A 72,089-nucleotide genomic window follows, 5' to 3' on the forward strand; every position below is an offset into this window, starting at 1 on the left:
TTTTACTTGACATCATGTAATATTCCCTGACTTAAAGGAGCTTTGTGGATCTAGGCCCAAGAGTTCCTCTTAAAATGTTACAGTGTCATCGGGTATAGGTATTAGTTATAGTTCTTTGTGTAGATAAGGAACCCAAGTTATAGCGTTACTTGAGCGATAAAGAAAACAGAAATGGTGATAATAGCGCTAAGAACTAAACAATACTTATTGGTGTGAAATAATAAACACTTGAATACCTTAAAATAATAAGGCAAGGCTGCCAAGAGATACTGACCCAAAAACAAAGTCAGTCATAAACACCAAAAACAAAATACAAACCGGCGCCTAAAATTGTCCAAAGATAGTCTATTGGGGATCCAATTGGACCGGGACACACAGATCCACTTCTAGTCTTGTGCTTCCAAAGTTGTGACTACGACCGGATGAGACGTGATATGTGGAGTCAAGCAGAAAGATAAATCATAGTGCAAACTGATAACAAGAGGGACATACAGTACAAACACTAAAAAAACAACAGATGAAACATAGTGCAACCTGCTACTATGGGGACATACAGTACAAACACTAGACAAACAACAGAGACAAATACAGACAAGGCTGACTAAATAGAAGAGCTACTTTTAATAAACAAATAATGGTAAAATACAATTAGGAACACAACAGCAGGCAGCTGATCCGGTAGTTCTAAAACCAAAATCCTACTCACGACAAGTCAGAGGTAAATGTGCGGTGGATTATGGACATGAGAATGTAGCAGCTTGTCCACCAGTGGCGTCGGGCTGATTTGGAAGCAGCTTCGGCGCTTCAACACCTCCTAGTTCGATCGTCCGTCGCTGGGAGTGTGCTTGGGGGCAGGTCTTTCTCTTACTGCTACAACCGGATGTGCGTGGCATGCAGCCTGCAAGTGTTCGTGACGGAGGCTCAGAGAGTAAAATCCCAATTACAGTGTCATCGGGTATAGGTATTAGTTATAGTTCTTTGTGTAGATAAGGAACCCGAGTTATAGCGTTACTTGAGCGATGATATGGTCTACTGCTACATCACATACCAGCACTACTATGGTTACAAGGCCCTATTAGTAATAACAGCAATAGAGGGAACAAAGGTAAGAAGTTAAAGATGTGTGATTTTACATTATGATATAATGTTGCATAAATGCATTTGAAAGCACAATGTATTTGTGGGTATCCTATGTAGCCAAGTGATTCTTATCTTCTGTCAAGTTCTATGTTTCTATTCAGAATTGCTCTTTTCACTCTACACCTCTTTCCTCAGTGAACTAATACAATATTTTGGCTTTCAGTATCATCACTATGCTGATGGCACCCAAATCTACCTCCCCTGAGCTCTCCCATTCTCTCCTGTTCCATGTCCCCAACTTTCTCTCTGCAATCTCCTACTGTACTTGATGACCCACCTGAAGCGTAACATATCTAAAACAGAACTAATAATCGTTGCCACTTTCACAGCCGCCCAAACTCTCCCTCACTGTCAATAATATCACAATCTCATCAACACACAAAACCCGCTACTTTGAGGTCATCTTTGACTCTACCTTGTACTTCATTGCTCACATTCAAGTCCTCACTAAGTCCTGCCTCCTGAACTTCCAAAATATTGCTAGGATATGCCCTTTTCTCACTCATGATGAAACGCAAATCTTAATTCACTCACTTATACTGTCTTGCCTTCACTACTTCAACTTTCTCCTCGTCCGCCTGTCCAGGGGTGTAGTTATAGCCGACAGCCCAGGGGCCCACGATCTTGTGGCCCCGCTCTCCCCCCTTCTTGGTGGCCCTGCTGATCATCTCTCTTTCCTCTTCCCCAGTTAGAGGCAGGCGGGGGAGATGATGGTATGCATTTGAAGCGGGCCGCCAGAGTGAAACAGAGGAGCAGATGGCAGAGGAGTTGGGAGTTGCACGGAGGCAGAGCAGGACATCAGGGGAGGAGCACACCCCAGTGGTCCAACCCAGAAATCTTTCTTTCGTCCGGTGACTATGCAATGCTGCTACATCTTGCTCCGCTCCGGCCGTCCAGTCTGCCTCCGTGCATCTCCTAACTCCTCTGCTTAACTCTGGCATTTCACAGCCGCGTACCATCATCTCCCCCCACCCAATTATATCACAATCCTGTCCCACATGGTAGGCATGGAGGAGGGGGAGAGAGCTGAGAGGAGAGAGCTTAGGAGAGAGGAGGATGATCAGGGGGGATGATGAGGAGAGATGAGGAGGAGGGGGAAAGAACTGAGGAGAGAAGATGAGGAGAGATAATGAGGAGAGATCCTCCAATTTAAATCGAGGAAAATTTTTCTCCTGAATCTACAAAATATGTTCACATACTGTAAAGGGGTACTGAATTTTTTTTGCCCGGGGGACCACACATGTTTAGCTATGCCACTGACCCTGTCCCAAGTTCAATCCATACAAAATGTTGCTGCCAGCATCATCTACTGTACCTCAATAACCGCTCCACTTCTGCTTCCCCACTATGCAAATTCCTACACTGGCTTCCCATATCCTCTAGAATCAAAATATAAAACCCTAGTTCTGACTTACAAAGTTCCCAATGATACTGCTCTCCCTTACATCTCAGTCCCCAATTATATATGTAAACGGCCCTAACATTCTGCTCACGATATAGGTGATGAAGCTCCTATCCAGAACCTAAAAATGGGGAGAGGGAGATAGAGAGAGAAATGCCACATTTAGATAACATACTTAAAGCCAAGTTAATGCAATGTTGTGCTAACTTAACGTGATGGTTAAGCCTAAGCTAATGAGATATACAACAGAGGTGGCTTTGTTTATAATTAGCTTTGTAGATATGCGTTAACCTCAGAGAAAATAGAGTCTGTTACTGTTTCAGGCAATGTGGCATTATGAGCCCTGACTTAACGGAGCTCTGTGGATCTGGCCCAATGTCTTGTAAAGTGCTGTGTACATATTTGCTTCTGGATAAATAAAAATATGCAAACATGTTGTACTAATTACATGTATCCCTCTCTCCCCGTGACTCAAGGGACTACGCATGCTGATTACCTGTTTGGTATACAGGTGGCCTAATCCTCTGCCACTGGGAGCCTGGGGTGATCGCGTTCTTTGGTACACAGCACCTCCACCTGAGAGAGATCCCAACGCAGTAGACATACCTTTCTGGTCTTAGGCCAGACCAGGCTGATGTGGCAGATGGTCCTCCAAATGCAACGTGGTCCCACACTGTGTCTGCTGAATCCACTTCCACACCTGTCCACAGGCGTCCGCCTCTGGAGGGATCTCCCGCTGGAGTGTGTCCCGATAAAGTGTTTCTAATAGTATAGTTGCATGTGCTCTGGTCCCAGACCACAGGCTGCGCACACTGCATGCGTCTGTCACTTGTGCCTTAACTCAAACTCGGTCACTACAAGGCTAAGGGGAACATCTCTATCTATGGCCTTCCCTTTGGCAGCCACAAGCTGAGGTGAGTCTGGCCTAGCTGGGATCTATGGGGGGTCTCTGGACTAGTTTAGAGGTATTGGCACTCTGGACACATCTTTACCCTTGCTGTCCCTGCTCCGACTGGCGAGCTCCTTAGCGCGCCAAGAGTAATCTTTCTCCCTTGCTGTTGTTCTACTGTGATCTATGGGTTCCTGCCCATGTGATCTACAGCCCCTGAGGCTGCTGGGACTTGTAGTCCCTGAGTCTCTTCTGCGGAGCCTGTTCTAAGATGGCCGCCGCAGTGTGCTCCCATTGCGCATGTGTGACCACCCGGTATGGCGGCGCCCTGCCTCTCAGCATTGCTGCGGAGTCCCGGTGATCTGCTCGCCACACAGCCCCCACTGACGTCCTCCATGCACCTGTGCCGGATCCGCCTGCCACTCCTGCAGCACCCGCCGTCTCCCTGCAGCCTCCCCACCCCGGACCGGGAGGTAAGGGGACATGGCTACATACATACATGTGTGATGGAAGCCAATATGAATAACTGGTTAAGTGCGTATGTGACAGGAGCAGTTATCTGCTGCAACTTATACAAGTGCATGTGATATGAAATGTTTTTTAGCAGCTAGTGATATGTGACATTAGCTATAATTAGCTGCCTGTTGGATTTCAGCTGGTTACTGTAATTAATTATATGTATTTGTGAAAAAGCCTGAAGTAAATATGGCATACCTGTTTTAAAATTATGTTTATAGGTGTGGTTCCTTATAACACCAAAGTAAACCAAAGAGAATCTGGTTGATTGACACATCTTAATCAGTCACTTATAAATCCTTTTTATGTTAGTGTGTAAACATGGGAAGCTGAGATTCAGCACTGGGTTTTGACATCTACTCACTTATGCGTAATGTCAATATGTATTTACAGTAATAGGAGTTTGCCTAATTTAATCCCCACCTTTTCTATGTTGACTATGGTTGGACTACAGTTAGAGAAAGTACAAACACTGAGGCCTTAAAGTAGAACAATTCATGCAATATCCTACATGCATGTTTTTTTTAATAAATCGGTTCTGTAGTATTAGATAATACTTAATACATTTTTTATTCAACTCTTAATGCCATTTTAAATAAGTTTTAATATACTGAGCATCCTTTCATTTCTATAGCAGGGTTTAACATACTTCCCCAGCAGTGCAAGATATTTACAACACTTTCCTGTTTGTGATAATGTGTTGCCAATATTCCCAGCAGTTTGGGCAGCAAACTGTAACAATAGATAATGTTACCTTAGTAATTTAAGAATACATTGTAACTGCTGAGTTACACTGACTGTAGGATTGAAACTGCAATTTAGTGAGCCCTGGGATCTTTGCTGATTGATTACGAGAGAACTAATCGATCGACAGCTTAGGTAATTAGTTTTCAATAAAGGTAACCGAAGGCTGCATATGTTAAAACAAACAAAAAAAAACAGCTAAAAAAATAATGTAAATACCGCTTGGATTGCCTCTTTAATATAAAGGAAAATCTCTTCACATTTTAAAAGAAACCAAACTGAAAACCAAATCAAATGTAGAGTTGCAGGGGCTCTGAGGTGTGGTAACTGTGATAAATGTACTTTTTAGTTTTTCTGATAGGCAACTGTTTTTTTTTTATATTTTTCAGTTATTGTGTGTACCCATGTTTGTAAGTGTGTCAAAATTGGACTGTGATGGAATACTAGGCACCTACAGTGCTGTGCTAAAATACTTTGTATCACACTGCTTCGTCACTTGTATTCTATTTCAATTGTGTGACACAATAAAGAAAGAATTTCCCAAAGAAACCAAAACAGACACATTTTTGCTTTAAAAAGATTACCTTTTGGTGAAGAAATACAATGACATTGTTAATTAGCTTGTGTAATACCTCCAGCTGCTGACATTTTATAAACAGCGTGCAAGTGTCTGCCAGACACTGAAGCTGCAGAAGGTGACATTCTTAATCTGCGTTATTATCAGTGTCAGAGGTGGGTTCGAGCTGGACTGGATAGGAAGAAAGACTGCTGGCCACCAGGACCTTTCTAATAATAACCATATTTATTAATGAAAGTCCAACAAAATAACTTCTCCTGACAGGAAGATCTGGAACGGCATCATTACTCAATTACACTCATTTATTGATTTTCTAAACACCAATCCATATAACCTTACATTCACGCACAACACCATCACCACCACATACATTTTCCATATCTATGTTTATACATATAATATTTACAGGAGTCCCCAGCACACAATGAAGGAATAAAGACAACATTTGTCAGCAAGAAAATCAATATATTGAATGTTATTGCAGCTACAAATCAGCCCGGCACAGGATCTGGAAAGTGCATCTCATGAAGAAAAATAGTGCAGAGGGAGAGGAAGGGGAACAAGGGGGATGAAACATTAAAAAACAACAAAACACAAAAAAAAAAACGTACAATACACGTAAAGTTTAAGGCGATAAAATGTAGGGGGGCGATGTTTCCCCCTATCTTTCCCGCCCAGTGTCACTGGGATGACTGCAGACTACCCCACGAGAGCAACAGATGTCACACCACAGCAGAGGAATCGTATTGCTAACATTCTTTTGGGCTCGTCATTTGTCCCTGTGTCCTAATCCCTGTCTTACAAATAAGGAAGAGACCAAAAAGTACAATATATTGTCTTTTATTACATGTAACAAAGACCATGTCATTTATATGCTTTTCTGTGGCTGCAACAAAAGATATATTGGATTGACAACCAGGGCATTTAAAATTAGAATGTCAGAACACGAGATCTATTACAAATAGAGATGTCACACATCCTGTGTCTAAACACTTCGTCAATGTCAAGAAGGCAGTCTAACTAATTTTAGATGTGTGGCTATTGAATACATCAGGCCTCACATGCGAGGGGGAGACAGGTCCATCTCTTTGTATAATGATATAGACAAGGGAATGAACCCAAAGGCTGATGCTACCAAAGTCAAGTATATAGGGGTGAATGGGAATAATCCATAGTCCGCTGTGTTAAGAATGGCTCCTCACCATTGACATGAATGATAAATCATATAGAAATTAGAGGATAATATAACTCACCCGTAGCGGGGGGCCCGTTTTGCAGTGTGGGGCTGGGTCCAGGAATGTGAAGTATCCAGAGACACCGCACTCCTGTGTCCCTTGTGCCGTTGGCTGCTGCCCTTACCCGCCCGGTGTTGTTGTATCCTCGGGAGGTTGCTGAGTACGTTGAGCTGTATATCTCGCTGAAACGTCTCTCCTGGCGTCTTTCCTATGACGATGGAGCTTGCGGTGGCGTCCTAGGTGTTTTCCGCGCCAAACCAGCTTCCCTGTGGATACCAGCTGATTCCAAATCAGCGCACGCTGTTGACCTCAGAGAGGAGGAGCCGTTGGTGCGTCCTTGCAGTCACTGCGCTCCGGCGTGCCGATGGTTGGGAGATATGACGTCAGCGCTGTCGGGATGTATCGTGGTGAGGAGTCTGCGTGCACCGGCCGATTGAATGTAGATAAATAGTTGGGTGGAGGCGGTCACAGCATATGGAGTCCAGTCAAAGGATGAAGATAAAATCAGCTTTATTAGAACATGCTGTACATCGCAGATAGCATACTCTGACGCGTTTCGTCTCAGTCCGAGACTTTTTCAAAGAGTAATTTGCCCTTATCACACAGGTTCCCTAAATAGGTCCCAAACAAATGTGATTGGATGTTCCAAATGTGAATATATGGAACCCAATCAGCCTGATGAGCTGATGACCTTTGATGGGACCCATATAAGGAATCCGTGCGAGAAAATACAATACATGCAGATAAAATATATATATAATGAAGGAAAAAATCATATATATTTCTAAACACATAACATACATTTTAAAAGAAAAATGTATGTTATGTGTTTAGAAATATATATGATTTTTTCCTTCATTATATATATATTTTATCTGCATGTATTGTATTTTCTCGCACGGATTCCTTATATGGGTCCCATCAAAGGTCATCAGCTCATCAGGCTGATTGGGTTCCATATATTCACATTTGGAACATCCAATCACATTTGTTTGGGACCTATTTAGGGAACCTGTGTGATAAGGGCAAATTACTCTTTGAAAAAGTCTCGGACTGAGACGAAACGCGTCAGAGTATGCTATCTGCGATGTACAGCATGTTCTAATAAAGCTGATTTTATCTTCATCCTTTGACTGGACTCCATATGCTGTGACCGCCTCCACCCAACTATTTATCTACATCTCTTTGTATAGAAGAGAAGCATTTTGGATATATACTATGGACACGCTTATACCCAAAGGCTTAAATACTGAATGGGACCTTATGTTTTTCTTGTTGTTGCATGATGTATTCATTTGGCACATACTCTTTTGTATATTGCCACATTTATAAATTACATGTTTCTGCCCAATATTGATTGTTACTATTCTAATGATCTTTTGGATACTATATATCGGTCACGTGCAGAATATATTTCCAAGGATGAATATATTTTATTATGCATTAGTTCGAATATGGATTTTCTGTGTAGACTATATATGTTTATGTAATTTTTGGAAGATTCATTATCATCTCTGCTTCATTTCTCTGTCATTTCTAACATTTGTATTTACATAAACAGTTTTGTTTTTGAACCCTTTGTGTATAGATAAAAGTTGGGCTTCTTGATACTTTAGTGCTTTATGCACTTTGATAGTTTTGCAATATTTTTGTTAAAACTAATTTATATATATATATATATATATATATATATATATTTTTTTTTTCCATGACGGTTATTATGGGGCATATGTTTTATCACTATTGCAGTCATTTAATTACATCTTCCTATATATATGGTGTTACTTACTGCCTATTATACAGGTTGATATCTAGGCGTAATTATGTCTAGTTGTGATTACTATTATGGACTGTGAATAGTACTCATTTAGTGACCATATGTTCACTTACTATTCTGATGGTTATTTTATAATACCAACATTCCATAAACTTAAAGTATTATATTTTCTTTTAGTCAAACATATTATTACCTTGTCCACCTGTTATATTATTAATTCTTTATTTTCTTTATTCATGATTCTTGTCCAAGTATGTCTTCTTTTATGTATTAACTGCTTGCACATGTTTTGATACTGATTTTAATTAGTGAAGGAGAGGTTTAAATAGTACCTCCTCTCTCACTACTCTCCTTGAGAAAGCGCCAGAGAGGGCGTGAAACGTGTGGGAGGAGGATCCTTTTTGTTCGTGGATGCTGTATCTTTTTTATGTAGCCTAAATAAAGAGTTTATAACCTTACTTTGTGGCTTCTGAGTTCTGCTCTTTAAGGGGCGACTGTTCTTCTGTTCACTTGTTTTGCTTCAGTTCTGCCGATCAGAAAGACGCCACAGAGGTTCGCTGATCACCTCTCCTAGGTGCACCGTGTGGCTATGAGGAGAGGGGAGTTGTGAATAATTGTGAGTACATGGTCTTACTCCTACACCGGACAAGTACATTGGGACACGGGCAATCTCTTACAGCTGCCTCACCATGGAGGAAATACCTCCCATCATCGGCTCTACAGTCGGTATTCCGGATCTGCACCCGGTCTTCTTCCCTCCATTACCTTATATTCAGCACGTTAAACTCTACTTATGCTCCGTTTTTCATCTTGATATATTGGAATTGATTTGTATACCTTCCTGTTACAGGGGACTTATCCCTGTTCATAAATGTGCCTCTAATCCAGCAGTGTGGTGGTTAACTGCTGATAGACAATTAACAAACACCACCTGGCTGATTAAAGGTTTGTTAGAAAAGCCTGCCTTTGAGACAGGAAGAGAGATTCTTCCTGAGCTCACACTGAGTTGAGCTGACCCAGGAAGCAGAAAGAGCAGGGAATTCCTTAGTCTCACACGTGGCGTGGGGCTGAACAAAGGAAAGACTGCACACGAACTCAGGTTGTGAGCTGCAAGCTGATAACAAGACAAAAGGGGACAAGATTCTAAACCTGGATCCTGACATTGCCTTTGCGCACGAGAGTGCGGACAATCAGGAGAACAGAGAAGCCTTCCCCTACAACTACAAGAGACAGATAAGACTTTTTTTTATAAGACTGTTATCTATATCTATACAGTATATATGTCTCTATGAAGGGCCGGTGAATCGCTGGGCTAACCCCACAGTTAATGAGGGCTGGACTACAAGTATATATATACTCCAAAGTGGAGCAGATTTGGTTTGCTGGTTTTCACATTTGCTGTGTTTAAAGTGACAAGCGCAGTAAAGACATTTTAATTTCACCTTAAAACAGTCTCCATCGCAAACCTCTGCACATGTCCTCTTACACTTCCGTTTTTTGTTTTTTTCCTTGAGTTCATAGTCGGTTTTCCATTTGTACTCTTAAAATTAAGTACAATATCATGTTTTTTTAATGGAGCTGTAATGACTGTGTGCATGCATGGAACGGCATAACTGTGTTTAATTACAGCGTGTGTGCGTGCGTGCGTGCGTGCATCAAGCTGTGTCATGCAGGATTATTTACACTTAATATTCAGGCAAAGTTTAAAAATGAAAGAATAATGTTTGTCAGTTATGGATTCCATAGTAACCAGTAGCTTCTTTCAGAAAGTTAAAGGAAATGCATATATATATATATAGACACAAACAGAAAAGTATCCCATACGAGCACACGGGTGTACCAAAATATAACAATTTATTTCACATCTCTTAAAGACAATACAAAAGGTTAAAAATCGACAGGGACTACCTCTAGATACTGACTAGCTCAAAACAGCTATATGTTGTGTTGCATAAGTTGATAGCTGATGAGTGTGCAATACACATTTCTTCTAGTGTTTGGACCATATAATATCCATGCTATAACCGGGGTCGCGCTAATATTTTTTTTTAAATGGCTGCCGCGCGCCCGATCGGGAGGAGAAGGGAGAAAGGGGAAGAGGTGGCTACATGTCCCCCAGCAGCCCTACATGTCCCCCAGCAGCCCTACACGTCCCCTCGCACTCCCTCCAGCAGCCTCACCTCCCCTAGCAGCCTCACCTCCCCTAGGAGCCTCACTTCCCCCAGCAGCCTCACTTCCCCCAGCAGCCTCACTTCCCACAGCAGCCTCACCTCCCCTCCCCTAGCAGCCTTACTTCCCCCAGCAGCCTCACTTCCCCCAGCAGCCTCACTTCCCCCAGCAGCCTCACCTCCCCTCCCCTAGCAGCCTTACTTCCCCCAGCAGCCTCACTTCCCCCAGCAGCCTCACTTCCCCCAGAAGCCTCACTTCCCGGAAGGTACCTGACGTCATCATAGACCGGAAGGTACCTGACGTCATCATTGACCGGAGACCCGTCGCGTCAAGACTGTGAGTGACTACTCTTCTAGGTTTCTCTTCCCCTACCTCCGCAGTGAGGATATCTTGGCCGTGTGTGACACCGGGTGAAGGAGGGCAGTGGCGGAGTGTAGCGGCATACTTAGCTGGTTGTTCCTCTACAGGGGACATGGCGGTATTACTGCTTTATATTCCTCCTTACCACATTTCAGCCCCTACCCGTTGATAGTCACGGTACATGGTTCAAGTGGGGTGTCTATATTGCCTTTTTCATTTATTATTGGGACACTGGACGGAAGTGTGCTTTAGTTCTCATTGTGCAGTGATTTTTCTGGACTATGTGTAGTACATGCCTGTGTACAATTGGTAGCATCAGTTTCTCCTTGGAGTAATTCTAGGATATCTGTCGTCATTTCCCGCAGCAGCTCCACACTGATCCCCCCGCCAGTCACGTTATGATCCCCCCCCCTCCAGCCACGCTCCGATCCCCCCCACCAGCCCCGCTTTGATCCCCCCACCAGCCCGCTCCGATCCCCCCGCCAGCCCCGCTCCGATCCCCCCTGCCAGCCCCGCTCTGATCCCCCCCTGCCAGCCATGCTCCGATCCCCCCCACCAGCCACGCTCCAATCCCACCCCGCCAGCAACGCTCCGATCCCCCCTGCCAGCCATGCTCCGAACCCCCCGCCAGCCCCCCTCCGACCCCCTGCCAGCCCTGCTCTGATCCTCCCACCAGCCCCGCTCTGATCCCCCCGCCAGCCCCGCTCTGATCCCCCTCTGCCAGCCATGCTCCGATCCCCCCTGCCAGCCCCGCTCTGATCCCCCTCTGCCAGCCACGCTCTGATCTCCCCTGCCAGCCACGCTCCGATCCTCCCCTGCCAGCCATGCCCCGATCCCCCACCCCGCCAGCCCCGCTCCGATCCCCCAGCAGCTGACACCAAAGGTAGGGAGGTAGGGGGGGGGGGCTGTGAGCGAGCTGTGAGTGTGAGTGTGTGCAGTGTGCTGTGAGTGTGTGCAGTGTATGCACTGTGTTGTGAGTGTGTGCAGTGTGTTGTAAGTGTGTGCAGTGTGTTGTGAGTTTGTGCAATGTGTGCAGTGTGTTGTGAGTGTGTGCAGTGTGTTGTGAGTGTGTGCAGTGTGTTGTGAGTGTGTGCAGTGTGTGCAGTGTGCTGTGAGTGTGTGCAGTGTGTGTGCAGTGTGCTGTGAGTGTGTGCAGTGTGTTGTGAGTGTGTGCAATGTGCTGTGAATGTGTGCAATGTGCTGTGAATGTGTGCAGTGTGCTGTGAGTGTGTGCAGTGTGTGTGCAGTGTGCTGTGAGTGTGTGCAGTGTGTTGTGAGTGTGTGCAATGTGCTGTGAATGTGTGCAGTGTGCTGTGAGTGTGTGCAGTGTGCTGTGAGTGTGTGCAGTGTGTTGTGAGTGTGTGCAGTGTGCTGTGAGTGTGTGCAGTGTGTGCAAAAAATATAACCACGTTATAAGCGGATCCGTATTATAGCAGATCGTGCTATAACAGGGTTGAGCTGTATACTGTATATATATTAAACAATTCTGTAATGCTTTGGGGCTCTGAATGAACTGTTGCATGCTTTGTAGAGTGTATTTACATTTTCGGGCACATTTTGCTACACCAGATTTTTGTGTGTGCTCACGTATATGCTGTTGGTGACAGATGGTATATAGGGACAGATTTATGGGAGATATTGTTCATTTGAGGGACCATGGCGAAGGTGAAAAGTGGGTCAGCTTGAGAGCTGTGTATTAACCCTCACCCTCCCCCCCACCAACCACGCTCCAATCCCACCCCACCAGCAACGCTCCGATCCCCCCTGCCAGCCATGCTCTGAATCCCCCGCCAGCCCCGCTCCGACCCCCTGCCAGCCCCGCTCTGATCCTCCTGCCAGCCCCGCTCTCATCCCCCCGCCAGCCCCGCTCTGATCCCCCTCTGCCAGCCATGCTCCGATCCCCCCCGCCAGCCTCGCTCTGATCCCCCTCTGACAGCCACGCTCTGATCTCCCCTGCCAGCCACGCTCCGCTCCTCCCCTGCCAGCCGTGCCCCGACCCCCCCCCCCCGCCAGCCCCACTCCGATCCCCTAGCAGCTGACACCAAAGGTAGGGAGGTGGGGGGGGGGGCTGTGAGCGAGCTGTGAGTGTGAGTGTGAGTGTGTGCAGTGTGCTGTGAGTGTGTGCAGTGTGTGCACTGTGTTGTGAGTGTGTGCAGTGTGTTGTAAGTGTGTGCAGTGTGTTGTGAGTGTGTGCAGTGTGTGCACTGTGTTGTGAGTGTGTGCAGTGTGTTGTGAGTTTGTGCAGTGTGTTGTGAGTGTGTGCTGTTAGTGTGTGCAGTGTGTGCAGTGTGCTGTGAGTGTGTGCAGTGTGTGCAGTGTGCTGTGAGTGTGTGCAGTGTGTTGTGAGTGTGTGCAATGTGCTGTGAGTGTGTGCAGTGTGCTGTGAGTGTGTGCAGTGTGCTGTGAGTGTGTGCAGTGTGTTGTGAGTGTGTGCAGTTTGTTGTGAGTGTGTACAGTGTGTGCAGTGTGTTCAATGTGCTGTGAGTGTGTGCAGTGTGCTGTGAGTGTGTGCAGTGTGTGCAAAAAAAATAACCACGTTATAAGCGGATCCCTATTATAGCAGATCGCGCTATAACAGGGTTGAGGTGTATACTGTATATATATTAAACAATTCTGTCATGCTTTGGGGCTCTGAATGAACTATTGCACGCTTTGTAGAGTGTATTTACATTTTCGGGCACATTTTGCTACACCAGATTTTTGTGTGTGCTCACTTATATGCTGTTGGTGACAGATGGTATATAGGGACAGATTTAGGGGAGATATTGTTCATTTGAGGGACCATGGCGAAGGTGAAAAGTGGGCCAGCTTGAGAGCTGTGTAATAACCCTCACCCTCTCCCCCACCAACCACGCTCCAATCCCATCCCGCCAGCAACACTCCGATCCCCCCTGCCAGCCATGCTCTGAATCCCCCGCCAGCCCCGCTCCGACCCCCTGACAGCCCCGCTCTGATCCTCCCGCCAGCCCCGCTCTCATCCCCCGCCAGCCCCGCTCTGATCCCCCTCTGCCAGCCATGCTCCGATCACCCCCGCCAGCCTCGCTCTGATCCCCCTCTGCCAGCCACGCTCTGATCTCCCCTGCCAGCCACGCTCTGATCCTCCCCTGCCAGCCATGCCCTGATCCCCCCCCTGCCAGCCCCGCTCCGATCCCCCAGCAGCTGACACCAAAGGTAGGGAGGTAGGGGGGGGGCTGTGAGCGAGCTGTGAGTGTGAGTGTGTGCAGTGTGCTGTGAGTGTGTGCAGTGTGTGCACTGTGTTGTGAGTGTGTGCAGTGTGTTGTAAGTGTGTGCAGTGTGTTGTGAGTGTGTGCAGTGTGTGCACTGTGTTGTGATTGTGTGCAGTGTGTTGTGAGTATATGCAGTGTGTTGTGAGTGTGTGCTGTTAGTGTGTGCAGTGTGTGCAGTGTGCTGTGAGTGTGTGCAGTGTGTGTGCAGTGTGCTGTGAATGTGTGCAGTGTGCTGTGAGTGTGTGCAGTGTGCTGTGAGTGTGTGCAGTGTGTTGTGAGTGTGTGCAGTTTGTTGTGAGTGTGTACAGTGTGTGCAGTGTGTTCAATGTGCTGTGAGTGTGTGCAGTGTGCTGTGAGTGTGTGCAGTGTGTGCAAAAAAATAATCACGTTATACGCGGATCCGTATTATAGCAGATCGCGCTATAACAGAGTTGAGCTGTATACTGTATATATATTAAACAATTCTGTCATGCTTTGGGGCTCTGAATGAACTGTTGCACGCTTTGTAGAGTGTATTTACATTTTCGGGCACATTTTCCTACACCAGATTTTTGTGTGTGCTCACTTATATGCTGTTGGTGACATATGGTATATAGGGACAGATTTAGGGGAGATATTGTTCATTTGAGGGACCATGGCGAAGGTGAAAAGTGGGCCAGCTTGAGAGCTGTGTATTAACCCTTGTCCTGTAAGCAGGTCGCATGCTCACAGGTGTGCCGTATGTGATAGTGGCTAATAGTGCATTTGGCCATTCAAAAGCATTAATAAAATATGTCTTAAAAAATACATTAAAATAAACAAACATAAAAAATAGCCTTTAAATACATTGATTGTTACTGTGGCTACCTCGGCCCTCAATTGGCAATCAATGTTAACCTGTAAATATATATATATATTACTTTCCCCGGCCAAGATTAAGGCTGTAATCATCTTTATGGCTGAAGCCAACCGGAACCAATTCAATAAAGGGTAGAGGCCCAAACATTAAAAAAAAGCATCCCTCCACCAGCAGTCCTGAAAACATTACAGGATCAACTCTGCGGGGGTCCCTGCTTTTAGAAGGGACTCCCGCAGCGCTATTGTTCTGACTGAAACTACAGAAACTAACATGCACAACAGCAGCAGCAGCTCGTGTCTCTCTGTGTTTCTCTCCCTCTGTTCCTCTTTCTCTCTCTCTCTTTCTCACAGAAGAAGCCAAAGCAGTCCTCTGGCTCCATAAAGTCAGTCATCATGTCGTAGATGCCCGAATAAGGATATGTCCATATTCGGGCGTTCATGACATCATTCAGGCTGACTGAATAGAGCTGGAGAGACTGCTTCTGATGGCTTTTGCTTCTGCTTCTGCTGGGGAGACAGTGGGAGACATAGGATGCTGCTGCTGCTGCTGTAGTAGTGTAAGTTAGTTTTTGGAGTTTGGATCATCAGATTAATGCTGCGTGGGTCCTTTGGTGACCCCCAGAAATGTACCAACAACCCCCCAAGAGGGTTGTGAGCCATGGATTGTGCCTCGCTGGTCTATTGAATAATTTCCAGATGGTACATAATAGAAACCTCAAGGGGTTGACCGTTATGGACATTGAAGTTGTCAAAACCACATATTAGAAGAAGAGGAGATATGGTTACAACATTATTCCAGATGGAGACTGTGACATGGGGAATCCTCTAAGTCAATTCTATGCATGGCAATCTTATGTATAGGTCTGCAGTCCAGCAGGGACCTGGTTAATCCCAGCTTGAGAAAGACTGGATAATTAACTATGTCCCAGCTGCCTCGCTAAGAGGTTTTAAAACACCAGAACAGTCACTGTTTCAGGGATGTCAGAGTCATAGGGAGACTGTTGTCTGAACCCTTGAGACCCAGGTGCCTAAGCTCCAAGACCCTAGCACTGCCATTTACTGCACTTATTCCCTCACCTGCTGTCAGTGTTGTCACCTCTCTGGGTTTGACCCGGAGACTCCAGGTTTCAGGCACTTACCTTCGGGCTTCATTTTGCCGTCATCAATCTCCGGGTGGCGGCGGGGTGCGTTGTGGTGCGGCGGCATCTCTGGCATTCTCTGTTCTTCTCCTGCAATTTCCCCCTCCAACTGCAGTGAACATGGCTACGCGGCGTCAAATGACGCCGTGTTGCCATGGTAACCAGATGCTACATGCCATCATGATGCTATGCGGCGTCACGTTGCCATGGCAATGTAGTGCCGCGTAGCGTCATGACATCATGTAGCGTCTTTTTACTATGGAAACGCTGCGTCATTTGACGCCACGCAGCCATTTTCACTGCAGTGGGAGGGGAAAATTGCAGCAGGATGTCGGGACACGCCACCGCACCACCACGCCACACAGAGTAAGGGATTTTTGTCCCCCTCCAAGCCTTCAGTAGAAGGTGGCAACCCTGCCTGCGGTCTCTGTAGGTCTCCCAACATACCACTTAGATTGTAAGCTCTTCGGGCAGGGATATCCTTTCCTATTGTCTGACTTTGCTTCGCTTATTGTATTATTATAATTCCCTGTACTGTATTGACTTTGTAAAGCACTGAGTACACTGTCTGCGCTATATAAATAAAGATATATATACATACATACAAACATACATACATAGAGTACATATCCCAATCAACTGTATTAGGATTACCTTTATCATAACAGACTAGGGTAAGTTTGCCTGATGTTTGCTGCTAGCGATCAATAAAGTTTTTTTAGACATCCATGCGTTGGCTGCTGAAGTTGCTGTGAACCACGGACCATCTTACCCCCTTCTTCCTGTGTCATCATTTCCGGCGGAGCACGCTGACGCCAGCTACACCAGAGGAGGAAGCCGCTGCAGAATTCCCTGCACCAACAGGGACGGCTTTTTCGTGAGTACTCCTAACCTCCACGCGGTATTTCAGGGAGATTATTGAGGCGGTTAGTGCCGGGCTGTGATTTACTTGGGGGCGCCCCTTAGGGAGGTGTCCCCCTGTACCTCTATCCGGCTTACTATTACCCAACTCCCTGTTTTCAATACCGGAGGCTTATTGTTTCATTAATCATTGCTGGGTCTCTCTTCAATCAAGTTGCCATAAAGTGTGTGCACTACCTGTTAGCAGCCTCGGTATACTGGGTAATTCCATATTCTTTAGCAATCATAACAGACTAAACTAACAAATGCATCGTCTCTGGTACATAATATCATAGGCATTGTGGAACTGATATACATACAGTTTTCACACCCAGCAGTATTAGTGCACCACATTGTCCCACACTTTCCAGGCTCACCAGGTCTAGTGTCGTGGGGATCACCCATTACCTATACTAACAACGGGGATTTCTGTGGGTACCCCTAGGGGAATCATAGGGCACTCTCTTGGGGGGGAGGGGGCTGGTCTCCCTCCGGGGGCACGGTGAGTGCACCCGTGGCACTATTGTCTCTCAATGGACCCACAGGTTATGGTTAGATCATGTTCTGTTGGCCCTACATTAAATGGGGGCTCACAACTGTCTACACCTAGCTCATCTTCAGCTTCATTATTCTGGTCTATGCGATTCAATTGGGTGAATTCCTCTGCTCCTGGGTCCAACTTAGGGATATTATCCCTCTATACGTGATTCTTTGGTCAAATTGGGGGAAACCTGTCATGAAGGATTTCTCTCCTCAGAGTCTCAGATCTCAGACAGGTGACCTAGCATCCCTTCTCCTCTGTATTCTTCATCCTCATCAGACTCATCACTTTCATTCGTGTATGGCTGTGGAGGAATACAAGCCTGTCCTCTTTTTAACCAGTCACTTTTTCTGGGCCGGGTATCTGCCCCCAGAGTTTATTCCCTCACCTGGCACCTCACAAGCTGACCTTTTGGCGGTAGGTTGTTCCTATGCAGGTTCCTTTCTGATCCACTTCCCTTTTGACGTTTCAGTCTGTATATAGGCAGCCCCTTTAATTTCTCTACTACAACAGGGCTCTGGCTTCCAGCGGTTGGCTATTTTATGCTTGCCGTGTAGGCGCTGTGAAAAATCGCGGGGCTAGGTGCAATGTGTGTGGGGCCTCTCATTCACTCTGAGTTACCTCCCCGGGCTGGAATGTGTCATCATCCGCCACCCGCTGCCAGAGAAGACAGCACTGAAGACAAGAGAAGACCGTGTCAGATTGGCTGTGAACTACAACTCCTAGGGGCCTATGCAGTAAGCGTTCATAAGCCACTTATCAATCACTTATCACCCAAAATGCCTACTGCTATTCAGTAAGCGGTGATAAGTGGGTGATAAAAGACTGAATCGCTCAAAAAAAATTGCTCATAAAAAAAAATCACAGAGGCAGCGGTGATAAGCAACTTATCACCGCTTTTTGGCATGTTCATAAACTCGCGCAATTCTAGTAGCAGCGGCGAGATGGGACGTAGAAACAAAATACATTTTTTCCTGCATAGGATTGATGCCGGGAATCTCTGGAGCTGATATACATTAATAGTAGCACCAGAGACCCCGAGCATGAATTCTATGCAATAAAAATGCATTTACAGTAAACTTCATTACCATAGCGGATAGCCTCAGGGACACCCTACTTCCCGAAATACAGGCCCCGTTATGGGGTGCCAGTATCTCCTATGCATTTAAATTTCTACCTCACGTGACCATGGGAATAAAATGCATAGGAGATACTGGCACCCCATAACGAGGCCTGTATCTCGGGAAGTAGGGGTCCCCGAGGCTGAAACCAATGCAGTTCAGCTGAGGAGACCCCTGCTCATCTAAACTATTATCAAAATTTAAATTTATACACATGCATTTCGGGCGAGATTTGCACAGGGAGAGATGGCTCTCTCAGAGCAGATCTCTCTGCAGCAGATTCAACTCGCCGGGTGAGGCCTTTTCAGCGGGTCGTTCATCAGGGTCGTTCATCAGATCACCGGCTAATCACCCGTTTTGTGAATTTTGCTATGACAGGTAATGAAGGCTTTCTGAATACCGTGATAGCAACGCTCATAAAAACGGTGATTTAAATGGCCCGGTGATTTTTTTTATGAACCTTTAGTGCATGAGGCCCCTAGTGTCCACCACTCCCCACGCATGCACACTAATAGACAGCGGTTACAATGGCGGAGCACCTGACCCCACACAACATTTGGAGGAGCCACCAAAAGTTCACAGGAGTGCTCTCTTCTCACAGTTTCAAACATCTATTATCTTCAATTGTACTGACTTTGCAGACCTTTTGTATTCCTGTATACATTTTGATCCATCCAAATGTACTCGTAAAACGGGTTTCGCATCACATAACTACAAAGTTTACCCATTTCAATTGATAAAATCATATCTTTAATAATCGTTCTATTCTCTGCAGATAATTATGACCTACACACAAATTTTTTTAGTCACTAAAAACCTTGAACAGTGGGGCGTGTCCAGGACGCCGATGAGAGAGGCTGTGTAGAAGAGGAGCTCCACAGACCCTGATATAATAATAGCAGAATAAGCGCTTTTTCCCCCCTAAAAACATTCACAATTGCTGCCGCAAACCCCCCTAATACTCTAGCAGCAAGAATGGCGAGCAAATCGAAGCCCCAAGCCACCCCAGGAGTCGCTAAATACTTCTCCCCCTCCCAGAAGAGCTCAGAGGCTGTTTTAAGATCACAAGATGGCGCCGGCTCCGCGAGCACACGTGGGCCCAAGCAGGGAACCAAGCAATACGGCTACCCCATCACCGCCGGAGGAAGAACTCACAAGAGCATTTACAGTATGCAGGAGATGATCTCCACAATGCTAAATAAGTTCCACTCCTCACTGCAGGATGACCTGCGGGCCGCGGTAAAAGAACTTAAACAGGATATAACGGGCCTAACGGAGCGCACCATGGCCCTTGAGCTTACAATGGCCGAAACCACGCAATACCAGGAGGAGGCAGCCAACGAAATATTTCGACTAGGCGCAGAAGTAAGCAGCCTAAGAGATTGCCTTGAGGACCAGGAGAATCGCGACAGGCGCCAGAATATTAGAATTCGGGGCGTCCCGGAAGCGGTTCTACTTGGTCAGCTCGGGTCATATCTCCAGGACTTCTTTATCTCAATGTGCCCCGACCTCACACCAAAGGACATAGAGATGGACAGAGCCCATCGTACCCTGGGGCCACGCTCTGAAGATCCCAACCGATCAAGGGACATAATAGCCCGCCTTCACAGATACACTATAAAGGAACAAATAATGGAGGCATGCAGAACCAAAGAGACCATCAAATTCCAGGATTCTCACCTCCAAATTTATAATGACCTGTCAAAGCGCACAGTACTTCGGCGCAAAGAGATGCAACCATTAACTTCCTTGCTCCGCGAAAAAAAGATCAAGTACAAATGGGGCTTCCCATTTAAGCTGTCAGTACAAAAAAATGGTAAATATCTCACAATCAGACACCCGGAGGATATCCCGCGGTTCGCAAAAGCCCTGGATCTAAACCTCCCTGCCGACTGGATCCAAGACCCCCCCCCCCACTCCCAGGGGCAACACACAGAGGAACCCCAGATCAGAACATCAGAGAGGCTGGCAGGCCAAAAACAACCGCGGCCTAGATAGGAACCGCAGCAACCAACTACCACAGTTACCTCCAAGATCATTCCCTCACCTCACCCAGCTGAACTGAGCAGCAATCGAAGATGTTCCCCTTAAAAGTCACCCCTGTCCCATGAGGTGACACAATCCTGGATATGACATCCACAGACCCTGTAGACCGGAGAAGCGGGAACCCCGGACGCAAACCACAGAAAAGCAGTCCAGCGGACGCACCACAAAGAAAGGGGAGATAACTGCCAACAGACGTCCTGTGACTTACCTCACCTCGTCAACAACCGCAGCTCAACAAAGGAACCGGGCGAAGCAGCGAGCATCGGTACCGGAGGAGACGAACTGCAGCCGCGGATGAATCTGTGAACGGAGAAGGGGCGCAGAAGTCGGTCCCCGCTGGGCGGATGTGCACATCTTTTTTTCTTTACCATCCACACGGGCCCGCACTGCCCGGGCCGGGAGGAGAGAGGCCAGGTACTGTATTCCACGAGAGGAGCGGTGCTGGCAGAACCTGAAAGTCTGGCACGCAGATCCTCCCTCCACGTCCCACGATCCACTACATCCCCCCCTCCCCCAGGCAGAGAGCAGAGGTCTCCGGTAACAGTGAGTACTTTTGCCCTCACAAAGCGAGAAGGCCCGCAGGCCGCTTATCCGCCTGGGTCAGGACACTAGGCGCAGACACAGCGCAAAGTGCAGACTCACCAAATCTGACTCCTAAGCAGATATGTATAAAGACTGGGAACATTGTACAAAGTTGAGAATCGTTCATTATACTGTTTATTAATATATTCTATACTAGCTGATATACCCGGCGTTGCCCGGAGGCCGTGAGGGGGGGGCGTGAAAGGCAGGGGGGGCGTGAAAGGCAGGGGGGGGCATGAAAGGCAGGGGGGGGCGTGAAAGGCAGGGGGGGTGCGTGAAAGGCAGGGGGGTGCGGGAAAGGCAGGGGGGGGGGTGTGAAAGGCAGGGGGGGCGTGAAAGGCAGGGGGGGGGGGCGTGAAAGGCAGGGGGGGGCGTGAAAGGCAGGGGGGGCGTGAAAGGCAGGGGGGGGCGTGAAAGGCAGGGGGGGCGTGAAAGGAGGGGAGGTGAAAGGCGAGGGGGGCGTGAAAGGCAGGAGGGGCGTGAAAGGCAGGGGGGGGCGTGAAATGCAGGGGGGGGCGTGAAACGCAGGGGGGGGCGTGAAAGGCAGGGGGGGCATGAAAGGCAGGGGGGGCGTGAAAGGCAGGGGGGGGCGTGAAAGGCAGGGGGGGGGCGTGAAAGGCGGGGGGGTGCGTGAAAGGCGGGGGGGGGCGACACACACACAGTGTGACACACACACACAGTGTCACACACACACACACAGTGTCACACACACACACACAGTGTCACACACACACACACACACACAGTGTCACACACACACACAAACACAGTGTCACAGACACACAGTGTCACACACACACACACACACACACACACACACACACACACACACACACACACACACACACACACACACACACACACACACACACACACACACACAGTGTCACACAGACACACAGTGACACACACACACACACACACGTCACCTAGAGCGAGACACACGCGACACCTACCTCTCTCTTGTTCCGGCCGCCGCCATCTTCTCACTCAGCGCCGCTAGGGAAGAAGGGTGTTTTTCCGGGCACGCCGCCATCTTAGGCGCCGCGAGGGAGGAAGGGGGTCCGCTGTCTGTTCCCCCGCCGGGGATGGAGATGAGGCGCAGCGAGGGAGGAAGGGGGGTCCACTGCCTGTTCCCCCGCCGGGGATGGAGATGAGGGGAGCGCCGGGAGAGGTGAGCGGAGGGGGTGTAATGTGCGCGCGTGTGCAAAGGGACAATAAAGGTAATGGACGCGTGCGGGCGGTGTAATGTGCGCGGTGGCGGGCATATATGAGTGGTTTACACGGGTATGTGGCCAGAGAGCGGCCGGTGTAATGTGCGCGGCGGCAAGAGATGATGTGCACAGGGACAATAAAGGTAATGGACGCGTGCGGGCGGTGTAATGTGCGCGGCGGCGGGCATATATGAGCGGTTTAGACGGGCATGTGGCCAGAGAGCGGGATGAAAAGAGATGATGTGCACAGGGACAATAAAGGTAATGGGTGAGTGTGAATGTGTGGAATGTGTAAGATGTGTGTGTGTGTACACAGGGGTGAGAGTGTGTGTGTGTGTGTACACAGGGCTGACAGTGTGTGTGTGTGTGTACACAGGGCTGACAGTGTGTGTGTGTGTGTACAGGTTGTTGTTTGACAGGGGTGAGTGTGAATGTGTGTGTACACAGGGGTGACAGTGTGAGTGTGTGTACAGGGTTGAGTGTGACACTGAGTGTGTGAGTGTGAGGGGGTGACTGTGTGTACAGGGTTGTGTGTGAGTGTGGCGGGTGACAGTGTGATATGTCAACTTACCAAGGAGTCCTCAGAGGTTCTGGGCGTGTGGTGTGACTGCAAGTGTGTGAGAGTGAAGGAGGTGATGTCACAGTGGGGCGTACCTCTTGGCCAATGAGAGTCACGGACCAATCAGATTCATCGCAGATAGCTCTAACCTCACTAACCATTCGATTTTATATATTAAGATATACCTCCCCATTCCCCCCCCCCAGCCCTTCCTTCAGGTTCTCCCCCCCCCCCAAACCTCCCCCCCGATCCCCCCCCCCCCTCCGGGGACACTAGACACCCCGACTACCGCGGCCAAGGCAATTGAGTCACGAGCACAAGCCTGGAAACAACCATAAGCTTAAGTATATAGGAACCCACATAGATCTAATGCTACAGATAATCCCCAAAAGATGTGACAACCTAAATTATATTACGAAAAGATGTATCCCCCTCCACCACTCTACTTACCCCCCCAACAATGGAGGCTTACTCCCCCCCCTCACCCGACACCCTATACCCCCCCTCCCTCCCCATAAACTCCCCCACCCCCCTCCCACCCCCCACCCCCCTCCCACCCCCCACCCACACCCCTCCCCATCCCCCCTCCGGACACGAAGCGGGTAAGACCTGATGATCGTGTTAACGATCACAGAAAAACGGCTATAACGAGCAAAAAAAAATATATGACATAATATGAACCCCCACAAGCTCATTCAGAATCACGGTTGCAAGAAATTGGTCCATATCCCCATAAGAATGCTCCACAAAAGCTATGCTGAACAACTTTACAGAGATCTGTGAAAATGTTAATATAAAAACTTACTGCATAGACATGATATGATGTACCCCCTCCCCCCTCTCCCTGTACGTCCCCCTCCCCACTGTCCCTCCCTTCCCCCCCCCCTTTCCTTCCCTCCCCCCCTCCCCCCTCCTCCTCTCCTCCCTCCCCCCCATCCACCCTCCTCCTCCCCCCCCCCCTCTTGGAATGAAACGGTTAAGTGTTGATGAGCAAATCAATGGTCACAGAAAGACAGTCACAACGAGCTAAGAAGTGGCAAAATATGAACCCATATGAGCCTACCCAGAGCCAAAGCTGCTACTAACTGATCCATACTTCCATAAAAATGCTCCACAAAGGTTACTATGACCAATACTGAAGAGATGTTAGAAATCACAACTATAAAAATGTATTGCAATACTAAGATGAGTTGTCCCCCTTCCCCCTCCCATTGTACTCCCCACCTCCACCCCCCTCCCCCCCTCTCCCCCTTCCCCCCTCCACCCTCACCTCCCCTCACCCCACACCCGCCCCCTGCGAAACACACAGACAGAACCACTGCAGATACCCAGAAAATAAAAGCAAGATCTCCCCGAATGGGAACGGCGAGATCCCAAGATCCCCCCCCCCACAAGAAACCCACAATGACATCTACTGCACCAATAAAGATCCGCTCACTAAATGTCAAAGGACTACACAATAATAGGAAACGGAGGCTAGCCCTCCATGATATGAAAAAGTCAGGGGGAGACATCATATTCCTACAGGAGACCCACTTCACATCACAAGACCCCCCAAATTTATTTAAAAAAATGTTCCCAACATGCTTTTTTGCATCATTCAGTAGTAAGAAGAGGGGTGTAGCTGTCCTAATCAGACAGGGCACTCCATTTAATCATGTCAAAACAACAGCAGATCCAGAGGGTAGATTGCTAGTGGTATATGGCTCCCTAGCGGGCTCAGCAATTGCTCTGATCAACGTATATGCCCCAAACGAGAATCAAACAGAATTTTTACAAACAGTTCTCGAAGGCATAGACCATGGATATCTGTCATCGATGATAGTGGGGGGAGACCTAAACATGGTTTTAAACCCCACCGAGGACAGATCGACCACAATGGGTCCCCCCCGTACAACCCACTCCCACATCAAGGGGAAAAGGTTTAGGGGCATCCTGAGCGAGTTTTCACTGGTGGACGTTTGGAGAACCCAACATCAGGGCCAGAGAGACTACACATTCTACTCAGCACCTCACCAGACCTACTCTCGAATAGACCATTTCCTGACCACTAAAAATGTGATGGCGGCAGCCATTGAATCAGACATTGGCTCAATCACTTGGTCCGACCACGCCCCGATTTACTTTGACACTGTCAATCCCTTTTGAGAAAACAACAAGTTACTCCTGGAGACTAAATGATTCACTGTTAAATCATCCTGAGATAGAGAGAGAGATTAGATCCTCACTTAAGGACTATTTCTATTTCAACACAGGAACAGTCTCCTCTCCAGCAATCCTGTGGGAAGCCCATAAGGCAGCCATCAGAGGGAAAATTATTTCCATCGCATCCCACAGGAAAAAAGCCTGCCAAAAACTAATCAAAGAGCTCACAGATAGCATAAAAACAATAGAACAAGCCCAGAAGGCTAACCCCTCCAAAAAGATATACAAAACATTGTTAACAGCCAGAGCAAAACTTAGACAAACCCAGCTGGAGGACGTTGAAAAGGCCCTCAAATGGACCAATCAACAATACTATGACAAGGGTAACAAGGCCGACAGACTCCTGGCCAGTAAATTGAGAGGGGTACAAAAGAGATCCCAAATAACGGCGATCAAGAGTAGATCTGGCGAGATACAATATAGTGACAGCAAAATTGCTATGGAATTCACAAAATACTATACAGAACTATATAATTTAAGATCTAAAAACGGCCGACCTGAACCAATAGCATCAGAATTGATAACGCAATATTTAAACAAATGCCATCTCCCCACATTAACGGAGGAGGAAAACACAGTCCTCAACGCTGAGATCTCAAAAGAGGAACTGGAAGAGGCGGTCAAATCATTAAAAATCACTAAGTCTCCTGGCCCTGACGGTTTCACCAATGTCTATTATAAGAGATTCTTGCCTACTCTATCCACGCATCTCCTAAAAACATTTAATTATTTCATGGAAGGGAACCAAATCCCGCCAACAATGTCTCTGGCCAACCTAGCTATTATACATACACAGGCGGCACACTTTATTCGAGTACGGCTCATTCCGCAAGCCGGGATATGTCCCGGCTTGCGAGCCGCACTCCCTCAGCGTGCCACGCATCACCGATGCGCGGTCACGCATCATCGGGTGCCTGTGCCGCCTGTACGCATGCCGAGGGCTCCCCGAGGGAGCCCTGGTGTCGCGCGGATGTGAGGACGGCGGCGGGACGTTCCGGGGGACCCGGCGGACCCGGTGAGGAGAGGGGGAAGCCCCGATCGGCGGGCCTCTCCTCCGAAGCTTCGGCGAGCGCCCGGCACCCTCCGGCGCGCGCCAGGTTACTGCTGCGACCGAGAACGGGCAAATGCTCGAATAAACTCGGCCGCAGCAGTAAAGATGGCAGAGACCCGATGCAATGTGGAAGCTACTGTCCAATCTCCCTCCTCAACAGTGACCTCAAATTATATAGCAAAATACTAGCAAATCGATTAAACCCTATATTACCGAGACTAATCAACATTGATCAGGTAGGATTTGTCGCGGGCAGGCAAGCCTCAGACAATACCCGGAAGATAATTAATATTATTGACCATGTTCACCTCACAGGCACCAAAGCACTCCTGTTAAGCCTGGATGCAGAGAAGGCATTCGATAGAATAAACTGGCAATTCCTGGACCAGACTATGCGCAAATTTGGCTTTAAAGACGCATACTTAGAGGGGGTCCGTAGACTATATCAAAACCCGTCAGCTACAGTAAAATTACCAGGGGGCAATAGCCAGAGATTCGAGATCACAAATGGAACTCGACAGGGATGCCCTCTATCTCCTCTCCTCTTTGCGCTAACGATCGAACCACTAGCATCGGCAATTCGGCTCAATACAGACATCCAAGGAATAGAAATCGGTCAAAGGCAGCATAAAATATCCCTATTCGCAGATGATGTCATCCTAACCCTGTCAAAACCCCAAATCTCCCTACCCAACCTTCAAAAAGAACTCCGGGATTTCGGAAAAATCTCAGGATATAAAATAAATAGCGATAAATCAGAAGCCCTGAACTTAAGCCTGCCAGAGCCAGAGGTGAAACTCCTCAAACTAAACTTTAATTATCGTTGGAGCTCCTCTTGTATCAAATACTTGGAGTTAAGATATCGAGGACCTACCAATCTTTATACCAACATAACTATCCGACCCTGTTCCAAAAAATCAAACAAGATCTAGAAAAATGCGGAGAATATCAGATGTCATGGATCGGGAGAATGATCTCGGTTAAAATGAATATACTCCCTAGATTACTTTACTACTTCCAGACTCTCCTGGTCCACATCCCTGGCTCAGAATTGAAAAATATCCACATCTGGTGGACCTGTCCGGAAATTCAGAAGTACTGGGAAACTATACCAAAATTAATAAAAGAGGTCACAGACCTCACAATACCCATTGACCCGCTGACCTACCTGCTGGCCAGACCCATAGAAGTGCTGGATCGACCAACAGGCAAATTAGTCTCCTTTATCCTCACAGCGGCTAGGTGTGCGGTGGCAGCTGCCTGGAAGAAGGTGTCTCCCCCCCTCCAAACAGACAGTCAAAAAAAGGGTGCAAGAGGTGATGGAAATGGAAAGACTATCAGCCTTCCTGAAAAGGTCCACCACCTCTTTCAACAATACCTGGGACTCATGGCTAATGTATATGCTCCCTCAACACCGAAATGCCCCATAGTAATAATAAATAAAGACCCAAACTAATGCAGCCAAAGAACAGGGAGCCAAATCCCCCCCCCCCTATCTCAACCCCCCTCACCCCCTACCCCTCCCCCTCTATCACTCTCTCTCCCCTTTTTCTGTTTCTTAACCCGCGCTACCCCGACAGCCCCCTGAGGGTCAGGGGAACGTTGGGACTTTCTCCCCAACCTCAGACAAAAGTTAGAAAAATTGTATTAGGCCAAAATGTTAACAAATATTCAAAAAGCTGTAAATGTTATAAATGCCTAATAAAAAAATTTGAAACAAAAAAAAAAACCTTGAACAGAAGCACTAAGGAAAATATCAGTATAGCATATTAGTAATGAAATAAATACTTTTTTGTAGAATAACCCCCCCAAAGGATCTTAATAATAATGCATAAAGGAAATAATGGTATTTGATTGTGTATAAGCAGCCGTTTTAATTTACCTGTGATGGCGTTCAATTTAAGGCTATCATAGGTAAATTTAAATGTTTTGTATAAACTTTTGCCATTCAACTTCTGGTTTATTATGTGTCTGTATCCGCAGATACTCCACTGCGTGTCCAAAATATTACCCTATTACCTATTGTCCTAATCTAACCTACAAACAGTGAAGTTAAAGCTTCCGTAAAAGACTGGTAGGGGTGTGCCAAGTTATATAATTTTCTTACTTTGTATTTAATAATTCAGGTAATAAATATGTCATACCACACTATCATAAGCCTTGACTCATTTTTTATGAGTCACTGAGAAACAAGTGTAATATCAACATCAGTTTAAAATCAGGGTACTAAGTAAAGAGAAGACCTACTGTATGTAAAAAAAAGACCTAAGACCTACACTATCTTCTGGATAATCACCTAAGGCCTCGGCTATAGTGGAAACGGGTGCGCTACGGCACAGCGCACGCTCGCCTGCAGCAGGAGAGATTTTCTGTCCTGCAGGCAGAGGTGGCAGGGAGGTGTTTCGGGGGCGTGTAGGGGGCACAGCCGTGATGTCAGTGTTGCTGTCACGGCACCAGCTCTCCCTGGGCTCTGTCTAAGCTGCAGACGTATCCCCCCAATGCTGATGTGCTTAAACCTCAAAGGTTAAATCATTTTACTTAAGAAGATTGGTGGGGTAGTGAGAGAGAGTGTATGAGCCCAGTATAGACCTGTAGGGCCACTGACAGATTTCCCGGCCCCCCTACATCAGCGGTATTGCGATCCTCCCAATTTCCCACCTCTAGAGCCCCTCTATTTCTCACCCTCTTCCTATGTATTTCTCTCCCCTCCGTCTCACTCCCTCTTCCTCACTCACCCTCTCTCACCTCGCATGTATTTCACTCCCCTGCGTTTCACTCTTACTCCCTCTTTTCCTCACTTCCTCCCCCCCTCTCCTCTCAATTACCCCACTCTCATCCAATACCCCTCACAAAATACATAGCAAAAAAAAAACACCCCCTAAATACATATAACCCCACCCCAATACATAATAATAATAATAATAATAATAATAATAATACACCCACTCCCCACACATAATAAAAACACACCCCTACCCCCAATACATATTAAAAAATTCAATCCCCACTCCGAATGCATATTAAAAAATATACCCCACCACACATTAAAAAAATACACCCCCACCACCCAATGCCTATTAAAAAATACTCCTCCACCCCCGAATGCATATTAAAAATACACCCCCTACCCTCCAATGCATATTAAAAAATGCACCCCTCACCCCATTTAAAAAAATACACCCCACCCCCAATGCATATTTTAAAAGACCCCCACTCCTCCCCAATGCATATTAAAAAGACCCCACCCCAAATACATATCAAAAAGACCCCCCCCCCCAATACATATAAAAAACAGACTTACCTTGTGGATGGTCAGGCTGGGTACAGTGGCTGTGGGGGCCCAGTGGCCGGCGCTTACTTCCGGCACGCTGACATCAGAGAGGCCTGTCGCACAGCAGCATTGGAAGCTCGTTTTGGGACAGAGGGATAGAGGCCCGAAGCTGAGGAAGAGCCGGGGGCCCGGCCCTGAAAGGACCAGCAGCCGGGCCTGGCCAGAGGTCGGGCCCAACTTGCAGCGCTGGCAGGTTGGGCACCCCCAGCCACCGTGCCAGGGACACTTATCCCTTCTGTCCCCCCCCGTCGGCGGCTCTGCAAACTTGACCAGATAATGCAATATCAGGTTGAACGATATAAATGTAGGTTAAATGTAAACCTTAAACTTATTACCATATGTAGCTTCACTTTGATATTAATTACCCAAGCATATCTGGGAATATATGAACACCATCGACTCTGATGTCTGAATGGGTGGAGACTACAAGCAACTGTACAGCGTGGGAACAATGTTTTACTTCTCTCTGAACACGCTGCGCAGTTGCTTGTGTGAGGAGAGGGCAGCAGGGAGCAGGCAGCAGAGCAGCCACTAAGGTAAGTGAGTGGGAGGGGAGAGAGATTCCGTTTGGAGGGGGGGAGAAAAAGATTTTGTTTGGGGGGAGAGAGAGATTATGTTTGGGGGGAGAGAGAGATTCCGTTTGGGGGGGAGAGAGAGATATTCCATTGGGGGGGAGAGAGAGATATTCCATTGGGGGGAGAGAGGGATTACATTTGGCAGGGAAAGAGATTTCATTTGGTGGAGGAGAGTGAGAAACATTCTATTGGGTGGGGGGGTGTATTCTGTTTTGTGGGGGGGCCATCGCCTTGCCTCCCCACTCGCTGGCACGCATCCCAGGTGTGGCAGAACGCCGATGCCTCCTGTGATACCCCCGGCACGTAGAAACTCTGGGTCAGCCTGGCTCTCGTATAGGTAACCCCCTGATGCCCTGCCAGCGGGATTGCATACGCTAAGTGCAACAACTGTGTGTGGTACTTATTAGGTACCACCAACTGATATTTGGCTGTCCATGGTCTGTCTGGAGCTGCCGGGGCTTTTTCCCAGTATAAGAGTCCATGGCGCCACAGGATCCACTCGGATTCGGACTCGGAAGACAGTTCAGTAACACGCTGCCTCATGCCCTCCAAGCTCAGGTCTGTCCGTACGGAATTCCGGAATGTCTGGCTCTGCTCCAGCCCACTGGCCCTAGTCACACAGTCAGGGATATGAGTCTCAGTCAAGGCAGGCTCCGCTCGACTTACCTGGTCAACCTTCTCCGGAACGTCTATGACTGGGGGTTCCAGGGCCTGGGAAGTGATGGGTTCAGGATTGGATCCCTGAACTGCAGCTGAGTCTGGGACGGGACCACGGCAACTCTGGCTCCGAGTCACAGCAGCTACAGCATTGTCCTCCTCATAGCTGAATCGAAGTTGACCCAAGTCATTGCCCAACAGTACAGGAGCATCTAAGCTGGGTAGAATGCTGACATCGCGGATGCCTTGGCCCGCACCCCAGTACAAGAACACATGGACCACTTGGAGGGATTTGCTGCCCCCATCCGCCAGAGTCATCCTATCCCCTCCCTGTAACGATGCGCGGAACACGCCCCCTGCGGCGTGTTCCTTCCTTACCTGTTTACTTCTGATCGCCGCCCTATATCTGCGAGTCAAGATCCTGTATCTTTATGGATTCTGAAGCAAACAACGCCATCTTGCTTCCTGGCAAATCCTGCCCTCTTCCTCCTGACAGGAAGTAAGCCTCTCTTTGACTTTCTCTTTGCATTTAGTCTTTTGCTGTCTGCCCTGGTGCCTGCTAGTACCCATCGCATGCTGTTCCTGCCTGGACCTCCTCGGGACTTTACAGTACTTATCTCCTTTGGATTCCGGAAGACTGGGACAGTCATTCTTATACTACTGAGATTAGTTTACCGCCGGGTAGTGTAGGTACCTGCTTAGTAGGGTTCACCTTGATGTGGTAGCAGGCTTATAATTCCTTGGCCAATGGATTAGACTAAGAACCCTTATGTTATGTTTAGTTTCGCTGCACCTTGCTGTTTCTGGCACTATGCCTTCATGGAGGCTGGACATCCTCCAAGAAGCTATTCCCTTGTGGATGTTACCTTGTGCTCTGGACTCTAACTCCCTGGCTCCTTCCATGCCCCTGTTCCATGTTCCGGGTTCCCCTTCCAGACTCCTGTGCTGAAGCGTTGACTTCCCGCAACCCCCGCGTTGGTGCCTGAGAGTGCGCGCTCCCGCTCTGCTGTCAGAGCATACGCGTGCGTGCAGTTGGATCACTCATGTCTCTGAGCCAGGCACCGCATCTCCGGACACGTCGCGCGCTCATGCGCACGGCGCGGTCACGTGACTATGTGCTCCGATCTCCAGCTGCGCGGCAACTCACTTCCTTCGTGTCCCCTGTGGTCTCCCCACCTCACTAATGGGTCCTTCCCTTTCTCTCTCACTTGTGTGGAGAGCACAAGCGTGACACTCTCCTAGTAGATGATGCTCTGGTCCAACCATATCCAGCTGAACCAGAGTAACAGCAGCACCGGAATCCAGCATATCTGTGGTCATCCGGTCCCCAATAGTCACCGGTCGATGGTGCTTGATCCGGACATTCGTGGGACCAAGACCCACCATGGCAATCTGGGAAGCTGGTTTGACTGGAACAAAGGTGTTGGTCGCTTGGGTTGCTGCGACTGGCATCGGGAACATAGGGCAGGGTGCTGGATCATCTGGGCTGCCTATCCAGGTGACGGTCCGGGCTGCTGGGGTACATTGCCCAGCCCCTGGACCCTGGGGCTTAAGCTTGGGAGAGTCGCATTTCATGTGCCCCCTCTGGTTGCACCTGAAGCATCGCCGTTCATGGACGAACTCGGTAGGAGCCAGCTGGCTGCCAGGAGTTCATGCTGGTTCGGGCGGCATCAAGCTGTTGAGGCTGTAGTGGTACAGTTGGTTTAAGGGAAGCTGCTTGCCTAGCGCTGGCCGGTTTGCGGTCGGTGATCCACTCTCGTATCTCAGCCAAGCATTTTAGCATGAACTGTTCTTTGACCATAAGGTCATGGAGTGCCTTAAATGTTGTTACCTCACACCCGGCGATCCATCTTTTAGAATGGTGCTCTAGCCGGGTCCTGAACTGGAGGTGTGTGTCCTGGGGCTCCTTGTTCAGGACTCTGAACTTGGTCCGGTAGGTCTCTGGGGTAATAGCATACCACGCCAGGAGAACCTCCTTCACGACTGGGTTGTCCTTTGCATCCTCCCGGGCCATCTGACAGTGTGCCACGGCTGCTTTGACGCACAACTGAGGGGCCAGGTATTTGACCCAGTCCTCCTTAGGTAGGTTGTGCATTTCGTGATACTTTTCACATCAATATCCATCAATGTCATCTGTGTCCTCGCAAACCGCAGCAAAGCTGCCATACTTTATTCACGTGCCCGACTGGCACGGGACCTCTGACTTCCCAAGGATGATCGGGTGGGTGCATGAGCAATCAGGAGCTGGAGCTGGGCGACTCGCTCAGCAGCTGTGGCCTCGCTGCCTAGGTCATCCAGCACACGCCAGATATATGCTGGCATGCCCACCTCCACTGCAGGCGAATCCTCCTCTGACACCTCACCGGAGTTGGCTGGTGATTCCTGAAGTTCGGAGGGGCCCGGGACAGCCTCAGGGCTGGCCAGTGCTTCAGCTCTAACCCCTGAGCACTGCTCCTCATACGCTAGCAAGTCGGCAATCAGCTGCGTCTTGTTGCGGTTTCCGATAGGTATTCCGCAGTCCTCACACAGGAGTAAGATCTGGTCCTTTGTTCAGGATCGATACATGGATGGGATCCTGGTAGTCTTGTCTGAACATTGACTACGCTACCGGGACTGGTAAGGGTGTGTGTCTGAGTATTGTACAGTTGTAACTATGAGTTCTGTGGTATTGAAAATGGAGACCTCACTCAGGACAGACATTCCCTGAAAAATATCGGTGCTGAGCCTGGCGATCCCACCACTGCCACCAGAAAATAGACTGTCACGGGAGACCAGGACTTATACCAGGGATCAATGCCAGGCAGAACCCGAGAGTTTATAAAACGAATTTATTGGAAAAGCATATCCACAACTATACACAACACACAAACATCCAACATACCCAAACTGGGGAAACTGGGGGATACTCTGCATACCTAGTTGCAGGGATCTCCTTGCAGAGATTTCCCCTGTTCTCTCATCTTGCCCAGTGCCTACAGGACTGGTTACTCAGCAACTATGAAGATCGAAAGACCTCCTGTAATTAAGTTTTTAGGTCCAAGCAAAAACATGTCTGTGGGGTAAGCGGTCGAGGGCAAAACTTGAACAGCAGCATATGAACATACAGATGCATGCAGTCTCCGGATCCGACCCACACTTGTGCTGAGGGATTTTGTGCCCCCCGCGGCACGCGATTACCAGCTTCTGCTTGAAAAAAAGCTGGAAGAAGCGCACGCATGTCTTCCGTGCGAGCGGCACGGGGGGCTTCCAGTGCGGAGGCTGCACGGAGAGTATGACCAAACCGGAGAATTCATCTGTACATATCTCAGCCACTGACAATTAAGATAAATACAGTTACAAAAATACACATTAAAAAAAAGAATACAAACACAGAAAAGAAGGGAGAAATAAAGAAAGTCACCCTTGTACACGTCTCAGATATAAAAAGCCTGTACAAAAACATTCATGACTCACACATGCAAAGACATTGTACTGTACGGACCCCGAGCTGTAGTACACAACTGTGTCACACAGCTACAGATACAAGATGCAGTCCCCCCAGAGCTGTCAATGTGCTGACACTCCGCAACAGTCCAGTCTGCCTCTGTCAGAAGCATGCAGTGGGGGGGAACTGGAGCTAAGAGATGTCTTTGAATCCCACTGAGGGAGATCAAAGTGTCACATCACAAAACACTGAGAACTGTATGTCTCCAGCACACTCAGCGGGGTGGATACAGGCGTTGAGACATTGCTGTGATTTCCTACATTCCTCTCAGTTAAAGGTGCAGTGACATGTTTCATCTTAAAGGAGCAGTCCCACCTAGCTTTTTTATTTTTATTTTTGAACTAATATATATATATATATATATGAACATACAGTAATATTTCCATTATATATATTTATATATATATATATATATATATATATATATATATATATATATATATATATATATATATAATGGAAATATTACTGTATGTTCATTTGCATGTCTTAGACAGGTCTGCAACCCTGTCTTTCACCATTATCACCCAGCACACAGCACTTCCACTGCAGCAAGGGATTCTGGGAAATGAAATGCAAATGAGCACACGCATGTCATTTCCCAGAATCCCTTGCTGCAGTAGAAGTGCTGTGTGCTGGGTGATAATGGTGAAAGACAGGGTTGCAGACCTGTGTAAGACATGCAAATGAACATACAGTAATATTTCCATTTGCTATATGTTTTGCTGTGGAGGGTTTTCGTCACTTTTTTTACCCACCATAACCTTAATTGTGTGGTATATATATATATATATATATATATGTGTGTGTATAGTTACTAGAACCACTCCGATGACAGAGAGACAGCACACAGCAAGTTTGTAGTTCAGAGAGATTTGTATTAGGTATACAGGGCACTCTCTGTCATCGGCCTGGTTCTGGTAACTATACATTTATCTCATTTCTATGGGACAAGCATCAGGATTTCCTAGAGACTCTGTGTGCAAACTGCTATACAAAATATATATGTATATATATATATATATATATATATAATCCACAGAAGCAGCCGGCACTCCACTTGCAAGTAGAAACAATTGGGTGCTTGTCCCATAAAGCAATAATAAACCATACGATACTGTTTGAAGCACGAGATCAGGAGACAGCACTCTGGTAAGTTTGATCACAAGTTTTTGTATTGAAAAAGACACATAAACCACGGATCTGAACCACGTTAGTTTCAGCTCTAGGGACCTCCTGCTTCCTATATATAAAAAATGGTGTTAGAGCAAGTGGAACTGTTCCTTTAAACAATATTGTATACATTTCCTGAATTAAAATTAAATGAACATGAGAAGCAGAATCGCTTTGCTCCTGTTATGAAAAACAAATGAACAATTTAATGGGTTGAAGGAATAGAATTGTGGGAAGAGTACTGTTATGAAAGCAGGTAAACCAAGTTTGAACATTGTGTCCGCTCTCTTTGTGGCTGCGGGCAAGTCATTTTAACTCCCTGTGCCTCAGGTATCAAATATAAATGATAAGTGCAGGCACTCATTAGGCCTGCAAAGTTCTGCCTGCAGGTAGTCCTCGTTGTCCAACGTTTCACTTTACAACAAATGGCATATCCAACGCTTTACAATACAACCCTACGGGCCATTTTTCGACACCGGAATGTGTTATCCGACGCCTGAATGTGTTATCCAACGCTTACCGCCACTGATTAACATGGGACTCACTTTACAACGTTTTCACTAGCCAACGCTACTTTCAGAACGGATTCCGTTGGCTGTAGAAGGAACAAAGATGGAATTACCCATTGTATACTAAATGCAATCCTTAATAGAGCAGACATTTGCCTTTTTTGGTTTCTTTGGAAATCGGGAATTGATTTTGTGTCAGAGAATGCATGTGAATTGCGTGTTTCCTTTATCAACTCACCTACTGTACACCCTAACCAAGGAGCAATCAGAAGATGGGGAGTGCACTATGCCCAACATAATGAAAGCATATACTGCACAAAAAAATGACATCACACAAATGGAGGAATTAAATCAGTGTTCCCAACCAGTGGTTCAGGAAACCTTAGGGGTTCATCTGGGGTCTCCAAGGGGTACACCCCCAAAATAATGTAATGGCAGATTCCAGGCAGCATAGTGTGTACTTGAGCCTGTGGGGAGACTGCACACTTAATAAGGCCCAAAAACGCATCTCAGCCTGGTGTGTATATTTGTCTGTTTTTGCTGAAGCTTGCACAGTCATCACCACAATGCCAATGGCTACTGCAACAATAGTCTGGTGATCAGCAACGGATTTACAAATCCGCCGCCCTTAGGCACTTGCCTGTGTCTGCCGCCTCCGTTCTGCTGCCCCGCTTCTCCTTCAGAAGAGTGAAAGGGCTCAGGGCACTGCTAGTTGAAATCAGGCTGAAGGCAACGTGCAGTAGAAAAAACTTTTATTACGGCATGACAGCCAAGTAAAACACTAAAATATCCTCTGACGCGTTTCGTCTTACGACTTTATCAAACAGGACCAATAATCACAAAAATAGCAATAATATTGTTGCATAACCTTACCAGGCATTGTTTTGGAGCACCCTATTAGGGAACCTTCCCTTTTTCATCCCGCTTCTCCTTCAGAATCCAGCGTCAAATAACACCGGAGATGACACCAAAGGGACGTCTCACAGTGTCACGTTACCATGGTAACCCGGCGTCATGACATAATTTGACATTGCGACATCACAGTTGCTATGGCAACTAGACGACATGTGACGTCGTTTGTGACGTCCGCGGCGTCATTAGACACTCGATTTTGAAGGAGAAGCAAGGCGGCAGAACGGAAGCGGCCGGCACAGGGAAGTAAGTCCTTTCCATTAGGTCTGATAGGCCCGCAAGTGCGACAAATGCAAATGGAGGCGGACATTTTTTGCTGCCCCCAAATTTTGCCGCCTTAGACCCAGGCCTAATGTGAAATCTGACACAGTCATGACTAGTCATGGCAATACGATTGATTAGATAGGGGTTTGCAGAACATATATTATCTAGGAGGTAGTTCATGATGTTAAAAAGGTTGGGAACTACAGAAGTATACAAATTGAAGCCCCTTCCAAATTTCAGGTAACTGTTTATATCCTAACTTAAAAACTGCATTAAAAATGACTACTGTATAAGCATCTAACTTTTACAGCCAAATAAACTCCCCAAAAAAGCTATTAAAGATTTTGTTAGGGGGTAGTTTTAACCCCATATTAACGTCTTTGCCCTTTCCGAAAACCACTATTGCGGGAGAGTATGCGAGTGACAGAATGAGAAAAGAGCCCATCTTCAAGACCGGCCTAATGAAAAGTCACCTTTACAAGGAAACATTTCCATAGCATTGTTGAATTACCACATTAACAAAGCACTTACTGTACCCTCTTGACCTTGCCCTATAAAAATGTGCGCTTTGTGTAGTCCCTTTTTTCTCTGTAGGTTTCCTAGTTAGATTGTGAGGCTCCTTTTCCACAGTGTTTATTTTTTAGTTAGTCACTTGTGTATTATTCTTCCTTTTATAATGAATTGTATATTATCTCCCTAAAGCGCTGCACACACTGGCCAGCGCTACAATATATGTATACAATAAACGTTCAGACAATTCAATTCACATGGAGTTGTAAAAGACATGATGGCAAGTAGATTACTTCTGTCTCTACAGTGTATGACACTCCAGTGTGAAAATTACTTCAATTGCCTTCTGTTTCTGGGCTCCATTTAAAGCAAATGCCGATAGTAAAAAAATATTGGTGTGTCAAGTGCTGAAGAAGAAGCATTCAAAATGTAATGAAATGACTAATATATTTCTGCAAGCGGGGCTTGGATATGAAATGCAATGTATTCAGACACCTACCCGGGCCCTATGAGGAAAGTAATCAGCTTACCTCCTATGATGACCCTGGTGTCTGTAGTGTTCTATCTTCTCCCAGTATTACAGCTAATATGCTGAATGATGGATACCGACAGTGTGACCCAGACTGGAAACCAGATATGCAGACAAAGAAGGTAATCAGCATAGCAAGAGCAAAAAAGTACACAGGACCCAAAAGTTGAAAACTTTTCCTACGCGTTTCACACCATAATGGTATTATGATTTTATTCAGCTGTTATTCATTTTGATGTAATGTTGGAAGATGGCATTTAATATGGCCTCTGACTTGGACTTATAACTCCTTGAAAAAGCACGATTATGTTGTGAAATGCGTAGGGAGATTTTTGTACTTTTGTCAATGATTTTAATAAAGTACATATTCATATTTTTAAACTTTTGGTTCTGGTGCACTTTCTTGTTCTGTAGCTCAGCTGATTACCTTCTTTGCCTGAATGCTTGATAGTCCGTAGGTACTTTCTGTCTCTTTGCCCCTGTGTATCATAAAAAAAAAAAGGCCACCGTAAGACCCATGCATTACATCTGTCTCCGACTGTCCCCAAGGCACCCTGCAAGGAGGGGCAGATAATTTTTCCTCTTGTTTACTATGTCACTCTATGCAGAGATGGTAAGACTGAAAACATCACAGAAACATTGAGCAAGAAAAAAAGCAGCTTGCTTCCAGTACCAAAAATCATATATACTGGATATTTCTTGAAGGTATATCTGTACCATCTTTTTTTGGAAGACTATGCAGATTTTTAAATTTCTTATATTTCTCAGGATCAGCAAAATTCCAAGGATTTGTTATCGCAGCAGTGGTCTGTAAAAGCTTTTTGTAGTGACCCATTTTGCAGCTGAGAGTTTTTGTGTTGCTAAACGGAATATCTATTTTTAATTATTCAAGTAGCAGAAGTAGCTATTTCTCTTGGCCCATGAATAATCTACTATGTGTCTCTCCTACCAATGGGTGACACGGATACAAAATATGTCACATCCAGTGCAACAAGGACTTGTTTCATTATGTGCAATATACACAAAATTGTACATGTATAAATATGAAGTCCTCATTTTCTTTGCTTCTATTAAGATGAATAAAATCCAATCATAGGAGACAGAATTAAAATAATCCTTATCAATTGCGTATTTCAATTCCATGTACATGTACAGATTATAGCAAAATAATCTAACTTTAAACCTCTTTATTTTCTTATGGTGCAGAAGGGTTTTGACAGGCTGGACACTAGGTTTGTACACAAACGAGCTGGAGCTCTTTTCCTACAGTAACAAACATCAAATGAAATATAAAGGAACAGTCCAGTCCATCGGGGAAGGTCTGTTAGTTCCCCGTCCTCTGACACCAGTCACAAGGCACACTTCTGCAAACGGCCCCTGACAGCAGGGAAAATATACACAGCAGGATGGCATTGTCCTCCAGACAGGAGTGCAGTGTAGCAAGACCCTCAGGAGGAGAATCAGCAGTACGTCTTAAACCACAGCTGCTTTTTCTCTCCAGCACACAGACAGACAGACCCTAGACACACCCTTTTATATTAATCTGTATCTTACTCAGGAGCATTCAGCTTACTGTACCTGTCCTGACAATTGACTCTAGAGGGCTACATACCTCCACCAGAGGGAATTCCCACAATCAGACAATTTGTCTGATTCCTGCAGCAACTACCTGCAGATACTGGACATGAATCCCGAGATTCATGTATCTGCAGGTTGTTGTTGCAGGAATGTTGCAGCAGATATGGCCTGTCACATCTCTCCTCCTCACAGTAGAGTGATTTGGTGACACAAAATGAAATGACCCGTACAAACTGTCTGTCCCTCCAAGTTCTTCGAGTCCACATTAGGAATATGAATAGCACTGTGGATATTCTGAACACATGATACATAAAGCTTGGCCCCCTGCAGACGCACTTACCAGAACTCCCTCCTACTGTCTCTGTACGTTCTCCCTACCTACCAATTAGACTGTAAGCTCCTCGGGGCAGGGACTCCTCTTCCGAAATGTTACTTTTATGTCTAAAGCACTTATTCCCATGATCTGTTATTTATATTATCTGTTATTTATTTGATTACCACATGTATTACTACTGAGAAGCGCTATGTACATTAATGGCGCTATATAAATAAAGACATACAATACAATACAATTAGGAAATCAATTAAGGGCATTGTGAGATTATCATACATCCAGAGACATTCTATAGAGGCACAAATAGGTATCTATGTGTATATATACAGTTGTATGAAAAAGAAAGTACAGCCTCTTTGAATTCTATGGTTTTATATATCAGGACATAATAATCATCTGTTCCTTGGCAGGTCTAAAAAATAGCTAAATACAACCTCATATGAACAACAACACATGACATATTACACCATGTCATGATTTATTTAACAAAAATAAAGCCAAAATGGAGAAGTCATGTGTGAAAAACTAAGAATACCTTATGATTCAATAGCTTGTAGAACCACCTTTAGCAGCAATAACTTGAAGTAATTGTTTTCTGTATGACTTTATCAGTCTCTCAGATAGTTGTGGAGGAATTTTGGCCCACTCTTCTTTACAACGTTGCTTCAGTTCATTGAGGTTTGCGGGCATTTGTTTATGCACAGCTCTCTTAAGGTCCAGCCACAGCATTTCAATCAGGTTGAGGTCTGGGCTTTTACTGGGCCATTGCAACACCTTGATTCTTTTCTTTTTCAACCATTCTGTTGTAGATTTGCTGGTGTGCTTGGGATCATTGTCCTATTGCATGACCCAATTTCGGCCAAGCTTTAGCTGTCGGACAAATGGCTTCTATTCTATTCTTGACTCTAGCATACTTTGATATACAGAGGATTTCATGGTCAACTCAATGACTGCAAGGTTCCCAGGTCCTGTGGCTGCAAAACAAGCCCAAATCGTCACCCCTCCACCACTGTGCTTGACAGTTGGTATGAGGTGTTTGTGTTGATATGCTATGTTTGGTTTTCGCCAAATGTGGCCTGTAGAGTCTGAGATAAAACTCTTGTTTTTTTTGCAATTTCTCTGAGCATTGCACGGTCTGACCTTGGGATGAATTTGCTGGGACGTCCACTCCTGGGAAGATTGGCAACTGTCTTGAATGTTTTCCACTTTTGAATAATCTTTCTCACTGTAGAATGATGAACTTTAAATTGTTTGGAAATGGCCTTATAACCCTTACTCAGATTGATGGGCAGCAACAATTGCTTCTCTAAGATCATTGCTGATGTCTTTCCTCTTTGGCATTATCTCCCTGTATCTCAGGCACCAAAACACAGATTGTAAGCTCCACGGGGCGGGGACCTGTGCCTGAAAAATGTAAAGTGTCTGTAAAGTGCTACGTAAAACTAGCTGCGCTATACAAAAACACGCTATTATTATTATTATTGTGTTAACACACACCTGAATGGTCCAGACCAGCAAACTGCTAAAACTTCGGCTTTTATAGAGGTGGTCACACTTGCTGATGATCAATTAATCAAGGGCATTTGATTAGCAGCACATGTCTAATATGTCAAGTGATGTTGTTAATCTGAGGTTGTATTTACCTAATTTTTAGACCTGCTAAGGAACAGATGATTGTTATTATGTCTTGATATGTAAAACCATAGAATTCAAAGAGGGTGTACTTTCTTTTTCACACAACTGTACTGTAGATGTAGCAAGCTTTATTTTACCTACTGATAACACAGCATATTATGTTATATTGCACATTATAGGCTAAAGCTGGCAAATTCCGGGCATTATTGAAATCCCTGCTCTGTGATTGGTTAAAATTCAGGGCATTATCCAATCAGTAATGGCACGGAATTTTTGGCACACTGGCAAGTTTTTCAGCCAATCAGTTTTCAGTTCTCATTCACAAAGCTTGAGATCAGCTCTCAGACAGGAGCAGTGATTGGACAGGAGGCATCAGCAAGGCACTGACTCCTCTCCCACCCTGTCTGCAGAGAGCTCTGCATAGGAGAGTGAGGGTGTCTGTTGTGTGTTTGTGGATGTAAAGCGGGGACAGCAGAGTATTTTATTGGTGTGTGTGTGTGTCTTCTATTTGTGTGTGTTTTGTAGGTGTAGAGGGGGCAGCAGAGTGTGTGTCTGCTGTGTGTATGTTTTTTGGGTGTAGCAGAACAGTCTGTTTTTTGGTTTGCGTCTGCTGTGTGTTTTGTGGGTGTTTAGGGGGCCTGCTTTGTGTGTTGTGTGTGTGTGTGTGTGTGGAGGAGGGCTGCAGTGTGTGTGTTGGTGTGTGTCTGCAGTTTTGTGGGCCTTCAACTCTTCCAACCCATGGAAACTGTGTTATTTAAGTAATTATCCGCGAAGAGCAGGACATTACTGGCCAATAATGCCCTGGCTGGAAGAGTTGAAGGCTCGAGGCAAAGCCGAGAGTTTCCATAGGATTTAACAGTATTGTGATGAAACAACATGTAGCACTCTTTCCCCTACGTGGGCCACGCCAAAAGGTGTCTTAAAGTGCGGATCCAGGAGCACATCAGAAACATCAAAAGTGGGTATGAGAGACATAGTTTATCTCGTCATTTTGCGTTATATCACAATAAGGATCCCTCTACATTGATGTTTAAGGAATCAAGATTGTCCCCAGAGTAAGAAGAAGAGGGGATAGAGTTAAGAATCTTTCCTATCAGGAGACATTCTGGATATATAAACTTAACTCTCTCCCCCCCAAAGGGCTAAATGAGGACCTTGATATTTGGTCCCTTTATTAAGCATATGTATAATGATTATTTCTTTGACCTTTACTTCTATCAGTAAGGTGGAAGTGCTTTGCTTGATACTCCCTCTCTCTATGATTTATTTTCTGGAGGGTTTAAGTTTATTGTTCCCTCTGTGATGATTTCTTCATTCATGTCTGCATTTCTAATTTGGTGTTTTCTATTCGCAGTTTCCATCTACATTGGCATTCTCTGACTGTGCCTATCAGTATGATATCTTATACTATATTAGTGAAAGCACTGTATGCCTGTCTGCATGGCCTGTGTCCCTAGGGGTAATCTCATTGGTCCCTTGGCCCACCCACCCCCGCACACCTCTCATTGGCCTGAGACGGAGTGACAGACCAAAGGACAAGGACACACAACCCCCCGCCCCACCCCCCATCTCTCTCTCTTCCCCCTCGGCCACACATACACTCTCTGTCCTCTCTCCCCCCCATCACACTCACCTCCCTCCCCGGAGCTCCACTAACCTCCCTCCCCGGAGCTCCACTTACCTCCCTCCCGCTCTACTCCCTCCTGCTCCACTCACCTCCCTCCCGCTCCACTCCCTCCTGCTCCACTCACCTCCCTCCCACTCCACTCCCTCCCGCTCCACTCACCTCCCTCCCGCTCCACTCACCTCCCCTCCCTCCCACTCCACTCCCCTCCCGCTCCACTCCCCTCTCCTCCCTCCTGCTCCACTCCCTCCCGCTCCACTCACCTCCCTCCCGCTCCACTCCCTCTCCACTCACCTCCCTCCCCGGCGGGGGGACACGCGGCCACCTAAGATGGCGGCGCCCGGAACGACCCCCTTTCTCCCTCGCGGACTAACTAAGACCGCTCCACTCCCTCCCGCTCACCTCCCTCCCACTCCACTCACCTCCCTCCCCACTCACCTCCCTCCCCACTCACCTCCCTCCCCACTCACCTCCCTCCCCACTCATCTCCCTCCCCGGCGGGGGGACACGCGGCCACCTAAGATGGCGGCACCCGGAAGGACCCCCTTCCTCCCTCGCAGACTAACTAAGATGGCGGCGCCCGGAAGGAGAGGTGACGTGTGTGTGTGTGTCACTGTGTGTGTGTCACTGTGTGTGTGTGTGTGTCTCACTGTGTGTGTGTGTGTCACTGTGTGTGTGACACTGTGTGTGTGTCTCACTGTGTGTGGGACACTGTGTGTGTGTGTTACATGGGGGGGGGGGCAGGAGCTGAGAGAGAGGGGGGAGCGTAGAAACATACAGGGGGAGTGGAGAGGAGAGACCCGGAAATTTTAAGCAACCCACCCCCCTCCTGTCCACTGTCCCCCTCCTCCTGTCCACTGTCCACCCCCCCTCCTGTCCACTGTCCCCCCCTCCTGTCCACTGTCCCCCCCTCCTGTCCACTGTCCCCCCCTCCTGTCCACTGTCCCCCCCCTCCTGTCCACTGTCCCCCCCCCTCTGTCCACCCCTCTGTCCACTGCCCCCCCTCCTGTCCACTGCCCCCCTCCAGTCCACTGCCCCCCCTGTCCACTAACCCCCCTGTCCACTAACCCCCCCATCTGTCCACTGTCCCCCCCTCTGTCCACTGTCCCCCCCCTCTGTCCACTGCCCCCCCCTGTCCACTAACCCCCCCTCCTGTCCACTGTCCCCCCCCTCCTGTCCACTCTCCCCCACCCTCCCGTCCGCTCTCCCCCCACCCTCCTGTCCGCTCTCCCCCACCCTCCCGTCCGCTGTAACCCCCACAATCCCGTCCGCTGTCCCCCCACCCTCCCGTCCGCTGCCCTCCCTCCTCCCCCTCCCTCTCCTCCCCCTCCCCCTCCCCCTCCTCCTCCTAGCGGGAAATTTAACTCACAGGCAACGCCGGGTCTCTCAGCTAGTATATAATATAAATGAATATATGGTAAATGATAATTCAAGCCCCTACCATGTGGGCTAATAATAAAAAAAATGATGTGACAACCACAAAAGAGAGGATATAATGTGTCCTAATAATGTGCATAAATAAAGTACTGCTAGTGTATACAAATAAATATTTATAACGTGTAATTTGTGACCATGTGAATAAACCATGTAATCACCAAATTATAAATATAACTGGATATAAATTGTATGTAGGTAATTGTAGACTTTTGGGATAAACTATAGGTTATATGGAATAGCTATTGAGTAAATAAAACAATGAATAAGTCCAACAAAAAAAACATAAAGAATATTGTCCAAAAGATAAAAATCCCAAGATGGATGATAACACTCTATACAGGATACTGGCAGCCTTCTGTATGGAACCAACGAAATTCCCAGCAATCTGTACAAAAACGAAAAAAGAAAGCGCCCGATCCTAGTGCAATATGTCTAAAATAACATTTAATAATCCCAAAAAAGTCCAATAGTATAAAACTCACAGACAACAAAGAAATAAGAGCGTTTTATGAGATAATACTCATGCACCAATACTGGAACTCTGCTCCTCTGCTCACACGCCTCTTGGTGACATCCGATCAAACCCCCCTGGGCCTCCGTCCAGCAGGAACTTAGGGAGCAGCACAGCCACTGTTAGCATCCTCCAGGAACAATCATTGTGTTCATTAGTTCCGGGCAGGGCTGGATATGGCGGCGAGCTCTATAGAGGCAGCTGTCAGCGTCTTAGAGTCCAGTATACCGAATGGTATGGTATGACGTGCTATTACACAATGCTCACCCTATGTGTTTCTTCACATTAAGATGAAATCACTTATGTGAAGAAACGCATAGGGTGAGCATTGTGCTGCTAGTAAGAGTGCGTCATACCATACCACTCGGTATACTGGACTCTAAGATGCTGACAGCTGCCTCTATAGAGTTCCCTGCCATATCCAGTCCTGCCCGGAACTAATGAACACAAGGATTGTTCCTGGAGGACGCTAACAGTGGCTGTGCTGCTCCCTGAATTCCTGCTGGACCGAGGCTCAGAGGGGTTTGATCGGAGCTTCAGATGTCTGCCCCACCACCTCCACCAATCTCTGGATGACTTCAGCAATGTTAGTAAGGTGAACAGATGTCACCTATCCAGGTCCCTGGAAATGAAGGTATGGTGTGGTACATTCTGAGCACTGTGAAGCAGATCCCAGCGTAGGCCCCACCCGCGCACACTGCGGGCAGACCAGGCGAAGCATATTCTCTCCATCTTGGGGTAGCAGGATTAACCCTCCAGGCAGAACAAAGAGCATGCCTTTTTTTCTTCCATTGTTGAGGGCAGGTAAGGCTGAGTCCATGGTCAGCTGCAATGAGAGCGGCTTTAGCATGGGCTCGCGCAAGCGTCCGCAGGGGTGCGGAGGCGTAGCTCTTAATAATTTTTTAGTTTCAGCGCTCACGGGAGTGCATGGCCGGTCACGTGAGCAGTTCGCCTAATGAGGGTGAACCAGCTCCGTGACGTCACTGGCCCGCCCCCCGACACGCTCCCAGACGGCGCGAGAACTAAGGTCAGGGAAAGAACACGCTTTCCCTCAGCCTCAGCGCGCCTCCGCATGGCTGCAGTTACCATGGACTCAGCCTAAGGGAGTACACTTGTCTGTACTGTAAGGCTACCATGTGCAAGTGAAGTTAGATCTACACACTCCCACAGGCAGCAGAAGGATACGCCCATAGCTCCTTCCTTTGGTTTTAAGAACAACCACTAGGGAAGGAAAGTGTAACTTGGTGTTCGCGCCAATCCCAGATATTTTGCTAGAAGCGCGCAGTCAGGTTCCGTGCCAAACCAAGGAGGTTTTGCCGAACATATTTGGCAACTTCAGCTTGCAAATTCTTGCATAAACTGCCATGCGCTCTCCCGTTGATTGGGAACCACCATTTTGGATAGTAAAAGCCCAGTCTTTGCTGCTTTTTGCTCAGGCCGCCATTTTGAGTTAGAAAAGCACCGTTCTTTCAAAGCACAGTCTTTTTTTTTATTTTTATTTTTTAAAGCACTGTCCTTAAAGCACAGGCTTTAAAGCAAATTAATTGCAGCATTTGCCTGCAAAATACAGACACAATTGAGCTGGATAGAGTGGGTGCACAGGGTCCCTGGTGGAGCCTCAGTAATGTCAGGACTCGGGGCACACGCCGCCCTCGGCGCTGCCCTTCCCTACCTGTACCGCTGACTGCGACCTCCTCTGTTCCTGCTGGGCATCTCAGCCGTTCCTCCGCCCACCGCGGCTTGTACACACGCCGCCGACGCCGGACTCACTGCCGCTCAGCTTACAGGTGCAGCCGCGCAACTTAATTTATGCACTGCATCAGCAAGGTAACTACGCCCCCCGGCCATCTCCTCTCTCAGGCTCAACTCCTCCCACCATCCTCCGGCAACAAACCAGGCCATTAAACCCTACCCTATCACAAAGGGCTCCTGGGCACGCCTCTGCTCCGCCTCTTCCATTGGTCCTTCTCACTTTATAACCCCGGTGATTCCTCTCCAGCCTCACTCTGCATAGTTTGTCTGCCTTGTGCTGTTACTCACTGCGCCTAGCTCTCTCTCTATTTCAGCTTCGTTACTGAATCGGCTTGTCTTCCTCCCCACTTTGGCTCTACGACCTCGGCTTCCACACAACCACCGCTTACCTCTCGGTTCCCTTGATCTCGGCACCTGGACCCCTACTTCCTGGAACTTTGTAATCCTCAACCTCTGGCTTCGGACCTTACTACAGCACCTTCTCTACGTCCGGATCTGGCAAATACTCTACCTACCCTGGTACTCCTGGCCTTGTCCACGCAAACAATCCACACTCCGGGCACGCTCTCACTACTGTGGGTGCATGGTTACTCACTCTCCACCTCAGTATTGGGGGTTAGTCTGGTCTGTGGACAGAACAGCGTGACAAGTAGCCCGTACCCAACAGTGCTCGGTTGATTAGGGTTATGGTACCCCTCCCCGGTTGTGCCTTGGGAAGCAGTCCCCCCCCCCCTTTTTGGGTAGCCACATTCCCCAGTGGAGCCTCAGGGTACACCCAATATAATTTCCTTCTTCTTTTTTTTCTCATGGAGGGCAGCCACGTTCCCCAGTGGAGCCTCGGGGTATGCCCCAACATAGTATTTTTAGGAATGGTAACCACATTCCCCGGTGGAGCCTCGGTACGCCTCAGCAATTAGTAGCAGTAGATGGGTAGCCACGTTCTCCGGTGAAGCCTCAAGATATGCCCCAACACTTTGGGTTGTATAAGGGGTGTGGGTAACCCCCTTCCCGGTGTCGCCTCGGGAAGCTGTCCCCAAAATTACCCAGAGAAGTGCAGTGCAGGACAGCAAGCCCAAAACTCCAGTTCAGATAATGCACAAGTCCATAAAACAGAAGCTTGGCTCTGATCTCTGCCGCAAAAACCTGTCCTGATGCCTATCCCAGCAGCGCCTCCAAATGTAGCCCTCTTTCCCCTACCCTCTGAGAAATGTTCTTGCTACCAGTATATTCTGTGGCTGCTGTGGTCATACCTGTGAGGCAAACAGAAGGCCGGAGATCTCCGCGGTGGTGTGCGGAGTATCAGAACAGGTTTGCTGTGATTTCCTCAGTGATCAGCGCCTCCAGTTCAAGAGGATCCTGAGGCTTCAGGATGCACCTCATGGACAAATCGTCTCTCTTTTACCATTACCATGCTTCAAATACTACACCAGATGTATATTTGACTTAGGTTTATTCATCTTCATACTACATGCACTAAATAGTACATCATTGTACCCTATCCCATCTTGGCCTAGGCCTCAGCTACTTCTCTATGCAGACTATATATATATATATATATATATATATATATATATATATATATATATATATATATATATATATATATATATATATATATATATATTCTGGCATCTTCCAGTAGCACTTCTTACTCCTTCAAAGTTAGCTCAAGAACTCTCTCTCTGGAACTATCCCAGACTGAACTCACTCACACTCACTGCCCTACACTATATAGAAGAGCACCCCCCTCTTTCCCGGGGAGTGGCTACTAATAACTTTATTGCTCATACTTGCTGAACAACATAACATCACACACTGAACATTAGGACGGATTCCCCTTTAGGAATCATGCCTACACCCTATGGAGATTTACAGTGGAACTTAAGGTACGGAATAGTAGTCAAGAGAGACCTGGCTACAAACACATGAAAGCATAAATTCCCTGCAAGAGCAATAACCCTTCCTACATATACATATACACATACAGTTAGGGCCGGAAATAATTGGACACTGATACAAGTTTTTTATTTCGACTGTGTACCAAAATAAATTAACGTTACAGTTAAATAATGAATATGGGCTTAAAGTGCAGCATATCAGCTTTAATTTGAGGGTATTCACATCCAAATTGGAGGAAGGGTTTAGGAATTACAGTACATCTCTTTAATATGTAGCCCCCTCTTTTTCAAGGGACCAAAAGTAATTGGACAATTGACTCAAAAGCTGTTTCATGGACAAGTGTGGGCTATTCTTTGTTATTTCATCATCAATTAAGCAGGTAAAATGTCTGGAGTTGATTCCAGGTGTGGCATTCGCATTTGGAAGCTTTTGCTGTGAACCCACAACATGCAGTCAAAGGAGCTCTCAATGCAAGTGAAACAGGGCATCCTTAGTCTGCAACAAAAAGAAAATCCATCAGAGAGATACAGTAGCAGGAACATTAGGAGTGGCCAAATCAACAGTTTGGTACATTCTGAGAAAAAAAGAACGCACTGGTGAGCTCTGTAACACCAAAAGGCCTGGACTTCCACGGGAGACAACAGTGGTGGGTGATCGTAGGATCATTTCCATGGTAAAGAAAAACCCCTTCACAACATCCAGCCAAGTGAAGAACACTCTCCAGGAGGTAGGCAATCATTATCCAAGTCTACCATAAAGAGAAGACTTCACAAGTGCAAATACAGAGGGTTCACCACAAGGTGCAAACCATTCATAAGCCTCAAGAATAGAAAGGCCAGATTAGACTTTGACAAACAATATCTAAAAAAGCCAGCCCAGTTCTGGAACAGCATTCTTTGGACAGATGAAACTAAGATCAACCTGTACCAGAATGATGGGAAGAAAAATGTTTGGAGAAGGCTTGGAACGGCTCATGATCCGAAGCATACCACATCATCTGTAAAACACGGTGGAGGCAGTGTGATGACATGGGCATGCATGGCTTCCAATGGCACTGGTTCACTAGTGTTTATTGATGATGTGACAGAACACAGAAGCAGCCGGATGAATTCTGAAGTGTATATGGATATATTGTCTGTTCAGATTCAGCCAAATTCAGCGAAGTTGATTGCACAGGGCTTCACTTTACAGATGGACAACGACCCAAAACATACTGCGAAAGCCACCCAGGAGTTCTTTTAAGGCAAAGAAGTGGAATATTCAGCAATGGCCGAGTCAATCACCTGATCTCAACCTGATCAAGCATGCATTTCACTTGCTGAAGACAAAACTTAAGGCAGAAAAGACCCACGAACTAACAACAACTGAAGACAGCTGCAGTAAAGGCCTGGCAAAGCATCACAAAGGAGGAAACCCAGCGTTTGGTGATGTCCATGCGTTCCAGACTTCAAGCACTCATTGCCTGCAAAGGATTCTCAACAAAGTATTAAAAATTAACATTTTATTTATGATTGTGTTAATTTGTCCAATTACATTTGAGCTCCTGAAATAAGGGGACTGTGTATGAAAATAGTTGCAATTCCTAAACGTTTCATACGATATTTTTGTTCAACCCCTTTAATTAAAGCTGAAAGTCGGCACTTCTATTGCATCTCAGTTGTTTCATTTCAAATCCATTGTGGTGGCGTACAGAGCCAAAATTATGTAAATTGTATCAGTGTCCAATTATTTCTGTGTCCAATTATTTCCAGTGTCCAATTATTACAACTGTGTGTGTGGGTGTGGGTGTGTGTGTGTGTGTGTGTATATATATTCAAAAGGATAACTACTGTATGAAAAGAATTCTCACCAAATTCAGATTTCATGTTTGCAATGCTTTTATATTTTTTGGAAGTCTTTACTTAACTTCCTTTTCATCTGCATGCAGAACACTGTATATCAATTGTGCTGGTCCCATCTGTTGATGAAGAAGTTAATATAAAGACTGAGAGGTGAGTTGTCGGCAGTTGCTACGGAAACTATCCAGCTCCCATCTCTGATCCATTCCATCCCATTGCAGACTCCTACAGAACAAGATTTATGCACAGTGAGAAAATAAACAGTAATGAATTTATTTACAGATTCTCCTGTAAGTGAGAACTCTGACTATTGGGAAGAATGGGGCACTCAGAGATTACAGTTTGCAGGGATATTTATGTCACTTTGGCCTCTGTTCAATATATTGTTAAGCTATTTCTTCATACCAGGCTGTGTCTGTGCACTAACAACTTGTAAGGGACTCAGGCTCAGATGCATCAAACTCTGTTAAAATTGAGTTAATATCGCACCCGGTAAAAAAATAAAAATGTAAAAGAAACCCTGCATCTTATTACTATAATTTTAAGATGGTGTACTGTACATTAAAATTGCGGTAATTATTTACCGGGTGCGATATTTGACGCAAAGTCATGAAGCGGGAATTAACACAATCTTTAATAATGTGTTAAAAATATTTGTTATTTTTATCATAGGCTTCGGTAATATCTATTATTACAGAGAGAGCCCTATGCTAGAAATAAGATTAACCCCTTTGATGCCTGTGGTTTCCAAGGTAATCCACAGGCACCAAGGGGGTTAATAGAATTTAAAAAAAAATTATTAACAAATAATAGAATTTACAACCTTCCCTCGTTGGCTATCATCCCATGAGTGATACATAATATCCTGGTGCTGTGCTTCCAAAACTGTTCGCGTAAATACCTGATTAAAAGTATTGATACATGCGTAATTAGAGCCGGGTCTCCGGAGCTCCTGAGTGTTACCCAGCACCTCTAAACCAGGTGTCAGGGACCACTCTGAGACCCCACGGAACTCATCATCACGCTAGCCAACGCTTCTTTATTCATTTATTAATTCACGTAACTAATTGTGCTAATCAGCTTCACTGAGCGTCTGTAGCCCACGAGTGATATATAATATCCACTTGCTTCTACTCATCGCTACAGTGACAGTGAAGGTAGCGTAAACAGACTAATTATGCATATTAGTCCTGCTGGGCTCCTGTAGCCTTCAAGCACTACAGAACAACTCAAGTTTAAAAGGAAGTTCAAAAAATGTGAAGAAGAAGTGGACACCCCGTCTGGCCCTGATTCCTGCATTTGAACTACGCTGGAAAGGAGGATATCATCTATACCAGGCTGCATCATTACTGCTGTGATGCTGCCTTTACCATTTATATTTGCTGTGACTTCACTTCTTCTCAAATTATGCACTTCTTTTTACCAGCCTCAGTATATACTCTATTCATATATCTCCATCTCTCCTTCCTTCACCACTTCTCAGTTCACATGAACTCCTTTCTTACCTGCGTCCTCTGACACCACACAGCTAGGGAGAGGGAGTGGCTCAGTGAGTAAAAGACACTGACTGGCACTGAGAGTTTGAAGCAGGGGAGCCTGGTTCAATTCCCGGTGTCGGCTCCTAGTGACTTTGGGCAAGTCACTTTATCTCCCTGTGCCTCAGGCACCAAAACATAGATTATAAGCTCCACGGGGCAGGGACCTGTGCCTGCAAAATGTCTCTGTAAAGCGCTACGTATAACTAGCAGCGCTATACAAATACATTATCTTATTATTATATCCCCTGCACTAAAAAAACACCCCTACATATCATCCTCACACATCCTCTTTCTATCCATGCTTCTCCTCCTTGCTTCTGGGGATATCTCTCCCAATCCTGGTCCCTGCCTTATTTCTACATGCGCTCGTCCTCGCCTGCCAATTGCAACCTCTACTCCTTCTGGTGTCAACACCTCCAACCTCATACCCATCCCTTGCCTCTCTCCCTTTCTCCTGCGCCCTTTGGAATGCTCGCTCCCTTTCTAACAAGTTCCTCTCTGTACATTACTTTTTTCTCTCTCACTCTCTGCTCCTATTTGCTATAACTGAGACCTGGCTTACTCAGTCTGACACTGCTCTGGAAGCTGCCCTCTCCTATGGTGGCCTTTCCTTCTCCCACACTCCGTGCACTGATGGCAGAGGTGGAGGCGTGGGGCTCCTGCTCTCCTCTCTCTGCCGTTACCGAACCCTTCCTATTCCTCCATCTCTTGCTTTTCCCTCCTTTGAGGCTCACACAATCCAGATCTTCTCTCCTCTCCGTGTCCATGTGGCGGTCATCTATCACCCACCTACCTCTACTCATCCCCCTTCTGCCTTTCTCTCTCACTTTGAATCCTGGCTCTCTTTCTTCCTCTCCTCAGACTCCCCTGTTCTTCTCCTTGGGGACTTCAATTGCCACATTGATGACCCCTCTCTCCCTTGGGCTTCCCGCTTTCTTTCTCTAACCTCTTCTTTTGGCCTTCAACAGTGGACTACAGCCAGCACCCACAAGGATGGCCACTACTTAGACCTGGTTTTCACTAAAAACTTCTCTCTCCGATTTCTCCATTTCCCCTTTTCCTCTCTCTGACCATCATCTCATCCTCTCTATCTCGCTTCTCCCCTTCTCCACCTCCATCTACGCCCCGGTTCTGCAGAAACCTGCGCTCTATTCACTTACGCTCCTCCCTCTCCTCTCTCAGCTCTGCTACAGACCCTGACAACCTGGTCAGGAACTACAACTCTGTCTTGTCCTCGTCTCTTGATCTACATGCCCCGCTTTCTCTCTGCCACCCTCGCCCTTCTAACCCTAGACCCTGGCTAAATTCCCACACGTATACATAGAGAGAAAGAACCCACTGAAAGCACTCAATATCCCCTAATTGTGCAATGATAAGTATATTAAAAATAATCTTTAATGCTATACTGATTAAAATAAATTCCCACACGTGCATGCTGCGTTCCTCCACTCGTTCCTCTGAACGCCTCTGGAGGAAGTCTCACTCTCACAGACTTCCTTCACTACAAATTTATGCTATCCTGTTTCAACTCTGCCCTCTCGCAAGCTAAACAAGCCTACTTTTCTGCACTAATCAACATGCACAAGTCTAACCCACGCCGACTGTTCTCTGTCTTTGATACTCTACTCAAACTACCCTCAGCTGCCTCTCCTTCCTCCATCTCCGCTCAGGACTTTGCTGACTATTTTAAGGAAAAGGTGGAATCCATACGGCAGAACATCCCCTCTGTTTCTATCTCCCATCCTATACCTCTTCCTAACTCTCCTTCTGCCTTCCTTGACTCTTTTTCCACTGTCTCAGAGGAGGATGTGTCGCTGTTGATCGCCTCTTCTCCCTCTACCACTTGCCCTCTTGACCCCATTCCCTCCCATCTCCTAAAACCTCTTGCTCCTATTATAATCCCTACGCTCACACACATTTTTAACTCCTCCCTCTGCTCTGGAACCTTTCCATCCTCCTTCAAACATGCAACAGTCATACCATTATTCAAAAACAGCAAGCTTGATAATACCTGTCTTTCTAACTATCGACCTGTCTCCGTCCTGCCTTTTGCCTCTAAACTCCTTGAACGTCTTGTATTCTCTCGCTTGCTCCATTTTCTCACCACCTATTCTCTCCTAGACCCTCTACAATCTGGCTTCCGCACTGCTCACTCCACGGAAACAGCCCTCACTAAAATAACTGACGACCTCCATGCTGCCAAAGACAGAGGTCATTACACTCTGCTCATATTACTCGACCTCTCTGCAGCATTTGACACCGTGGACCACCCTCTTCTCCTTCATATTCTCCATACTCTTGGTATTCGGAACAAAGATCTATCCTGGATCTCATCCTAACTCTTCCATCGTACTTTCAGTGTCTCTTCTGCTAACACCTCCTCCTACTCTATTGATCTCTCTGTGGGGGTACCTTAGGGCTCTGTCCTGGGACCTCTTCTCTTTTCTCTGTACACACTCTCTCTAGATGACCTAATAACATCTTTTGGGTTTAAATATCACCTCTATGCTGACGACACACAAATATACTTTTCAACACCCGACCTTACACCTGCTGTACAAACCAAAGTTTCTGAATGTCTCTCTGCTATATCATCCTGGATGGACCTCCGCCGCCTTAAACTCAACATGGCTAAAACAGAGCTCCTCATACTTCCTGACAAACCTGCCTCTACTACCTCCTTCCACATTACTGTTGGAACTACGATCATTCACCCAGTAGCCCAAGCACGCTGCCTAGGGGTCACACTCGACTCCTCTCTCACATTCGCCCCTCACATTCAAAACATTTCTAAAACTTGTCGCTTTTTCCTCCGCAATATAACAAAGATACGCCCTTTCCTCTGTTGCTCGACTGCTAAAACTCTGACTCAGGCCCTCATTCTCTCCCGTCTTGATTACTGTAACCTCCTGCTGTCCGGCCTTCCTGCCTCTCACCTGTTTCCCCTACAATCTATCATAAATGCTGCTGCCAGAATCACTCTACTCTTTCCTAGATCTGTCTCAGCATCTCCCCTCATGAAATCCCTCTCCTGGCTTCCGATCAAATCCCGCATCTCACATCTTCTCCTCACTTTTAAAGCTTTACACTCTTCTGCCCCTCCTTACATCTCAGCCCTAATTTCTCGCTATGCACCATCCCGATTCTTGCGTTCTGCTCAAGGATGTCTTCTTTCTACCCCCTTTGTATCTAAAGCCCTCTCCCGCCTTAAACCTTTTTCACTGACTGCCCCACACCTCTGGAATGCCCTTCCCCTCAGTACCTGACTAGCACCCTCTCTATCCACCTTTAAGACCCACCTTAAGACACACTTGCTTAAAGAAGCATATGAATAGCCCTGTGGATATTCTGAACACATGATACATAAAGCTTGGCCCCCTGCAGACGCACTTACCAGAACTCCATCCTACTGTCTCTGTACGTTCTCCCTACCTACCAATTAGACTGTAAGCTCCTCGGGGCAGGGACTCCTCTTCCTTAATGTTACTTTAATGTCTAAAGCACTTATTCCCATGATCTGTTATTTATATTATCTGTTATTTATTTGATTACCACATGTATTACTACTGTGAAGCGCTATGTACATTAATGGCGCTATATAAATAAAGACATACATACAATATACCTGTTTGCTCCTGTGGATCACTGCACTTGCCTATTGATGCAGCCCAAGATAGAAAGGATTGAAACTGGGTGCTCGTGTGAGAAAGGAGTGTGTAATATATAAATAATAATGTGCTTATTAAGTGATGGTGGTAGTGAATTTATCAAATATTTACACACAGTGATAATAAAATATAATTGCGCAAAAATCGTCGTGAATAAAATCCACGTCGTGGAGTCCCGATACAAGTCCAGGTCCCGCACCGGAAGTACGTCATCCGCTGGGCTTGGCACTGGATACTCGGCGCGGTCCTTCACGCGGAAGTAGGCACGGGCTGGGCCTCGTCTCCGAAGTCCGCCGTCGGGCCTGTCGGAAGTAAGGTGGTGGTTCCTCAACGCTCCGCTGGCTCGCGGTGGTCGTCTGGTCCTCTGGAGCAGCCACAGGTTCCTCCTCGACGGCACTGGGAGCCTCCATGGCAGTGGAGCTTCTCCACGGTTCAGGCCGCACCAGCGCTTGCTGTCTTGGGACGTCTGGGGTCACCCGCTCCACATCATGGGTAAGTGAATTTCTCTTTACAGCACCACTGATGCGAGGCTGTCATGTTCATTATCCGATGAATGGGGCAGGGACACCCCCGCAGGGGAACAGCGTTGTGACACCTCGCACTCACTGGCGACAATTGGCATGAAGCGGTCCCGCTCCTGCACCACCAATGGAAATGCACCCAACTCTCCTTGGGCAGTCATCTTACCCTTCTTGGGTTAAGACATCTGGGGTCCCGGCTCTGGAACCAGGTCTGGAATGAGGGGTGCACGGACGACAATAAGCGGTTCTACCTACCAAAGGTAATACGTACCACACTGCATGCAGCACACAGTGGTACTGGGTTCGCCCCCGGGTGTCCTGCATTGCAGACACAGGCACCGTAGGAACTCTTGACCTGCTACTTCTACTTCCAGGTAGCCTCCTGGGAGATGATATGTAGTCAGATGACAGTCAGCCATAATTCTCTTAATGTGGACGACTAGGAGTATAAGGGTTTGACAAAGCTCTTTCCTGGTCGCCAGCTTCAAGGAACTGAGGATGCGACAGCTCGCATCCGACTCCTCCCTTAGTTTGTGTAGAGCTCTGAGATTGGTGCTCACTGTGCCCCCTCCCTCTGTTGGAGATTAGAGGAGGGGCACACGGTAGCAAGACGTGACTTTGGCTCCGCTCTGAACAAGTCACAGGGTAGGTGGGCGCGGCTCCTGCTTTCACGCCACCCACCTCGCAGGGGTGGGGCTCTGGCTTTCACACCAGACCCGGGCAGATCTCTGCAAACAGCTCTCTTGCAGCCTGTTTGCACGCAGCACGTGCGCCATCCAGACTTGCAGGAGATGACATTTTAGGTTCTGCAGACCATACGGTGCACTATCTTGCATAGCAGCCGCCATTTTGAGATCACACAGTCCACGCGATGCGCTTCCTTGCTGGGCACTCACCATCTTGGGTGGAATAAAGTGTTTCTGTATAAAGCCACTCTCCCGGTTTTGTAGAGGGCCCGGTATCCGGATATAACTGCAGCTCATGGTAGTCTCTGACCAGTGGGACATCAATGTACCCCAGGCTAGGCAAAACTCCTTCATGCAGCATACTGCAAACGATTGCAGACCAATACAAGTTTTCTGTGGTTCATAGTCTGGCTACTGGCTTGAAGTACTCTGGGGTCTTCCCAGTGCAGTACTCTGGCGTCGCCCTAACTTGGCTGCCAGTGTCTCGCAGGTCCTTCCCTCGGTGGCTCCTGGGGAACACCCAGGTACACCCCCCTTCTAGGTACCTCAATTACCCGCCTCAGGTTTGACTAGGACAGCAATAGCCTTGTCTTCATACCTATTCACCCTTTAGGGCCGGCTTGGTCGTGCGAGGTTTCTGTTCCTCCTGACTACACCTAGCGTTCCCCCTTCCTTAGCACGTGCTCTGGAAGCTTACATTATTTTCTTTCAGTTTTGCTTCGCTGAAAGCCTGTCCTGATGATCTCAGCAGCGCCTCCAAATGTAGCCCATATTCCCCCCTCCCTCCCGCCCCTCTGGGAGATGTTGCTGCTGCTATATGGAGTGTGGTGCATACCTGCTGGCTCACAGTAGATCTGAGCCTCCCGCAAGATTGTAGGTGCTGTCAGAACAGGCATCTGGGGCATAACTGATTCGTACTCACGGTGACAGCGCCTCCATCTCTAGCGGACCCCAGGGGGAAGGTTCCAAGTGCATTACAGAGAAAAATATTTCCATCCCATCCTTTTTTTTACTGGTAACCACGATAAGTACCTCCTCTAGTTAGGCCCGTGACCTACTAGAGGATGATTCCTGAAAGCTTCTATTTTGCTATGTGTTTTGTATCACCATCATCTTGCGACTATGTATTAACATGGGTTTTGGACTGTGTTCAATAAACACGCTTTTTGTTTTATAAGGTTCTTATTGCTCTTTTTATTCCTGCTTTCATACACGCCCAGACTTCACTAACCTGGCACTATCTATTTGGCCTGAGAGACTTAGCACACCCTCTAAGGACATATCAGATGTGACACCCTTAGAGCCAGGAAAGGGGGTTACAGGTACATGGATAAATATGATGCATGTCACATATAAGGGACATAAGGTTTCTATGCCTACCTTTATCATGCATAAACTACTGAAGTATAAAAGCTGTATAGTGGGAATACCATGCCCCAATAAATAGCCCCTAAGTGCATATTTTATCATGAAATTGTCATTTTGATACATTTCTATATATTTGCATATATCCAAGAATGTGGCATACACACTGAATTTTGGAAACCCCACATTTTAGGTAAGCGTGGCAAGGTCTTCAAATTTAGTAAAGATGTTAACATATGTTTAGATATTGATAAATGTTTAGAGAGTGGATTTCATAAAACCATACTGTAAATGTATTATTGTCATTTCAGACCCCCTAACCTCATGACCTACATTTGTAAACCTAAAAAGCTAATTTGTGGAACAATGTAATTTTGAAATGAACGTACTCCACTGCTACAAAATGTCAAAGGTGTTTTCCACTGTAGAAGAAAACAGTATCTTTAAACCATTCTCTATTAGAAGACATACTGTGAGTAGAGATTTTCAGTATTATCAATGTACTGTTTAAAAAGCCGCTCAAAGTAATTTTGTTGTAAAACTGACACAAAGACGAGTTGCGATTTCACGAATCTGTGTGCACCGTATTAAACGTATTTTGATGTGTTGTGCAGTGTATACGTCAACCTTTTTTCAGAAAATAAAACCATGATGCTATGGGGTGGCGTGAGAGGCGGAGTTTAGATGTTTGCGGTGTCGCTCATATGCAGATAATATCTAATAACACATCACGAATATGCACCACCTTTGTGCGCCATAAATGTGTCAAAGTTATAAGTTAGGATTTTCTTGGCGTAAAAGACAGACGCAAGCAGGAGCAAATAATTCTTAACACATTCGTATGTGTGAATATGACACCATATAACGACTAAGAAAACATACAGCACATGGAAGAAAATTAATACTGACATACCAACATATGCTGGTAATGATTTTACGTGATAAATGTTTTTGTGGTTGTTGTTGCATTGGACTCTTTAAATTCGTTTAAAAAAAAAAACAGTTATATATATTATTTATTTGTAGCTCCTTAATGTTAGACTTTGTATCTACATACTCTCAGTAATAAGACAATGCAATAATAGGATAGAACTACATTAGAAATCTGGAGGTATTGTAATAAGGTAAAGAGGCAGGGATGGTCTCACACATGCAAATGAGTACTTCTATTTATAGATTTCCTGGAACACAAACAAAAGAGGAAAAACCGCCTGAAAACAAGAAATTAACTATTTGTACTCACATTGGGATAGTGAACAACTGCAGCCTTACATTAACTGTATGGGGTGAATGTAGACATTTTTGTAGAGCAGTTTTTGATGCCAGCCTTAAAATGACAGGAGTAAACGTCCCTGAAAATCCCTGAATAGTCTTGCTCAACATGAACATAATACCAAATATAAACTGCAAAAGACTCAGATCATACACCTGCTTAATGTGGCTAGAGGGTGTCTTATGTGTCCTGATCTTGTGACTTTTTGAGTTCAAGTGCTGGTTGTATTAAGTGTGCAGTTAGAACCTGAAGGAGTTTGAACAAGGAAGGTTTAAACAAGGTATAGTAGTATAGTAAAGTTCAGTTTATTGTTAGTACTTATAAACTTCATATTTGCAATAATGAGCAGGATTGAGAATGCCACTCAATGCACATCTTGCCACATGTATGTACACTTGGAGCAGCTGTTCCAAGAAGCATACCTCTGTGTGATCTCTTTAGTGTCAGAGATTGCTGATGTGAAGAGGAAACTTGCAATATTGAGGGACATTGACAATCATGGAAGGGTTTAGTTCTCACTGAACAGGCCCTTGCTTCGAATAGTGGTGCAGATGGTGGCGCTGTTAGTGAGGAGCAGGTCGGTAGCTGGGTAACAGTTAGAAGAGGAAGCTGGGGCAAGAGGAAGAGGCAGGCCAGTTCTGAGAAGACCCATCCCAATAGATTTGCCATATTGAGTGAAGATATTGGGAGTGTCGGGGCAGAAATGGCAAGGCTGGGGGAGACTGATTCCTCTAGCTACCAGGGGAATAGTTCCTCCAGCACAGAGGGGACTCAGGAAGCTCAGATACTAAGAAAGATTGTGATGATATGGGTCTCCATTATTAGGAAGGTAGATAGGGCAATATGTTGCTATGACCGCATGAACCGAACAGTTTGTTGTCTCCCGGGCACATTGCGGATCGTGTAGACAGATTGTTGGGAGGGGCTGGGATTACCCGGCGGTCTTGGTACACGTTGGCACCAATGAAAAAGTTAGAGAATGTTAGTTAGTTAGTTAGTTACACTGGCGACACAGTTTATTACACTGCGGCCAGATCCGCAAGCCGGGAGATTTCCCGGCTTGCTAGTGGCCGCCCCTCGGCGTGCCGCGCGTCATAGACGCGTGGTCACGCGTCTTCGGGAGCGTGCGCCCCCTGCACGCGCGTCCAGGGGCTCCCCGAGGGAGCCCTGGTGTCCCGCGATCGCGGGACAGCGGCAGGGGGTTCCGGGGGACCCGGCGGACCCGGCAGCGGTAGGGAGAGCGCCCCGATCGGAGGGCGCTCTTCCGCTGCTTCGGCGCGCGCCCGTCACTCTCGGGCGCGCGCCAGGCTACTGCTGCGGCACAGAACGGGCAAATGCTCGAATAAACTGTGCCGCAGCAGTAGTTAGTTAGTTCGTTAGTTCGTTAGTTAGATGGAGGGTTCTAAAAAATGATTTCAGGGATCTAGGCCAAAAGCTTAAGGCAAGGTCCTCCAAGATAGTATTTTCTGAAATACTACCAGCGCCATGCGCTACCCCAGGGAGTCAGTCAGAGATTAGGGCGGTAAATGATGGCTACAAAAGTGGTGTAAGTGTAGCCCATATCCCCCCCCCCCCCCTCTGGGAGATGTTGCTGCTACATGGAGTGTGGTGGTGCATACCTGCTGGCTTACAGTAGATCTTAATCTCCCGCATGGTGGTAGGGGAGGTCAGAACAGGCTTCTGGGTATAAACTGAATCGTACGCACGGTGACAGTGCCTCCGTCTCTTACAGGCCCCAGGGATGTGGGGAGCAATCCCTTGTAGGAGAGTTTATTTAGCCTTCTCTCTGATAGATTGCAGTCTTAGGCAGGAAGGTATAGTAAAACAGGAACACTTTATTCACACTGCAGGCTTCAAACAGCATACATAGCAACCATCAGTAGAGCTTAGGGCCTTCCCTCTCAGGATGTCCCTGGACCTGCACTCCCAGCCAAAGGCACCAGAAGCAGTCCTAGCTCTTCTCTTACTCCCTAGTGGAGTAAGAGGAACAGTGCCCCGCTGCTCCCCTAAGGGAGGGCCCACAGATTGGCAGAGCCGTGCCAACTGGTTTGGGTAGAGTGACCTCTATCAAAGGTATAGGCAAACTGATTAACTTTAGGAAGTGCATTCCCTTAAGTACAGAGAAAGCAGGAAGCAAGCCTGAGTCCCTGATTGGACACAAGGCCTGGTTGCACGCCACCTCTGTGACTCACTGAAGCTGCATAGGAGTGGGGAAAACCCATGATTACTCCTGGCAGGCCTGCTCTACTACGGCTTACTGCCAGGAGGGCAGACTGGTAGCCCAAAACCAGCCAGGGCTACATAAGAAGGAGGGTTTTGGGGTTTTAGAGCACTGAGAGGTACAATATTTCTGCTAGGGATGGATTGCGCCTAAATGAAGAGGGATCTAGTGTGCTAGGAATAAGAATGTTAAAAAGGTTGGAGGAGATTTTAAACTAGGTTGGAGGACGGGATGGGAATGAAACGGATAACAAACTAAATAGAATAGATGAGGTAATAACAAGGAGTTATGGAGGTAGAATGGGGGGCAAGTACGAGTTTGACAAGCAGCGAGACACCCATAATAAATACAGATAATACTAGAAAACTTCTAAAGTCTAAACCAAATTGGTGCAGAAAGGAAGGAGCAGATAAGATAATAGTACAGACTGAAAAAAACTTAACTGCATGCTGGCTAATGCAAGAAGCCTGGCAGATAAATTGGGGGAGCATGAGTTAATAGCTGCAAGGGAGCAGTATGATATCATAGGCATTACTGAAACATGGTGGGATGAAACTCATGACTGGGCAGTTCGTTTATAGGGTTATTCCCTTTTTCGGAAGGACGAGCAAATAGAAGGGGAGGTGGAGTATGCTTATATGTTAAACCGATCTAAAACCTGTTATAAGGGAAGATGTTGATGAAGGGAAGGATGAAAATTTAGAGACCTTGTGGATAGAAATTAGAAGTGGAGGTAAAAGTATAAAGAAAATGTTTTGTAGGGATATGCTATAGTATAGTCTTAAACAACGGAGAAACGTACTCCTATTGTTCAAGATACTCAGAGTAAATTTGAGATTATGTGGAATCCCTGTGTATGTTTCAATGGAATAGGTGCTTCAGGAGTATCGCGATAGGATAGACTGGGCAATGATCATTATTATAAATGATGTGGAAATCGGGGAACAGTAAGAATAATAAAGATCTATAAGTGGTGTGGATAAAAGGAATTAAATTGATATTTGACATATATTACAAGGACCAAGATTTTGTACGGGATCAAGTCCATAATTTTTTCTTAACATGATGTTATTTTAACCTTCTTTCTTTGCTGTACCCTAAATATGCTTTAAAAGTTCTGTAAAATGCTGACATCGCTGCTTCTGGTAGAACAAGGGGGTTCCCAGCACTCAAAAATGATAACCGAAATGGGATTATGCCAAATCCAAAATGTAATAACCGAAGCACAAGATTACAAAAATGGAAACATGTCGTACACGTGTGCAGCAACAAAAAAAGAAAGTGATTCTAAGTGCAAAGGCAAGGGGAAAACACAGGGACAGGGAGACAAAAGACAAGGGAATAAACCACACAAAGGGTGGTATGGGAAAGGTAAAAAGGGGTTGTGTGGTTATGTGGTCCCACAGACCAAAGGTACTTCCCTAATTCCCTGTGTTAATGTACAGACCCCAATAGATGAATCACAATACCCTTAAATTCCAGAGCAAATAGTAATACTATAATGTCCATGAATTATGTCAGCAAAAAAGTCACAGGATCTTCAGGAAAAGAAGAGGACCATGTATACTGCACTTGTATTCAGTAGATCCAGAGTTCCTGTCGCCAAAGTGTTTCTCTCTCCAGCTTTCCTGCTGTTGCTGCAATTGGACTGCGAGGAAGGGATCGTTACCCTGAAACGTTGCCCCCCTACTTTTCTCTTTTCACCCCCCCCCCCCTTATACCTTTCCCGTACCTCCCTTTGTGTGGTTTATTCCCTTGCCTTTTGTCTCCCTGTCCCTGTGTTTTTCCCTTGCCTTTGCACTTGTAAGCACATTCTTTTTTTGTTGCTGCACACGTGTATGATATCTTTCCATTTTAGTAATCGTGCTTCGGTTATTACATTTTGGATTTGGCATAATCCCATTTCTGTTATCATTTTGCAGCAGCGAGTGCTGGGAACCCCCTTGTTCTATGATACTGTTTGGAGGTATTAGGGACCTCCCTGTTCCCAGAAGCACCCTGCAGCTATTTTCTATAGAATACTTCGCTTGAGTGCTGTCTTGCTCTTTAGTTTGTTGTACTTTACTGCTTCTGGTGTTTTGCCTGGAGCAGTACAATAAAGAAATACATTTATCAAAAAAAACTAGTGTTAAAAAGAAATCATATTTTAAATACATCTGGTTTACTGTGACACTGTAATTCAGCCCATGACATCATAACTGTACAATAGGGAGTAAATCCCTACTGATTGGACGTTTGTGGTCACTGATAGTATGTGAGAGACTGGTCTGTGAACAACTTACATATTCATCTGAAAGCTCAGCTGTCCCCTTGGCGCGTACAGCTGTCGACCTGTGAAAACTCATCACTTATTCATGTGACTGGAGGGAGCTTCGCACAGCGGCTTCTCACTGAATTAACTGGGTCAATATCCCTACCAAGGGAATAGTAACTTGTGCAGGCACATTGTTTTGCTCTGCCAGGTAATATGAATGGGACATTTTTAGGAAACAGTTGAACTTAATTCACCTGCTGCTTGGTTAGATACATTTTGATCCTGAACGAGACCTGCAACATACTGCTGCATAATTCACTCAAGGCTCGTTCAGCAGTTAAGTAATTAAGAAGTTACAAACATTTCCAGTTCCTCATTATTTGGGGTACTGAGGTATAAGGCACTATGCCAAAACACAAGCTCTGGTGCTGAAGTGCTGACAGACATATTGCAGCCTGTTCACTTGATTTGGCTATATAGTGGCAGCACAATGTGTCTTATTATCTATTGTGTGTGTGCGTGTGTGCGTGTGTGCGTACAAACTGGCAAGGTTCACACACACACACAGAGTATATCCCCAAGAATGAATCTAATGTCTACGTTTTACAGTACAATTTTTACCGAGTTCTATTTTTACTGTATCTGTGAGAAGCTTCAGGAAAAAACATCTTGCACTCCCCCTGATAAACTGCAGTCACAGGCAGGAGTATAAAAGCAGCAACTGGTCTTTATTCTTCATAGTACAACAGTACATTATAGCATACAACAGGTACACTCTTCTTAGGGTCCCTGGACTCAACCCCCAGGGCTTGATGCCCCAAAGGTCTATCCTTTGCTCCCCTACTCCCTGGTGGAGTAAGGGGTAGTATCCCACTCCCTTGCGGGAGGGGAAGGACGTGGCCAGAGCCCTGGGCTCCACACTTCCAACAACCACTACATTTGGATCTGCAGTCCCTTTTGTACCCAGGGGGAGGGTCCTAGGTCTAGGTCCCCCCCCCCCCTGCCACTCAGGGTAGTTGTTTACTGCAGTGGAACCCAGATTAACCCTAACACTGCCTGCATTGGTACCAGGGTTTATGTGTTAGACAGGGCAGATTAGTAGCCAAGAGGATACGACTACACATGCATTTATTTTACTGTTACTTTTTCCACAAAATCTTTTTGACCAATTTGAATAGATTTAGGGAGGAGCGCAATTTGTAGCAGCTGTTATTCTATAAACAGTTTTACAACCTGAGGTCTGGGAGAGGGGAATTATATTATTCTAATCCTTACTCAATGAGTATAAACTGCTCAGTACCACTTCCAGTATTTACCACATCCATTTTACCAACTTCATCATACTTAGGATAACCTCCTGGTAGTACACATTTACAATACAATAAGCTTCTTAGGAACCTTGAAGGTGAAATTAATTAGCTTAATCACAGATGAGTCCTATTAATTTCTGCCCAAAGAGGACTGATTATAGTCAGAGTTCCCAGATTTATAGGTACCACTGTCCCCCTGAGAGTCTGGTTCTAAGGAATGTTTATGACTGCCTTTAAAAAGTTACCCACCATGGCACCTTACAATACCACATTGAGATTCTGGAGAGGCCTACTAATGATATTACCCATTAGAAGCTGGTTATAACACTGTTATCCTGAGTCCTCTTGAGAAAACAATGTATTTCCCTAAATGTTTGATTATTTGTAAATTATAATAACATAATGACCCAAAAAGGTTAACCCTATGGTTGTCATACTGCATTCACACACATAAACGTATAATTCACAGTTATATTGTGACATGGCATAGCTGCACTTAATATATATGGGCTTATACTTTTTTAATTTACACTTTCACTTTGTTTAAGACCTGCTCTCACAAATTACTTTGTCTCTAAGAGAAATAAACAACTGATCTTGGCACTGAGAAGGAGGCAGTAGGCTCCCCAAATAAATGTAACCCCCCCCCCCACACCTGTAGGGTATATTATAAAGGCCTGTTGTTCTTTCTAGTTGGTGTTAAATGAGTCTATAACTCTTTTAGTATGTATGATACCTTCAGTGTATTGTGTGGTAGTGGAGAAAATTCAGACGCCGCTGTGCTACCGCATTGCCGGGCATCCGACACCTGATGCCCTTTCATCTGCTGCTCAAGTGGTCCCCTTCTGCCCTCACTAGGATGGCTGTACTTCCTGCCCTCTGTCCTGCTCTTTGTTGGAGGGGCCAGTGCCGCTAAGGCAGTAGTGCAAGTTGTGCATTCTTGCAATCCTGTTGCTGCCCACTCAGCCTCAAAGTCTAGCGCTGATAAGAAGGCTTGGTGTTTGGCAGGCTCGCACCCCTTTGTCTCCTTTTTGGCAGGCTCACCTTCCTATGTACCCTTTTTATGTTGTTGACAGACTAGTGCATCCCTGTGTTCACGCAGTCCTAGTACCCCTTTTGTACAGATGGCATGTCTAAAGCAACCAATATCATTAGCTGTCAATTTTAAAGACCTGGCATCCTCTCATTGGTTTGTTTGGGATCCTAGGAAGGGAAGGACACAAGGTGGAGCCAAGATACACCTGCCTTCTGATTGGCCTTGAAGATAAAACCCCAATCTCCGCTATTGGTCACTTTCAACCCCCACACTCTGGATTGGGTAAGGAACAGACTGCCATGTTTTGCTATAAGAGAGCCCTAGTATATCCCTTCATGCCTGGCACACTCCTGGTTGACTTACTTTTGGGGAATAAATGTAGATATCATTCATGAGCCTCGCACTGGAGCATCCCTTGCTGAACCTCTGGAAACCAGGTCCTCATTCCTCACCAAGTTCCCACTCTAAGATCTCTTGTTCATCCCCTCAGACCTATCACCCCGGATGGAGGCACCCAGCTTTGTGTGGCCTGCTTCCTTGTGTTAGGATTTTATGTTTACCATCCCCTTTTATTTCACACGTGGTGTACTGTACCATTCTTATTAAATCTATTAGTTTAATAACTGTTTTGCTTGGCTGATTATTTCAGTGCTCAGTAAACCTAGCCAAGTTATTTTTTAGAGTTAAGGATTTCGGTATGTGTTCTGGGAGCTCAGTGGCCTCTGAGTCCACATTGACCTCATCACTCCCAGGTAAGATTGTTATAGTGATCATAGCTGTCTCTGAGAGCTTTGTGCAGGTCTCTGATGTGTGGAGTACCCTGGTTTATTAGAGCAGGCGCACCTGCAGGTGGCAGACATGTGGGCCGTACTCATTGGTAACTTGTTGACGGTCCTGACTGGTGGCTCCCTGTATTGGGGGTTTCATTTTATTTTGACTCTGCTTGTGACCCCAATTACAATATTTCTTCTTGCGTTGCTGTTCCGGCAACTGGAATTCACTCCTGTGGTAGAGCCATCCCTTGACACATTTATTTAATTCTTTGCAGACAACACATTTGTTGAACATCACTTTGGTCTTGATAAGATTCATACAGAGATATGCATAGGAGATATAGTTCACCCAAACACAAGGAACTGGAAAAGAAGATGTCGAATTGAAATAGAAGGTAGGAACAGATAAGAAAACAATAGTACACACTGGTAAGACCCTTAAATACATGCTTGCTAATGCAAGAAGTCTGACAGATAAAAAGGATGAGCTAGAATTAATAGCTATAAGAGTATGATATCATAGGCATTAAAAATGTTGGGATGAAACTCATAACTGGGCAGTTCATTTAGATGGTTATTTCCTTTTTCGCAGGGATCTGTCACGCAGTGCTGCCCGCAGACCAGACCCGTCCCTTGTACTGAGGTGGGACGTAAGATACATGCTCCCGCAACAGAAAGGAGCGTGTTTGGAGTGTGGTTTCCGCGTGGTCAAGCCAAGAGACTATAGCGATAGTACTTGCCGGATCCGGAGTAGAAATGCCTTAGTGGTTGCCGTAGCCGAGTTCAGGGAGCAGAGTGGTCCGGGTGGTCGAGGTGCAAGCCGAGTTCGGGGAACGAGAGATGCAGTGTAGTCAGGAGGAAGCCGGGGTCGAGAGCCAGAGAGGGTAGTCAGACAAGCCAGATCAGAACCTGAGAAGCACTGTAACAGAGAGAGGAGTAAAGCACACATCCAACAGAGCTAAGACTATGCAGAGCGATGTGCAACAGGGAGAAGAGGGATTATAAAGGTGGGCTGACCAATGGGAGGTGGAGGCAGACCTGGAGGAGCGTGTGGAGCAGCACTGGATAGGTTTTGCTGATGAGGGTATGAACAGCTGAGAGGCAGGGGAATGCGACCGTGAGCCGTGCGAGTGCCGGAGGCGTGGTCTAAGCCCCAGAGGGATGAATAAATTATGACTGCTTGACACACGCTCTGTAAGGCTGGAGAGCGCTCGTGCAGGTCTAATGGCGGCCGCATGTTTACCCGCTGCGTGCGGAGCAGCAGCGGCCCGGCGGGGGTACCGGCGAAGGGGAACCGGAGCGGAGGCAATGGGACCCGTGGGTGGTAAGGGGGGGGTCACGCTGTGACCACCGTGACCCCTGATTCCTTACAGGATCAAGCAAATAGGAGAGGTGGTGGATTATGTTTATATTAAACTGGAATTAAATCCTATTATACGGGAAGATGTATATGAAGGGAATGAAGAAAATGTAGAGACTTTGTACTTTTGCAAATGGAAAAGGCAGCAAAACTAGGTCATGTTTGCATAATGGGTAATTTTAGTTATCTGGACATAGACTGGAGCAAGGAGATTAGCATTCAACTAAAGGAAACAGGTTTTTGGGGGTGCTGAGAGACAATTACATGACACAAATTATTGAGGAACCAACCAAGAGAGGGGCATTACTGGATTTGGTATGACAAAATAATATTGCTGAAATGAAGATACTATTGATATATGGACTGGTGGGGGTCTCTGGAGAAGGATTGAAAGTGATGTTCAGTTTCCATTTTGTGAAATCTGTTGTCTTCAGTTTCCATTTTGTGTGAAAGAATATATGTGGTGTGTAAATGAGAGATTTCGCTCCTAAATTGATTTACGAATGTGTCTAAAGTAACGCCCATAATCTTGTGATAGTGAGTACCAGGTTCCTATACAGAGCTGTTTTGAGGCTAGTTTTAACCAGGTTTAATGAGCTGTAATATGATTGGTTTAAGAATTAAGGAGTGGTTAGTGTAATCTGCCTTGTAAGTTTTAGACAAAGGAATCGAGAATGTATAAAGAGGCTGCCTGGACACTCTCTGGCAGAGAGAGTCTTGAAGACTTTTGAATGAGTATGATCATACTATACTATGTATTGAAATAAACTACTTATTATCAACTGAACCCCGTTTGTCAATTTGGAACATTGACAGGTAATATCAAACAATGCAGAATAACAAATATTCATGTCCTGGAACATTTGGGAAACAGTGATCCTAACATGATCCCATTTGAAAATAATTTTTTTTTTTTAAACTTATACAGTACTGTAGGTGTCACGATAATATCATGAGATATTAAGTATTTTAATCAATCAGTTCAGGGCTTAACATTAGTTAGAAATGGTGTTAAAAATACAAGAATAGTTTTTTATGGCAAGTCAAGACCCTCTCTGTGTGTGTTGATCTACAAAGACGGGTTAAGCAGGGGAGCTATCACTGATGGCCCACTAAAAATGAAAAAAAAATAAAATCGTTTAGGAGGCTGTGGATGATAGCTACATCATGGAGTGTCAGCCTCAAAGAAAACCATAACATTCTTGAAATATCTATAATGTTACATGGGCCTCGCTCAAACCTAATTGTATGGTGATACAGTGTGATGCCTGGGAAATGCTGAACGCAATGAAAGTACACCGGGGTACTTGAGAGAGAAAGGTTCCCTATGCGGCGCACCACGGTATGTGTAGATTAGTATAATTAAAATAATATTCAATTCAAAAATATTATAAAATAAATGGCATCCAAATACCCAAATGTGACAAACAGGGGTGTAAGATCAAAAAATAAAAAGTCCAGTGCTAGATATTGGAACATATAAATCTGTCTGGACACAAACATACAACTGCAAGGTTGATGAAATCATGACAAATTATAGCATGCAAGTGCTGAATAAACTCCAAATGCTACGTTATGGTGTTATCATTTCGTCCTAAAATAGTGTATACAGGGATGAGACTAACTCGGAACCACAAAATAGCTCAATAAAGGTAAGTAATATCCCTCTATAAAGCGCCACAGAGAGTATGAATGGCCTCAGTACTGCTGACTCACGTGATGCTGTTCAGTCAGTGTTAATACCTATTGCAGTAACTCGGGGAAGGTGAATTTCTTAAAAGTTGAAAATACATCCTATCCTACTTAAAATGAATGTGGGTCCATCATTCATGAGTTATATGTATACTCCTATCTTCATGAACCTCCTAGGGTATGCAAGGATGATTTAGCGAGTGTAAATAGAGTAATGGTAGCCTGAATAATTCCTGTCATACTGGTTTGAGGTGAATATAATGCAAGAAATAGCCAGAGTACCACGTTTAAGGTGCATCAACAGATCAATACCTAATAGTATCACAAGGTCCTCTTAACACGTTCAAGGTATATGTTTAAAGGTATATTGCAGGAGCTCATATACAAAAAACCTGGTGGCTGTGAAATCGCTATAACAGGAGCATGTAGCTCCTACTTGCGGTTTGTATGGAGCAGGGATCGTTGCTGCATGCAATGTAAAGAGATTCTGATGGTTGCCGATTCACCAGTTAGGGCTGTTATATACAGGATGCGGCCGTGCGGTTGCACGTTCCTATGCGAACGCGCGTGCACGTGCCGCATGCTTTTCCTGTATATACAGTAGTGTAGTGCCGGGAGCTGCAGGTAAGTGTATATGTGTGTGTATGTGTGTGTGTGTGTGTGTGTGTGTGTATGTGTGTGTGTGTGTGTGTATGTGTGTGTGTGTGTGTATATGTTGTGTGAGTGAAATTAAGTCTTAAGTAAGATTTTTTTAAATAAAAAAAAAAAGTTTAATAATTTTTTTTTTATTTGTGCAATTATTTACCCCCCCCCCCCACACACATCCATACAAACACACATCCACGCATACACGCATACATACATACACACATACACACATACACACTAATACATATATTTGAACGCAGGCAGCGGCGCGAAACGATGAATTTCTTTATCTTCGCCGCTGTCTGTCGGCTCCCCTCTCCCTGCCGTGCGCGCGCGCGGCCCTCGTATTTAAAAGGCTGACTAACGTCAGCCAACTAAAAATCCTCGCGCGCGATGGCGTAGCGCGCGCCCGGCACTATACAAAGTGCCTTAGGTTGTATGTGCACAGTTGAAAGTATATAGCATGGGTGCCCCCATTAGGCAGCTTTGTTAGTGTCTGTTTATGGAGCAAGTTACTCTGGTTGATGCCATTGAACAGAGCAAAGCTCCCGGCTACATCAGATAGTACTGTGATCAGGCTGTGCAGCCGATTTACCCGACGTTGGGAAATTCGCTTTCTTCCAGGGTCGGTGTTACTAGCGTTACAGACCGCCCCTTTAAACTCTAGGGTTCTCATGGCAACCAGAGTGACGCTCATTAAAAAGGCTGCATTTGTTTTGATCCATATGTAATGTGGATGACAGTGTACATAATACTGTCTCATTTTCCTGTGAAAATTAAACAATGTGAGATCGGTAACATAGGATTAACACTTAGTTAACCCATTAGATCAGCACTTAAAGTCATAATGTGTTTTACACAGTGTACTAAAGTAATTGAGGTATCCTTTATAGAAAAGGGGTGTAAACGAAACCCTCATTCAAACCATGAGGGGACAGTGTGTTTAACGTATAGATCCATC

This window comes from Ascaphus truei, chromosome 3, assembly GCF_040206685.1.
Source record: "Ascaphus truei isolate aAscTru1 chromosome 3, aAscTru1.hap1, whole genome shotgun sequence".
Classification (NCBI taxonomy): domain Eukaryota; kingdom Metazoa; phylum Chordata; class Amphibia; order Anura; family Ascaphidae; genus Ascaphus; species Ascaphus truei.